Here is a 72,089-nt window from a genome sequence, read left to right as displayed (position 1 = left end):
CACATCAGATGAAGGGTCTAGGCCCAAAACGTCAGCTTTTGTGCTCCTGAGATGCTGCTTGGCCTGCTGTGTTCATCCAGCCTCACATTTTATTATCTTGGCATCTCCAGCATCTGCAGTTCCCATTATCTCGAAATTTGAGTGGTTTGGTGAAGTTCAGATTTTGGTCTTCTGAAGTGCTTATCTGACTGTAATAAGCAATTCAGTGAAACCAGCATCAATAGTTGAGTCGTTTGGTGAAGTTGGGATTTTGGCATTGTGAAGTGGTTATCTCTCTGAAATAAGTACTTCAGTCAACCCAGCATCGAAAATTGAGTGGTTTGGTGAAGTTTAGATTTTGGTCTTCTGAAGTGCTTATCTCACTGAAATAAGCATTTGGGTAAATCCAGCATCAAAACTTGAGTCGTTTCGTGAATTTCAGATTTTGGTCTTCTGAAGTCCTTATTTTCACTGAAAGAAACATTTCAGTGAAACCAGCATCAAATGTTGAGTCGTTTGGTGAGGTTGGGATTTTGTCTTTTTGAAGTGCTTATATCGCTGAAATAAGCACTTCAGTGAAGCCAACATTGAAAGTTGAGTGGTTTGGTGAGGTTTAGATTTTGGTCTTCTGAAGTGCTTATCTGACTGAAAGAAGCACTTCAGTGAACCCAGCATCGAAAGTTGAGTCGTTTGGTGAAGTTGAGATTTTGGCCTTCTGAAGTGCTTATCTCGCTGAAATAAGCACTTCATTTTACCCAGCTTCGAAATTTGAGTGGTTTGGTGAAGTTGAGAATTTGGTCTTCTGAATTGCTTATCTCACTGAACTGAGCATTTCAGTGAAACCAGCATCAAAAGGTGAGTCGTTTCTTGATGATGAGATTTTGCTATTTTGAAGTGCTTATCTCAATGAAATAGGCGTTTCACTCGAACCTGCATCAAAACTTGAGTGGTTTGGTCAAGTTGAGATTTTGGCCTTCTGAAGTGCTTCTCTCACTAAAATAAGCACTTCAGTGAACCAAGCATCAGAAGTTGAGTCGTTTGGTGAAGTTCATATTTTGGCCTTCTGAAGTGCTTATCTCGCTGTAGTAAGCATTTCAGTCAAAGCAGCATTGAAAGTTTGTTGAAGTTGAGATATTGGTCTTCTGAAGTTTTATCTCACTGAAATAGCCATTTCAGGCAAACCAGCATCAAAATTTGAGTCATTTGGTGAAGTTGAGATTTTGCTCTTCTGAAGTGCTTATCTCACTGTAATATGCATTTGGGTAAATACAGCATCAAAGTTGAGTCGTTTAGTGAAGTTCAGATTTTTCTCTTCCTTCGTGCCTATCTCACTGAAATAAGCGTTTCAGTGAAACCAGCATTAAAAGTTGAGTCATTGGTAAAGTTGAGATTTTGGCCTTCTGAAGTGCTTATCTCACTGAAATAAGCACGTCAGTGGACTCAGCATCAAAAGTTGAGTGGTTTGGTGAAGTTGAGATTTTGGTCTTCTGAAGTCGTTATATCACTGAAATAAGCATTTCAGTGAAACGTGCATCAAAAGTTGAGTCGTTTAGTGAAGTTCAGATTTTTGTCTTCTGAAGTGCCTACCTCACTGAAATAAGCGTTTCAGTGAAAAAAGCATCAAAAGTTGAGTCGTTTTGTGAAGTTGAGAGTTGGGTCTTCTGACATGCTTATCTCACTGAAATAAGCAATTCAGTGAAACCAGCATCAAAAGCTGAGTGGTTTGGTGAAGTTGAGATTTTGTCCTTCTGAAGTGCTTATCTCACTGTTATATGCATTTTGGTAAATACAGCATCAAAGTTGAGTCGTTTGGTGAGGTTGGGATTTTGTCTTTTTGAAGTGCTTATCTCACTGAAATAAGCACTTCAGTGAACCCAGCATCGAAAGTTGAGTGGTTTGGTGAAGTTTAGATTTTGGTCTTCTGATGGGCTTATCTCACTGAAATAAGCACTTCAGTGAACCCAGCATCGACAGTTGAATCGTTTGGTGAAGTTGAGATTTTAGTCTTCTGAACTGCTTGTCTCACTGAAATAAGCACTTCAGTGAACCCAGCATCGACTGTTGAATCGTTTGGTGAAGTTGAGATTTTAGTCTTCTGAACTGCTTGTCTCACTGAAATACGCACTTCAGTGAACTCAGCATCAAAAGTTGAGTGGTTTGGTGAAGTTGATATTTTTGTCTTCTGAATTGCTTCTCTCACTGAAATAAGCATTGCAGTGAACTCACCGTCATAAGTTGAGAGGGAGGGCAGTGTGGAGCGAACAAGGGAGTCACGGAGAGAGTTGTCTCTCCGGAAAGCAGACAGGGGTGGGGATGGAAAAATGTCTTGGGTGGTGGGGTCGGATTGTAAAAGGCGAAAGTGTCGGAGGGTGATGCGTTGTATCCGGAGGTTGGTAGGGGGGTGTGTGAGAATGAGGGGGATCCTCTTAGGGCGGTTGTGGCGGGGGCGGGGTGTGAGGGATGTGTAGCGGGAAATACGGGAGATGCGGTCAAGGGCATTCTCGATCACTGTGGGGGGAAAGTTGCGGTCCTTGAAGAACTTGGACATCTGGGATGTGCGGGAGTGGAATGTCTTATCATGGGAGCAGATGCGGCGGAGGCGGAGGAATTGGGAATAGGGGATGGAATTTTTGCAGGAGGGTGGGTGGGAGGAGGTGTATTCTAGGTAGCTGTGGGAGTCAGTGGGCTTGAAATGGACATCAGTTACAAGCTGGTTGCCTGAGATGGAGACTGAGAGGTCCAGGAAGGTGAGGGATGTGCTGTAGATGGCACAGGTGAACTGAAGGTTGGGGTGGAAGGTGTTGGTGAAGTGGATGAACTGTTTGAGCTCCTCTGGGGAGCAAGAGGCGGCGCCGATACAGTCATCAATGTACCGGAGGAAGAGGTGGGGTTTGGGGCCTGTGTAGGTGCGGAAGAGGGACTGTTCCACGTAACCTACAAAGAGGCAGGCATAGCTGGGGCCCATGCAGGTGCCCATGGCCACCCCCTTAGTCTGTAGGAAGTGGGAGGAGTCAAAAGAGAAGTTGTTGAGGGTGAGGACGAGTTCAGCTCGGCGGATGAGAGTGTCGGTGGAGGGGGATTGGTCGGGCCTGCGGGACCGGAAGAAGCGGGGGCCTTGAGGCCATCTGCATGCGGAATGCAGGTGTATAGGGACTGGACGTCCATGGTGAATATGAGGTGTTGGGGGCCAGGGAATTGGAAGTCCTGGAGGAGGTGGAGGGCGTGGGTGGTGTCACGGACGTAGGTGGGGAGTTCCTGGACCAAAGGGGAGAAAATGGAGTCCAGATAGGTGGAGATGAGTTCAGTGGGGCAGGAGCAGGCTGAGACGATGGGTCGACCAGGGCAGGCAGGTTTGTGGATTTTGGGAAGGAGATAGAAACGGGCCGTGCGGGGTTGGGGAACAATGAGGTTGGAGGCTGTGGGTGGGAGGTCCCCTGAGGTGATGAGGTCGTCAATGGTGTTGGAGATGATGGTTTGGTGCTCGGGTGTGGGGTCATGATTGAGGGGGCGGTAGGAGGTGGTGTCGGAGAGTTGGCGTCTGGCCTCGGCGATGTAGAGGTCAGTGCGCCATACTACCACTGCGCCACCCTTGTCTGTGGGTTTGATGGTGAGGTTGGGGTTGGAGCGGAGGGAGCGGAGGGCTGCCCGTTCTGCGGGGGAGAGGTTGGAGTGGGTGAGAGGGGTGGAGAGGTTGAGGCGGTTAATGTCTCGACGGCAGTTGGAAATGAAGAGGTCGAGGGAGGGTAGGAGGCCTGGGGGTGGTGTCCAGGAGGAGGACTTGTGTTGGAAGCGGGTGAAGGGGTCAGTGGAGGGAGGGTTAGGTTCCCGGTTGAAGAAGTAGGCATGGAGGCGAAGACGGCGGAAAAACTGCTCTATGTCCAACTGTGACTAGTATTCGTTGATGTGTGGTTGTAGGGGGACAAAGGTGAGCCCCTTACTAAGGACTGACCGTTCGTCCTCAGTCAGTGGGAGGTCCGGGGGGATGGTGAAGATGCGGCAGGGCTCGGTGTGGCTGTCTCCTCTGGGGTTGCTGGCTGTGGAGGTTGTGGGCGGAGCAATGAGGTCGTTGGCCATGGGCGGGGTTCCGTCGGCCGTGGGCGGGGTTCCAAAGTTTGGTCTGAGGAGCATTTGTTTTACTGCAAGAAGTGTGTAGTGAGCTATCAATGCAAGGTAGCTCAACTGTGGGGTCCTTACAAAAGTAATGTCAAAACTGAACAAGTTGAACTGCTGGGACAGGACAGATTTAGCAAATATCATGTGTGGCACAGCACAATTTTTGACAAAAAAATCTGAATTCTCAGATAAAGATGCATGAAAACTGATGCTATCATAAATCATGAACTATATTCAGAATTTTCATAAAGCTCAATGATAAACTGTATTCATCAAGAACTACAGTAATATTTATATTTTATTATCGACAATTTGACAATTTCACAAACAACGAAAATGCATATTTTTTTCACATTTTTCATTTCAATGGTTCAGCCAATTATTTTCTAACCACCATCTTTATCAGGCCAGAAAGCCATAACTCGTGGAGTGCCACACGGATCAGTCCGAGGACTACAATTATTTACTATCTACATTCATAACTTAGAGGAGGGGACAAGGCATAAATCCATCCAAATTTGCTGATGCTACAAAAATAGTGGGAGGGAATGTTCTCATGAGGACAAAGAATCTGCAAGGGGATAGACAGGTTGAGCAAGTCGGAAAAAGTTGGCAGATAGAGTTTAATGTAGGAAAGTACACTTTGGTAGGAAGAATCAAAAGACAGACTATTACTTAAATAGGGGGAAGACTCTAAAAAATTGCAGGTTAGGGGACTTGGATGCTGTAGTCCATGAAACACATACTAGCATGCAGGTGACTGATTGATTTATTGCTGTCACATGTACTCAGATACTGTGAAAAGTGTTGATTTGCATGCTGTAGAGGCAAATCATACCGTACAACGTGCAGAATACAGTGTTACAGCCACAGAGAAGATGCTGATAGAGAGGGATCAGAATTAACATTTGAGAGGTCCGTTCAAAAGTCACAACAGATTAGAGGCTGTTCTTAAATCTATTTGTACGCGTTTTCAAACTGATGTCCTCTGGAAGAGGACGGAAGAGAGTATAACCAGAGTGAGGGGGTATTTTGATTATGTTGGTTGTTTTCCCAAGGCAGTGGGAAGTGTGAATGGAGTCAATGGATGGAAGGCTAGTTTGCGTGATGGATTGGGCTGTGCTCATGATTCTCTTCAGCTTCTTGCAGTCTTGGGAACAGCAACTGCCATACCACACAGTGATGCATCCAGATAGGATGCATCTACAAAAATAGGTAGGGTCCTCATGGACATGCTGAATTTCCTTAGCCACTTTGACCATTGCGTCGACATGGGTAGACCAGGACAGATTGTTGGTGAGCAACATTCCCAGGAACTTGACACTGTCAACCATCTCCACTTCAGCACCATTGCTGCAGACAGAAGCTTCCTGAAATCAATGACCAGCTCCTTCATTTTGCTTATGTTGATGGAGAGACTGTTATCTTTCCATCATGCCAGCAAGCACTCAATTGTTTTTCCTGTAATCTGACTTATTGTTGTTTGAGGTCCGACCTACAATGGAAGCGTCATCAGCAAAATTATAAATAGAGTTGGGACCACACAGTCATGATTGCATAAGGAGTATAGAGTAGGGGCCTGAGTATGCAGCTTTGCTGGGCACCGGCGTTGAGGCTTACGGTGGAGGAAGTGTTGTCACCTATCCTTACTGATTGCGGTCTCTGGGTCAGGAAGTCGAGAATCCTGTTACACAGAGGGATGCTGAGGCCGAGGTCTCAGAGTTCAGAGAGGAGTTTGTTTGGAATTACAGTGTGGAAGGTGGAGCTCTGATCAATAAGTAACAGCCTGATGTAGGTATCCTTGTTATCCAGACATTCCAAGGATGACTGTCAGGCCAGGGATCAGCTGTAGACCTGTTGCAGTGGTAGGTGAATTGCAGAGGATCAAAGCACTTTGGTAGGTTGGAGTTGATGTGAGCCATGATTATGGTGATGCAAGTAATTAAGAAGGCAAATGGAATTTTGGCCTTTATGGTAAGGAGGTTTTAGTTCAAAAAAGGGGAAGCTTTTTTGCAACTGATCAGGCTATTGAGGAGGTCACACTTGGAGAAATACAAGAAAGAATATACAGCCATGGGAAGCAGTTCAAAAGAGATTCACCGGGCTGATTCATCGGATCATGATTTATCAAGAATGGTTACACAGAAGGTCTTTATTCATTCAAGTTTAGAAGAATGAGGGGTGATCTTACTGAAACACAAAATTTTGAGAGGGCTTGACAGGCTAGATGTGAAGACAATGTTTCCATTAGTGTGGAAATCTCAAACTCAGCGACATAGTTACAGAAGAAGGGAACATTTATTGAAACCTGAGATGCAAAGGAATTTCTTCTTTCAGCAGGTAGTGATTGTTTAGAATACAAGAGAATTGTGAAAGGTAGATCACTGAAAGTATTTAAAGAAGGTGGTCGATAAGATTTTTGAAATAGAGAAGTTGAGGGGTCTGAGAAGCTGGTATGGAAGAGGAGTTGAATCCTGGGGCGGTCAGCCATGTTCTTATAGGATGGTGAGGCAGGGTCGAGAGGTAGAACATCCAGATCCTGGTGCTATTTCTTATGTTTTTGTCTGCTTTCTAGAACCAGTAAGGAGTTTTATTGTGCTACATGGCCAAGCGAGCTACTGACACAGAACAAGACTGAAATAATTTGCTCAATAAAACATTTCATGAGGCTTCATGGGATAAAGGAAATTTTCATGTACTACTTTGCTGACATCAATCAAAATCTGCTCAATTGAAAGAAATACATGCAGTTCATAAAATTTTATGTTGTTCTTCCCTTCAATGCATCAAGTATATCTTTGTTGTAATTCATTAAAGTTTGTCTTTCTCAGGGACTTAAAATATATGAAACAATACATAATACTGAAGTGCACAGCAGTTATCACAATGTTCCAATTCCAAATTCTTTTAGATGGATCGGGAAAAATATCTGCTACCTGCAGCTTCATTATGAATATATTCAAATTGTCCAGTCCTGAACCATTTCAGACTGTGGTTTGGATGCTCACATCTCTCACTATTTGGATTTTGTTTTGCGAATACATTCTAAAGTGCAGACTGCAGACCAGAACATTGTATTTTTGAAAAAGAAATATTATAAAATTGAATAACTTTATAAACCATGATAATAAAATATTAATTGCTTGCTTAAATTGAAAGGGTTCTTTATCTTGCTCATCTGTTTGAAGCCAAATTATTTGTACATGCTTTCTACAACAGATTGGCTGGCTTTGAAAATGTTTTCACTGTTACCTGTATGAATTTCCACCTCATATTTCGGTCATCAAGCTGATGAGAAATCCTTGGAGATAAAGAGACATCAAGTGGAGATAACTGATTGGCCAGATCATTTAATATTTTGACTTCTTGTTTCACTGGGGCAATTTCTTCTTTAAAAGCCTAATGGAGAGGAAGCATATAAAATCTGAGAAACATCCTGAAATTAATGATTAAATGTTAATAAGAAATTAAGTTAAAACTAACATCCTAATATTAAATACAAAATACAAAAGCATCTGCTGGAAATGACATTCAATTAATGAAGATTTCGAGCTAAAAGTAACAGTGTCGATGAAACTATCATAAATTGTTGTAACAGAAAACTGAATTCACTAATCTATTCTTGAGGGAAGGGAATCTGCTCTCCTGAGCAATTCTGGTATCTGACTTCAAATTCACAGGAATATGGCTGACTCTCTACTGACTTCCAAAATGGCCCACCAAGCCATTCCTGGATGGGAAACAAATGTTAGCCTTGCCAGCAGTGCCCTCATCCTGTGAAAGAATGCTTTAAAAAAAGTGGATTTAATAAATGTAGAAGTAAGTAACAAAACAGGACAAATCAACTCAACAAGGCTTTGAAGGATAATTCTACTTAGTCCTGTTCTTCTTATGTTATGCTATCTATATGCAGAACTGTATTTGAAAATACAATTTGACACCTGCCTGAGGCACAGCATATATAAAGACATCCTGAGGCATCCCAAAACTCAATCTGTTAACCAGTTCCAATTCAAGCCATTAGGAAATCAACCTCTGGATGTCGGGTATGGGTTGCCTGAACAAGCATAAACTGTTCCCTTTTTTTATATACCACCAAGCAAATAGCAGACAATTAGGTTTAATGTGGAAAGAGTTTTAGGTTTTGGTTGGGCAAATCAGGGCAGAACTTTTACACTTAATGGTAAGGTCCTCGGCAGTGTCACCAAACAAACTTGGGGTGCAGGTTCAGAGTTCCTTGAAAGTGGAGTTGCAGGTAGTGAAGAAGGCGTTTAATATGCTTGCTTTTGTTGGTCACAGCACTCAATATAGAAGTTGGGAAGTCACGTTGCAGCTACAAAGGTTTGGCCATTTTTGGAATACTACACTCAATTCAGGTTTCCTTGCTTTTGGAAAGTTGTCGTGAAATTTGAAAGGGTTCAGAAAAGATTTACAAGAACATTGCCAGGGTTGGAGAGTCTGACTGTAGGGAGAGGCTGAATGGGTTGGGGCTGCCTTCTCTGAAGTACCTGCTTCAAAATCTTCCCGCCACCAGCCTCATCTCATATCCAGCCCGACTGATCACAAGGTAAGAATGTAACCACCTCTGAATGGCACTTCTCACAAGACATTGGAAGAAAGTCGCTTAGCCACATAATTTCTTTTTCTGGCAATCGGAGTTTTTAATGCAATAAATTGCAAAGAATTAATGAAAAGAAAAGCATGCTGCCGTTTGACTTTTCAGAAATATGGCAAATCCCAAATTTCCACTGTTAAATCTTGGTAAAAATGGAGTGATGAAAATCATCTGCACACAACAAGGTGGCCAGCTTTTGAATCAATAGTATTTACGTCGCTGATCTTGTTCAGTTTCTGGTCAACAGTAACACCCGTGGTGTTGATGGTGGGGGATTCAGCGGTGGTAACAGCATTAAATGTCGAGAGATGATGGCTAAATTCTCCCTTGTTGGAGATGGCCATTGCTTGGCACTTGTGTGGTGCAAATGTTACCTAGCACTGTATCAGCCTAAGCCTGGATAATATATTTGGTCTTGCCACATTTGAAGATGGACTGCTTTATTGTCTAAGGAGTTGGAAATGGTCCTGAACATTGTGCAGTCATCAGCAAACATTCCCACTTCTGACTTTATAGAAGGAAGCTGAAGCAGCACAGATGTTTGGCCCTGGACACTGCCCTGAAGAACTCCTACAGAGATGTTCTGGTGAGATGACTATGTCTAACAACCACAACTGTTTTCCTTTGTGCTTGGTATGACTACAACTAATAGAGGCCTTTTCCCTGCCTTACAAGAATCTAAGTCCACCTTAAAATATTCAATGACCCCAACTCTATCATCTTGGGAGGCAGCTACTTCCAATGTCATTCAACTATCAGAGAAAAAATGCTCTGCTCATCTGTCCTTGAGTGGCAACTTCAAATTTTGCATGTGTCCCTCGTTCTGCGCTCGCCAAAGTATAGGAAAAATCTTTCTACATATTCCTTGTGAAGACCATTCAGAATCATATATAGTTCAAGGAAATCACCTCCTTACTCTTCTCAATTTCAGCAAAAACAAGTCCAGTCCTTCTAAGATAACAAAGTGTGGAGCTGGATGAACACAGCAGGCCAAGCAGCATCTCAGGAGCTCAAAAGCTGATGTCTCGGGCCTAGACCCTTCATCAGAGAGGGGGATGGGGGGAGGGAACTGGAATAAATAGGGAGAGAGGGGGAGGCAGACTGAAGATAGAGAGAAAAGAAGATAGGTAGAGAGGAGAGTATAGGTGAGGAGGTCCTTCTAAATCCTTCCCAGTCCTTCTGATCTTACTTCATAAGACAACCCATTAATTGCAAGTACTGTTCTTGTAAACCTAAATCTGAACTGCCTCCTTAAATGAGGCAACTTATATTATATGCCATAATTGAGGTACGGCTTCAATGCTATGTGTAACTGTGGCACAAAATCCTTACTTGTATGTTCATTTCCTTTTGTAATAACATATAGCATCCATTAGCATCCTTAATCACTTGCAGTTAATCAGAAAGCCTGGTACAAACACCAGATAACATGACAGTCCTCACAGGATGCATTTTCCAATGCTTTCAATATATAGTCATGTGTGTCTCAGTGAATAAAAATCCTCCTCATTTTACCCCAATTAAATCTCACAATAAAGGAAGTACGTCTGAAAGTCATCTCATCCTGAGGAAAACAGACTTGCTCCAGGAAAGCTGCTAAAATATATCAAGAAAAATATATATGAAATGGTTCTAGAAATTTCTGCAACACAAAGATCAAAGGAAACAATAGTTTGATGAACACACTGTTAAGTGTTGCACTTGCACATCACATTTTGGAAAACAAACAACACTGATTTTCTGCTTTTTTAAAAAAAGAATGTTGAATGTCTTCATTATGCAGCACTGCAGTGAACTGAAAAAGGTATAGACTTTTAACCTGCAAAGAAAGTATGTGCACAAGTTAAAACAAACAAAAAAAAAGCCACTTCTGCCCTAAAAAGACAATATTACATCACAAAAAGACAGGGAAGTTGGAGAATGCAGCATCATGCTACCTGCAGAGATCAAGTTTTGTCTGTGTCATAAAAAACAAAAGAACTGTGGGCACTGTAAATCAGGAACAAAAGCAGAAGTTGCTGGAAAAGCTCAGCAGGTCTGGCAGCATCAGTGAAGAGTGAGATCTGAGGAAGGGTCACAGGACCCGAAACGTTATCTCTGGCATTGTCTACGTCAGAGTGAGTTATGTCTATTGCTTCAGCAAAATCCAACCAACTTTGAATGAAAATCAATGCTTCAGAAATATCCAAAACATCCGCTGTACCCGTTGTGGCTTCCTCTACATTGGGGAAACGATGCGGAGGCTTGGGGACTGCATTGCAGAACACCTATGCTCAGTTTGCAAGAAACAACTGCACCTCCCAGTCACGAACCATTTCAACTCCCCCTCCCAATCCTTAGATGACATGTCCATCCTGGGCCTCCTGCAGTGCCATAATGATGCCACCCGAAGGCTGCAGGAACAGCAACTCATCGTCCGCTTGGGAACCCTGCAGCCCAATGGTATCAATGTGGATTTCACAAGCTTCAAAATCTCCCGTCCTCCCACTGCATCCCAAAACCAGCCCAGCTCGTCCCTGCCTCCCTAACCTATTCTTCCTCTCACCTATCTGCACCCCCCACCTCATGCTGCACCCCCATTTCTTACCTACGAACCTCATCCCGCCCCCTTGACCTGTCCGGCCTCCCCAGACTGACCTAACCCCTCCCTACCTCCCCACCCATACTCTCCTCTCCACCATCTTCTCCTCTATCCATCTTCAATTCGCCTCCCCCCTCTCCCTATTTATTTCAGAACCCTCTCCACCTCCCCCTTTTCTGATGAAGGGTTGAGGCCCGAAACGTCAGATTTTGGGCTCCTGAGATGCTGCTTGGCCTGCTGTGTTCATCCAGCTCCACACGTTGTTATCTCGCATTCTCGAGCATCTGCAGTTCCCATTATCTCTCTAAAATAAAGGCTGATGTCTTTCAAAACCCAATGTCAGATTTTGCAGGTCATCCTTACCCTGAAAAAATACCAAATAGGCATAAAGAAAAAAACTGGAGGTGAAACCATTCAAAAAATTTTCATTAGCATAATAAATGTTCAAACTGTAAAAGCAGGTTAAGCACCTGTACAGAAGGAAACTGTACTCAAACTTTACACAGACACTTAGAGCTAACAAATGCGAGAAACCAATATCCATTTCTTTCTGGATTACCAATTTTGCTGTTGGGAAAATAGGCCTCTACTGAGCAATGTAAATTCAAACAAGATAGCAACCTCTCAGAACTCAACACTCACAGTCGTAGAGTTCTGTTTTCACAGGTTGGAGTATAATAGGGTAAAGTACAATACACCAAATCTTCTTTGGTACCCTTTTCCTTCCATAAAGCTGCTTTTAGTAGATGCACACAGAATTCATTTTATACACATTTAAAAGTTTCTAAGTTCAAGAGGCCAGTTCCAGCACTTTGACTTGCATCTTCTTCATCATCACAACAGAACAAAATAAACTCTCTCTTTGTAAGTCACGTTTTCAATTTTTAGTGACAAGGTGAAGTGCGAGAACTGCTCACTTGATGTTAAAATGTCCTAAGTATGTACCTATATATTTCAATTCTGTGAAATAGGTGGAATGAGTTCGAGAAAAGGATTAATTTTGTTGCTCTGGGAGAGAGCTGGTACAGATAAAATAGGCTGAATGGCCTCCTCCCATGCTAAAAATGTCCAGAACTGTTCTTGGCGCTGCTAAATTGAAGTGGGCATCCTTTCATTATGACTGTGCGACGTAGCATGTTACGATAGATGGCATAATGGAGAAATCCTTTGTTATTAATGAACTTTTCAGCACTAGGCATCCTTTCGAAGTCAAATGTTCGACATATACCTGTTGCACTGACTTAGTTCCAAACACTTACAATATGGAGGTGCTGGTGTTGGACTGGGATGGACAAAGTCAGAAGCCACATGGCATCAGGTTATAATCTGACAGGTTTATTTGAAATCACACAAGCTTTTGGAATGCAGTCCCTTCATCAGATGCAGTCAGAGAGGAAAACACACAGACACTCAATTTATAAGCAAACAGATCAAAAGATCATACAACTGGTGTGAGTGGAGTGTCAGATAATAAGTCTTCATCCAGGATGTCTGTTTATTTGCAGATGTTTTGTTGAAGAAACACACAACTTGTAGTTACAGTCAGTGTGGTATCTTATAAATTCCTGCTTTGGAAATAAAGCTTAAAACTCTACGACAGATTCTGAACACAAGCCTCTAAACTATAAGTCAGAGTCTGACCTGAGATGTCACCTTTTGTACATTCCTGTTGCGCTGCCTGATTATCATGACAGCACAGCACTGACATTGACTTTATAAACACTTTACTTGCCTCTAACACTCTTGGTCACCTGTAGAGAGTTATTATCTGACACTCCACTCAGGCCAATTCTATGATCTTTTGATCTTTCTGCTTATAAACTGTGTGTCTGTGTGGTCACCTCACTAACTGCACCTGATGAAGGGGCTGCACTCCAAAAGCTTGTGTGACTTGAAATGAGCCTGTTGGACGACAAACTGGTGTCATGTGACTTCTGACTTCAAACAGTTATAGAATATGTTTTCAATCCTACCTTGACTTGATAATAAGACAACTTCCTAAAATTTATAAAATGAGAAATATGTCTAACCCTGAGCCTTTTAAAAAGGAAATATTACAACCATAGTACAGTCAGACAGTAAAGACAGAAGGAACTGTGTCTGACACCACACAATTAATCCCCCTTATGGAAGAAAGGTTGGTTGCGTTCTCTTTCTTCAGGAACATCCAGCTAATACCACCTTACTACTGCTTGTTTTATTCAGCTGGTGTTCCATCTAATTCCTTTCGGTCTTGGTCAAACCCTCATGTAATTTATTTAAATTTTCAATAAAATAAATTTAACTTTATATTCCACAATTTGAACATTTCCTTTTAAGGTTTGAATGGTTCACTTTGTACAGTGCACATGTGGTGTTCATAATTGGAGAACATGGTGGAAAAATCAAGATATATTGACAAGCTAACTTCTGCGTTCTTGTCAGTAATGCCCTTTGAACAGAACATGAAGTTGCGGAACGATGTGGAGACAACAATTTAAAACTGGGAAGACCACTGTTTGTGGTCCGACCACACATTCATGCAATCCCTAAAGCTGTCTCTTTACATCTTTTTAATACTCTCTACCTGTCTCTTGTCTTGGCTCATTAGCAGTGAAACCTTCATCTGGAACTACTTCACTTCTGGACCTGACAATTCCAATGCATTCCCTGCTGGAGTCCCACATTTGCCCATGGCATCTAAAACACTCTAAGGCTCAGGGTTAGACATACTTCTCATTTTATAAATTTGAGGAAGATGTCTTATTATCAAGTCAAGGTAGGATTGAAAACATATTCTTTTACTGTTTGAAGTCAGAAGTCACATGACACCAGCTTGTAGTCCAACTGGTTCATTTGAAATCACACAAGCTTTTGGAGTGCAGCCACCTTCACCAGGTGCAGTTAGTGAGGTGACCACACAGACACACAATTTATAAGCAGAAAGATCAAAAGATCATAGAATTGGCTTGAGTGGAGTGTCAGATAATAACTCTCTACAGGTGACCAAGAGTGTTATGAGGTCATCTAAAACTCCACTGCCTGAGTCTCATCTTGAAACAAATCCTATTCTCCGTACTTTCTAACTCACTGATACTATTAACAGTAAATTTATTAAATTCTCATTTTTGTTTACACATCGTTCCTTGGCTACGCCTATCGCTATTTTGGTAATCTCCACCAGTCCAACCATACTTCAGGATATCTGCACTCGTCTAATTATGTCCTCTTGCCCACTCTTGATTTTAAATGGCCCACTACTGGTTGTCAAACATTTAATTGTGTAGGCTTCAAACCCAACAAGAGACTTCCTCCACCTCTTAGCCGCTGTACCTTTCCTCTTTTAAGGCACTTTTTAAAACAATCCTCTTTGATCAAGCTCTTGATCATCAGAACTAAGAACTTAATAAGGCTCAGTTGTATTCTGGGATCGTTAATACTCCTTTCAGATGCCTTCAAAACTTTGCCTCTATTAAAGAGATATAAAGTGGTTGAAGACATTGCACAGCAGACAGGGATGAATTGGGGAGTTATTTCAAAGAGCTATGATATGCCAGAAGACCTCCTTCCACACGCCAACTCTGATTCTACGTAACAAAAATGATTTTCAGACTTGGGAAGAGCCTTCAAAAATGTCACTGGTAACCAGCTTTTGGGCAGAGTAGAGCTGCTGAGATGATAGACCAGGAAAGAGGGGTACCAGTACTGATAATATGCTGAACACAATCAAATTTTGAGGTTGTAGAATGATGTGGTCTTCAGCATTTTTGAAACTTTGACCCTTTTCCTTCCTCTTCACGGAGCAAGTCAAATAGCGGCAGCACAATGTTGCATGGCTGCTCAAGCCTGCTCCACCGTTGATGATGATTGTGGCTGGTCTTCTCCATCAATTAAACTTTTGCTCGTATCTCATCCTCTTTTCAAAACATCGGTCTATTCACGTGTAGTATCCCTCTCGCTAATTTAATGAGAATTCATTCCAATCACTGAACTCCTAACGCTGACCCACCCCAGATCAAAAAATTCAGCTGAGATCAGGAACTCATCTAACCTGTATGGCTGAGCTGGCTTTTAAAAAGTTTGCCAGTGAGAGAGTCCCAGTTAGAAACATTCATTCAAAAAAATACAATTGCATGGATTACTCTACAATCCTAAACTCCATTCAAATTCAGTTGGCTGAACGGTTGGTTTGTGATGCAAAGTGATGCCCTGCAGAGAGGGCTCAATTGCCACACCAGTGAGCTTATCACAAAGGATCTTTGCCTCAACCCCTCTACTTGCCCGAGGCATGGTGATCTTCAGGTTAAATCATAACCAGTTGTCTCTCTCTAAGGAGTGGCCAAATGGCGTGCTAAGACTTTACCTTTAATCCTGATAACATAGCAACAAGCAGATATCTCAGCTGATGTCACTGACTAATAGAATCCTCAATTATACTAATATTACCGATGTGATATCATCAGAAGGCATGCTCAACGAAGTTTTAATTTTCAAATTAAGTTAACAACCATTCAATCAATATTACTTAAGTACTCATATTACTGATCGTCTCGATACAACATTGCAGTTACATCTGTTCATAAGTGAAGTGTAATGTAATTGCACTTATTCTGGTTTTATCAATGTGATCCTGCAATGAGTCAATAAGCAGGTCACCCACAGGTTGCCAATCAGTGCGGACCCCCTCAGCTGTTATCACGAGCCTCAAGATCATCCAGAGCTTTCTGCAGTTCTTGAAGTTTCTCCAATGCCTTTTCCACCTGTTTCTGCCAGTTGCTTGCATGGATTTTCAATTGCTCCCAATTTTCCTTCACTTCTGTTGACTGTTTGAGGACAGCTTTGGCAATTCTCTGGGCTCTCTCTTCCGGGTTAGGTTCTGGAAATATGAAATGCAAATAATTTATCAACTATTCATGACTTTGATCGATGGAACTGAAGTTTTCTTTCGAAACCCCTTTCCTTTAAAAGGTCTCTCTGGACTTTATCCTGAAATTGGGAATATATAGTATAAGACTAAAGATTTTGTTACAGGCACATCAATGATAAATTCTGTAATGAGCTAGCAGGTCATGGAGCCATTAACAGAAAATCTCAGAGAACCAATACAAAGCCAAATAAAATTGTGCAGATATTTGAAATTTATGACTACCAAGGAAACTTTAAAAAAGGAAAAAGATTAGAGTGACTAAATGGGTAAAATTCTCAACAAAAGATTTGACATATCCTTTCAGGATATCTTTCATAGCTATTAAAACAAACATCCAACACAAGCCAAGTTTCATCTTTCAGGACTGGCAAGTTAGAATGATAAACCCTAAGTCTACCCTGCACAATTCGCTCTAGAACTCACTCAATGAGGTTGTTACGAGATATAGAGATAACAAAGTGTGCAGCTGGATGAACGCAACAGGCCAAGCAGCATCTTAGGAGCACAAAAGCTTACATGTTGGGCCGAGACCCATCATCAGAAAAGGGGGAGGGGGAGAGGATTCTGAAATAAATAGGGAGAGGGGGAGGTGGATCGAAGATGGATAGAGGGGAAGATAGTTGGAGAGGAGACAGACAAGTTGAAGAGGTGGAGCTAGTAGAGGTGAGTGTGGGTGGGGTGGTAGGGAGGGGATAGGACAGTCCGGGGAGGACGGACAGGTCAAGGGGTGAGGTTAGTAGGAAGGAAATGGGGGTGTGGTTTGAGGTGGGAGGAGGGGATAGGTGAGAGAAAGAACAGGTGAGGGAGGCGGGGACGAGCTGGGCTTGTTTTGGGATGCAGTAGGGGGAGGGGAGATTTTGAAGCTTGTGAAATCCACATTGATATTATTGGGCTGCAGGGTTCCCAAGCAGAATATGAGTTGCTGTTGCTGCAACCTTCGGGTGGCATTGTTGTGGCACTGCAGGAGGCCCAGGATGGACATGTCGAAGGAATAGGAGGGGAAGTTGAAATTGTTCGCGACTGGGAGGTGCAGTTGTTTGTTGTGAACCGAGCATAGGGACTGCTTTGCAGAACACCTAAGTCTCTCCTTGGTTTCCCCGATGTTGAGGAGTCCACAACGGGTACAGCGGATGCAGTATACCAGATTGGTAGATGTGCAGTTGAACATCTGCTTGATGTGGAAAGTCTTCTTGGGGCCTGGGATGGGGGTGAGGGAGGAGGTATGGGGGCACGTGTAGCACTTCCTGCAGTTGCAGGGAAAATGTCGGGTGTGGTGGGGTTGGAGGGAAGCGTGGAGCCGACAAGGGAGTCATGGAGAGAGTGGTCTCTCCAGAAAGTAGACAAGGGTGGGGATGGAAAAATGTCTTTGGTGGTGAGGTCAGATTGCAGATGGTGGAAGTGTTGGAGGATGATGCGTTGTATCCAGAGGTTGGTAGGGTGGTATGAGAGGATGAGGGGGTTCTCTTTTGGTGCTTATTGCGGGGATGAGTTGTGAGGGATGAGTTGCAGGAAATGTGGGAGACATGGTTCTTGACCACTGTGTGTGGTTGGGTGGGGGGTGGGGGGTTGCGGTCGTTGAAAAACAAGGACATCTGACGTGTACGGGCATGGAATGCCTCATCCTGGGAGCAGATGAGGCGGAGGTGAAGGAATTGGGAATAGGGGATGGAATTTTTGCAGGAAGGTGGGTGGGAGGTGGTGTATTCTAAGTAGCTGTGGGAGTCGGTGGGCTTGAAATGGATATCGGTTTCTGGGTGGTTACCTGAGATGGAGACAGAGAGGTCCAGGAAGGTGACAGAGGTGTTGTAGATAGTCCAGGTGAACTTGAGGTTGGTGCCTGAGATGGGGACATATATAGCTCCATTCATATTCACAAATCTCTGTTTCAAATCTAATCTTCTGAAGCACGTACGTAATTTTTCATTGTCAATGAATGTTGTTATGTTGATTGCACAGAGAAAGTGTTTCAAGAGACTGATTGGCCTCATACTTTTCATCCAATTGTATTTGGCAAGTTGACGTTCAGCACTTCTGTAACAAGTCCAATTCCAGTAAGTGGAGCAAATGGCATGGTCAACATTTCAATATAAATACAAGAGAGAAAAATTAAGACAATGGCCTGAGTGTTTCGCCCGATTACAGCAGAGGCATTAACACATACTAGGTTACATTAATTTATCTCTGAATCTACCAAGGAATGAATTCTTTGACAATGTCATGACAACATTGAGACATTTGGCAAGCTCAGGGGCAAGGGGACTGGTTCAGAACTGTACACAGAAACGTAATGAACAGAAACACTGTATGGTGAGAATGGTACTAAAAAGGAAATGGTACAATTTCATCTGTATCAATCTGTAGTTGGAAAACACATGGTTTGAACCGGCACCAATGCAAAATTGAATTGCCATTGCGTGACATACCATGTGTTCAGAATCAGAATGAGGAAGAGATGAAGCTTAGTTAGGATTCATTTCACGAAAATGAATCTTAACTAACTAATCTAATTAAACGAAGCAGTTTTACATACAGAACGCTTGTTTACAAACAAAATCTGCACTGATTGACTTCCAGATAGTAAAATGAAAGCTGTTGATCTCAGACTTTGATTATACACAGAATTGAAAGATGAAGTGACAATCTTGGATTCAGGATTGTAAACTGACATCGGGGATTAAGCAACTGATAGAGACCATCCATGTAGTTAATCTTGAATTGGCAGCATTACAAGTGACCAGGACAATACCTGCTCTATAAAAATAAGAAAAATTAGAAACAGAAGACAACTAAGATACAAAAATGCGACATTCAATTTGAATTACAAAATACTTTAAGCAAACAATTTTATTTAATTCACATATATTATCTGCAATAATATCCATTTAATATTGGTTCTTCCAAACTGTTGCAGCATTTTGACATTAAAAGAATATTCCATCACAAGTATTGCTTGCTATAAAAATCCCAGCATGTTCTGAAATTCTTAGAATAAAAGTATTTCAATCCGATGGTGCTCCTGCATTATTCATCTGTTCCCCACTCAATGGGTACGTTCTGATATGCAGGAAACTTCTATTGTTCGATATGGGGACGGGTATTTACTTGGCATTGTTCTAATGGAGGCAGCACTGACAGATTATAATTTTCTTCCTGTGGGCTCTATAGTCCAGATTTTTCCTCCTCCATTATATTGCATTAAAGATCAACAACATTCACCATTTCCTCAGTCTGAGAACCTGCCATGTTAAAAAGTGACCAATTAAAGTGTTGCATTGCCTTCAATTTCACAAGGATTGAACTAATCTGCTGCTTACGACACTGATTGCAAAATTAAAAACCATGAATTGATAACAAAAACAGCAGGATTTTGTACTTTCCCTTGTGGCAAGTTTGAAAATAGAGGACATTTAATCAGGTGGAAGGATGGCACCACCTACAATTCTGCTTAGAGCCAGATTAAATCCATGGTGAGAAGACTTGTGCATAACTTCCCAACTTCATTGCGAGTTAAAGTCCCCAATTGAGCAACTGACGTACACATACATCATCCCACAACAACTGGTATTGAGTCAACAGTGGGCAGGGGTGTCACCATTAAGAAATGTAACAGGCTTTCAAAGGCATTCAATGTGCAACATCAAGAAGGGGAAGTGGCGTGCTAATGGTGTTTCACTCAATCCTGGTCCGAGATCGAGCAATAATCGTAGGTTGGTTGCCAATGGTAACAGAGATCATCACCTCCCAAGTGACACTGCTGCTTAGTACACCTGCTGGGTTCTGGTTAGCCAACCGCTCATGGAAAGTGACATCCCACCAGGTTTGCCGCCGGTCTATTATGTGCCAGAGGGGAGAAAGATGTAGCTGCCTATGCATGAGAGGAGCAAGGTCAGGATGACATACCCCTTGAGGGGAGCGACCTGAGGCTGGCGTTCCCCTGAAGGGAAGCTGGTTGGGGCAAGCCGTTCCCTCATCAGTTCTCGAGTCAATGACCTAGACCCTCGTCGCTTCCACAGGATTCCATCCAGAGGCTAAATAGCTGCCTATTCATCAGTGCTTGCAACTACTTCAACTCCGATTCACAGCTGGACCTGCAGGTAAATCTGAAAAACCACTGTCCCAGAGTACAGTTTCTTTGCATAAAAGGCACATTTTCAAGCTAGGAAGTCAAGGTAAACCAATCTCTTCCAACCTTTAGAACTTTTGATGTTGGAAATCAGTCAAGTACAAAGTCGCAGCTCATCAGGAACTAAAACAAAGTTGCTGGAATAGCTCACCGGGTCTGGCAACATCTGTGATGGAAAACAAAAACAGCGTTAACGTTTCGGGTGCGGTGACCGTTCCGCAGCTCATCAGGGATGTTTATTACTGGAATATTAATTAAGTAGAAACTAAACAAAATTGGATAAAAGGCAGGAGATGGAGAGTGGTGATGCAAGGAAGTTTTCCATACTGGAGGCCTGTTGCCAGCGGTGTTCCACAGGGATCATTGCTGGGTCTGCTTTTGGTTGTCATTTATATAAATGATTTAGATGAGGATATAGAAGGCCTGGTTAGTAAGTTTGCAGATGATACCAAAATCGGTGGTACAGTGGACAGCAAAGAGGGGAAATGCCAGTTTTGAGGAAAGGTCACCAGACCCGAAACGTTAACTTTGTTTTTTCCTTCAAAGAAGCTGCCAGACTTCCTGAGATTTGACAGCAACTTTGTTTTTGTTCGTGATTTACAGCATCTGTAGTTCTTTCGCTAGTTAAGAAGGTGTTTCATGACTCAGACCTTTGAGGAGAAGAGTTGGAATGCCATGTTGAAGTTGTACAGGATATTGGTGAGGCCTCTTCTAAACTGTTGTGTCCAATTCTGGTCGGTGTTCAAGGAAGGATATTATTAAGCTGGAGAGGGTTCAGAAAAGAATTACCAGGATGTTGCCAGAAATGGAGGTTTTGAGATTTAAGGTGAGAATAGACTGGGGCTTTTTTCACTGCATCTTAGGAGGTTTCGGGGTCACCCGATGAATGTTTATAAAATAATGAGGGATCTAGATAAGGTGAACGCCAAATGTCTTTTCCCTACTGTGGAGGATTTCAAAACTATGGGGCATAGTTTTAAGATGAGAGGAGAAAGATTTAAAAAGGAAACGAGGGGCAATATTTTTATACAGAGGATTGTTCATATGTGGAATGAACTTCCAGAAGAATTGGTGGATGCGGGTACAGTTTCACTATTTAAAAGACATCCAGTTAAGTACATGAATGGAGGGATATGGCCGAGCGCAGGAGGCAGGCAGGACTACTTTAGTTTGGGATTATGGTCAGCATGGACTAATTGGACTGAAAGGTCTGTTTCATGTTGTATCACTCTCTGACTCTATAAATACAATTTTATTTAAATGCTAGTGTATCTTCTTTAGCATTGATCAAGGGTAGGTTATGGACAAAATAGAGCTTTGTAATTAGTCTGATCTCAGCTGTTTAAGGAGACTGGTGAAGTCTTTGTTGTCAGAAAAGTGGCCTAAAAAGGAAACAAATACAAGATTGGGTTGCCTCTTGAGGTTAACCACAGATCTATGTAAATGTCTGGCTCACATTCAGGAGGACTTTGCAATGTGTGACTTACTAGTGTTTTATACCACTACAACAATCGAATATGATGGATTTGCTTTACAAGAAAAATGGTGAAGGGCTATTTTGTTTCACTTTATAATTTACAACACACTATCAAGGTCGTTCATGTATGACAATTGAATGAATCAAATTCCATTTTAGTTGAGGAATCGAGTGGTAATATCAGGTTTGGCCTTTGAAATGACAAGTGTTATGATCCCAGTTGATGGTGATACTGGACAATTCAGATTCCAGGGTGAAATAAATTTTCGTTCTCTTTACTGTGGTATTCAATTACTGAAAATGCTCACAAACGGATGCCTATGTATATTTATAACAGAAGAACACAGAAAATTATTAGATTAAAACCCACGTCTTGTCCTTCTCACTACACACGGTATAGGTGTACAATTCAAACTTAAAACTTGCGCAGCATTCCTCCAGTATAGAATCCAAGCTCACAAATAACATTATTATGTGAAGCCTGTTCAATATTGCTCTCCAGAGAGAGAAAAATGTTTTCATTTTCTATTAATGTCCTCTTATCATTATTTTAATTTTACTTGGATGGATTTCATTTTAACAGCATTGAAACCTTCATTTTTTTTAGTTTTATGAATCACAGAAACTCAGTAAGCAGGTACAGCAGGTATTAAGGCAGGGAAATGGAATTTTGGCATTTGTTGCTCAAGAAAGAGAGTATACAAATACAAAAGAAGGTCGCTGCAACTATGCAAGGCATTAGTGAGTCCACACCTGGAGCCCTGTGTACAGTTCTGGTCTCCTTACTTAAGGAGAGATGTCATTGTATTGGAGGCAGTCCAGTGGAGGTTCACCAGGATGATTCCAGAGACGAGAATGCGTCTTAAGACAGACAGAGTAGTTTCGGCCTACATTCTCAGGTGTTCAGAACAATGAGAAGGGATCTAATTGAGGGATATAATATGTTCAAGCAGATTGATAAAGTTGACGTGGAAAGGATGGTTCCTCATGCGGGCAATAGAACAAGAGGTTATAGTTTTAGCATAGGGAAAGAAGGTTTAAAGGGATGATGAAAAATTTCTACACTGGAAGGGTCATGAATCTCTGGAATTCACTCCCTGAGAAGGCATTGGAGGGCTGTGACATTGAGCAAATTTGAAGAGGAGATAGAACGATTTTTGAGTTCATAATGGGTTCAAGAATTATGGAGAGCAGGTAGGAAACTGAAGTTGCAGCAGAGATAAGATCAACCACAATCATATCAAACAGCGGGGCTCAAGGAGCTGAATTGTCTTACTCCTCCTAGTACTTAAGTTCATTATCATTTTTGGTTTGGAGCTGTGAACTGTGAGCTGAGAGTGACCTTTGGACTGTGAGCAGCAGCTTATGTGAAAAAAGAAGAAACAATTTGATATTTGTTTATGAGGCTAGGTCTGGATGTTAATTGCAGGTCAATTCTTCTTCCAAGAAAACTCTATTGATGAGTCATTAGCAAAGAGAAACCAATATTGAACTGTCTTTAAATCAGAAGGATTGTCCCTGCAAAAACTACAGGACAGAGGTTTGATTGCCAACTGGTTGTCCTCCCATTATCAACTTATTCTAAGTTAAGAGGTCCTCTGTTACAAGTAATAATTAAATATCCCCCAAAGCCTACTGAAAGGTATTTGCATAGCTCAATGTTTTCAGAAACCAAGACAGAAGCTCAGAAATTACTGGAAATGCTCAGCGAGTCTGGCAGCATCTATGGACAGAAGTTAGAATTAATGTTTCAGATCCTGTGACACTTAGAAATAAGGAATTCTGAGGAAGGGTAATACGACCCAAAATGTTAACTCTGTTTTCTCTCCATAGATGCTGCCAGATCTGCTGGTTTTTTACAGCAACTTCTGTTTTTGTTTCTGATTTACAGCATCTGTAGATTGTTCAGATTTTAACTTAACATACAATCTCATCTGACTGTGAGATTTTAGATGATGGACAAAAACAAAATTTCTGGAAAAGCTCAGCAGGTCTGAAAACATCTGTGAAGGCAAAAAAGAGGTACGATGTCAGATCTGGTGGCCCTTCCTCAGACCTGATCAGAAGAAGGGTTGACAGATCTGAAATCTTACTTCTTTTTTTCCTTCACAGATGCTGCTGGACCTGCTGAGCTTTTCCAGCAGCTTTGTTTTTGTTCCTGATTTACAGCATCCACAGTTCTTTCCATTTTAAAGATCATGCAGTCTGGTTAAGTAAACTGGCCAGTTACACTTGATTTAGTTTTTTCCCTTTGATACATTCCTTAATTATATCTGTTTGTCTGTCTTTCTGTCTTTGCTAGAATTGGGGCTAGAATCAAAAAAGATGATGTTTAAGTCATAGGCGTTCGTCAGAATACCTTTTTGCTTAACTTTTTTTAAAAAAGATACTATATTGTTCATAAACTGTAAAATCTTTTGTTTTAGCTATGAACCTGGTGTCAGGTATTGTTATTCACAAAGTCTGGCACTGGCTTTTCAAAAAATCTGATTAGGAAACATTGGGATCAATTTTGAATGTCACTAAATACTTTATGTCAATGAGTTGCAAATATAGACAGTGAAGCTGATTGAATACGGCTGTGACTTCAGGTCATAAAATCAGTAATAACATACTTATATTAAATAAATAAAGACATTCCATCACATTCTCTTCCTAATCAAGTTCACTTTGATTGTGACATTAATTTCTCTCCGTATTTGTTCTTGATAAAGCAACCACATTGATATTGTCTCTAATTCAGATAAGTGGGCAAGGTAAGGGCACTGTGACAGTCAGCCAGTGTTACTCAGAACAGCGGATGAGGGCTCTGTGACAGGCAGTGTTACTGAGAGGAGGGAGTGAGAGGCCTGTGACATTCAGTCAGTGATTCTGAGAGGAGGGGTTTAAGGCCGGGAGATAGTCAGAGTTACCAAGAGGAGCAGTTGAGGGCCCTGTGACGGGCCGTGTTACTGAGAGGAGTGGGTGAGGGCCCTGCGACAGGCAGTCTTACTCAGAGGAACGGCTAAGGTCCCTGTGACGGGCAGTGTTACTGAGAGGAGCGGGTGACGGCCCTGTGATGGGCAGTGTTACTGAGAGGAGTGGGTGAGGGCCCTGTGACAGTCTGTCAGTGTTACTGAGGGCAACGGGTGAGCACCCTGTGACTGGCAGTGTTACTGAAAGGAGGGGGTGAGGGCACGGTGGCAGAGTGTGTTAAAGAGAGGAGGGGGTGAGGGCCCTGTGACAGTCAGTCAGTGTAACGGAGAGGAGCAGGTGAGGGCCCTGTGGCAGACAGTATTACTGAGAGGAGTGGGTGAGGGCCCTGTGACGGACAGTGTTACTGAGGAAGGGGGTGAGCGCCCTGTGACAGTCAGTCAGTGTTACTGCGAGCAGCGGGTGAGGGGTCTGTGACAGGTAGTGTTAATGAGAGGAGGGGGGGTGAGGGCCCTGTACTGTCAGTCAATGTTACTGAGAGGAGAGGGTGAGGGCCCTGTGACAGGCAGTCAATGTTACGAAGAGGAGTGGGTGAGGGCTCTGTGACAGGCAGTATTTCTGAGATGCACGGGTGAGGGCCCTGTGACAGGCAGTGTTACTGAGAGGAGTGGGTGAGGGCTCTGTGACAGTTGTGTTACTTAGAGGAGTGGGTGAGGGCGCTGTGACGGGCAGTGTTACTGAGAGGAGCGGGTGAGGGCCCAGTGACAGTCAGGGGATGTTACTGAGAGGAGTGGGTGAGCGCCCTTTCCAATCAGTCAGTGTTACTGAGACGAGTGGGTGAGGGCCCTGTGACAGTCAGTGTAACAGAGGAGCGGGTGAGGGCCCTGTGACAGTCAGTGTTACTGAGAGGAGCGGGTAGGGGCACTGTAACAGGTAGTGTGACTGAGTGGAGCGGGTGAGAGCCCTGTGACAGTCAGTGTTACTGAGAGGAGCAGGTAAGGTCCCTGTGACGGGCAGTGTTACTGAGAGGAGCAGGTAAGGTCCCTGTGACGGGCAGTGTTATTGAAAGGAGCGGGTGAGGGCCCTGTGACAGGCAGTGTGACTGAGAGGAGCGGGTAAGGTCCCTGTGACAGGCAGTGTTACTGAAAGGAGCGGGTAAGGTCCCTGTGATGGGCAGTGTTACTGAAAGGATCGCGTGAGGGTTCTGTGACAGGCAGTGTTACTGAGAGGAGCACGTGAGGGCCCTGTAACTGGCAGTGTGACTGAGCGGAGCGGTGAGCGCTCTGTGACAGTCTGAGGGCACTGTGACGGAGTGTGTTACTGAGAGGAGGGGGTGAGGGCCCTGTGACAGTCAGTCAGTGCATAACTGAGAGGGGCAGGTGAGGGCCCTGTGGCAAGCAGTATTACTGAGAGGAGTGGGTGATGTCCCTGTGACGGGCAGTGTTACTGAGAGGGGGGGGCGAGGGCCCTGTGACGGGCAGTATTACTGAGAGGAGGGGGTAATGTCCCTGTGACGGGCAGTGTTACTGAGAGGGGGGGGGGGGGCGAGGGCCCTGTGACGGGCAGTGTTACTGAGAGGGGGGGGGGGGGGGTGAGGGCCCTGTGACGGGCAGACAGTGTTACTGAGAGCAGAGGGTTGGCCCAGTGACAGTCAGAGAATGTTATTGAGAGGAGTGGGTGAGATAAGGCTCTCCCTGAAAAGCAGGCATACCAGCAGAGACCTGAGAGTGAACACCGGTTTTTGTCCCCTACAATTAAGCAGGAGAATGAGTAAATTAAAAGCAAAGATCCGTGTTCTGTTGAGTTAAGGTATGCCTGGAATTAAGATCTGACCCATGATTGGTGCATCCTACGCTACATGTCAAATGCTGAGTGCTCCTGCTGGTCTGCATGACCATGTGTACAGCAGGTACCTCTTATTGGAGCAATTTGAGCAACAAGTTGGAGCATTAGAGAGCATTGATGAGTCTGACAGGTTTAGTGATAAAAACCACAAGAACTGCGGATGCTGTAAATGACGAGCAAAAACAAAGTTGCTGGAAAAGCTCAGCAGGTGTGGCAACATATGTTGGAGGAAAAAACAGAGTTTACATTTCCAGTCCAGTGACCCTTCCTCAGAACTGATGGTGGCTGGGAAAACATCAGTTTCTATGCCGAAAACAGGGAGGAGGGTGGGGGAGGGAGTAAACAATAGGATAGAGCCCAAAGAGAGAGAAAGACAGGTGGACAGATAAAGGAGTTGCTAACGATCAGGCTGGGAAGTCGTCAATGGGGACTGTTAGTCACTAACAACAGGGAGTGTGTGGTGGCAGGCTGCGTGGTAACAAAGCCTGGTGTGTGGGGTGGGGGCGCTGGGATATGGGAGAGTTTAGGCCCTAAAATTGCAGAACTCAATGTTAAGTCTGGAGGGCTGTCAGGTCCCCAAGTAGAAAATGAGGTGTTGTTCTGTCTGCTTGTGCTGGGCTTCACTGGAACACTGTAGCAAGCCGGAGACAGAGATGTTGGCCAGGTTGGTTGATAGTATATGTTTCAGGGTGTTGTTTTGTGATTGAATGCAAGTTTTATGAGGAGAAACTGGTAGGCTAATTGCGTTTTCCATGCAGCAGAGGAGGCTGAGGGGAAATCTGATCGACGTATACAAAATTATGAGAGGCATAGATTGATTGTGAGAACCAGTAGACGAGTTTAAGTCAGGGGGTATAGATTTCAGGTAAACTGTCAGCTATTTAGAGGGGATCTGAGGCAAGTGTTTTCACCAAAAGTGATACAAACATGTAATATGCTGCCTGACAAAGTGGAGAAGGCAGATACGCTTGCAATATTAAAGAAGCAACAGATGAGCATTTAAAGGGCCAGGGTATGGTAGGTAATGACTCAGTGCAGGTAAATGGGATCAGTAGTTTGATGTTTGTTAGTTGGCATTGATGTTGATCAAGTGAGCCTGTTTCTATACTGCATGACTTTATGAAGCAGGGGAGGAGATATCAAAAGGTCCTGGCAAAGATTTTTCAAGTCATTTCTGGCCACAGCTAAGGTGCCAGAGGACCGCTCATACTTTTATATAAAAGAAGAAAGGACAGATCCAGAAGTTACAAGCCAGTCTAACCTTGGTGGTAGGGAAGTTATCAGAAAGAATTTTAAGGGACAAAATGTCGCTGCACTTGGAGAAACATGGAATGTTCGGGGATAGTCAGCATGGCTTTGTTGAGGTAATGCCATGGTTTGCAAATTTTATCTAATTTTTATTGAGGAGATATCAGAAGTGTTGAAGAGGGAAATTCATCTGATGTGGTCTATATGTTTTTGATAAGGTCAGTGATAGCAGACTGGTCAACAAAACAAGAGCTCATGGGATCTAAGACTCAGTGGAGTGTTGGATCCAACTTTGCCTGAAAGGCCAGAAGCAGAGGGCATGAACTCTTGCTTTTGGACATCAAGGTCCCTTTGTTTCTCAGTGCTCTCTAGGGATCTACTAGTCATTGTGAACATCTTTCACTTACCAGAGCTCCCAAAATGCATCACTACACATTTGCACTCTATCAATTGAGATTACCAGATCAAATTGTTATCCATTCAGATGCCACAAAGCTGTCAGATCAGAAAGTAACTGGATTCATGAATGATTCTCCATTTCCCCAAAGTCAGTTGATCTTCCCTGTCTCAGGCAAAGGCAGCATTTTGGTATGGCTGATATACATCTCGTGGCACGCAGAAAAGTGTCCTCTGAAAATGAGACACATCAATACATCACCAAAATATGGTAGGACAGTAAACACATGCTTTTTGCTTTTGAATATGGTAATTAAGAACACATTGCAGAACGTAAAGTCATGTAACGTTTTGTGAAAATGAAAAAAAACATATTTCAAGATGCTGATCTATAAATTTTCTAATAATTTGAAGTTACCACGATCACTAGGTGAGTGGAAACATTTTCAATTGTTCCCACAACAAACAATTCTAAGTAACTGTCACAGAATCTTCTGTCATGCGCTGTAACATGTTTCTTTAAATAACATACGAGTCCCTGCATTATTTCTCACTCTCCAGCTTAGCATTACTTTATTTCTAAAATCTTACTCCTCTATAAAGCCAAGTGTTCTGCAGAAAAGTGGTTGTTCCTGCAATAGATTAAGTGGCTGACCTGTTTAAACATGAAGGTGTCAGCGCGGCTCCTCTGGCCCTTCTATGGGCTGAATCCAAAGCAGTTATGATTGTCTCCTCCTTATCCATTAGTTCATGTCTGAGTGCCTGCATGTGAAATTCCATTAAGAAATTATCACCATTTGAAAGCAACACTGTACATTTCCATTCAGTAAATCCAATCAATCAGCACTGTCAAAAAAAAAAACTGATAATTGTATTAGGTTCCAATGAAGTAGTCAATCACTTAAGTTTCTAATATTGAAAGTACATTTAATGCAGAAAGACTAATTACCACCGCAACCTTAAGCAACAGTCAAGCAATGCTGACACAACATGTTAATGCCCATTAGAAGGCCTCTATTTATCAGATATCAGAAGTATTGAAGAGGGAAATTCATCTGATGTGGTCTATATGTTTTTCATATTATGTTCTTCATATTAAATGTGCTAATCTGTGGATGGGGAAAAAGGATGAAGATGGGCATATTTACAGAAAAACACCGTGACTGACAAATCACATCACTGGTTGGAAATGAGAATTGAGAGGAAGATACAAAGATGCTTCAAGAGGATTTGGAGTGACTAAGAGAGAGGGCAAAAAAAATTGTTTGATTCACTTTTTTTTTTGAGCAGCTCATGCTGGGTTCATCCTCACCTTCACCAGCTCTCACCTGTGGCTCCAAATAGTTACTAGCATCTGACAGAAGCCGCATAATTGTAAAAAAAATTTCAATAGTAAGGTCAAATGCAGGGAAGGTAAACACTGCATCTCTTACAATTGGTGACTTTATGATTGGTCTATTCTAGCAGGCAAAGGCTGATTCTCCAATACTGGACAGATGAGACCAATCTCAAGGCCAATGGTCACGAGCACAGAACCATGTTGTGGAACATCTGGTTTCCGGGACAATTCACTCTAGATCTCCCAAACATACTGAAGAACTTGCAGCTTCTAATGTTGCTGTTCCAGTTTCAGAAAAACAGAGCTTGATTTTTGTTTTTTCATGAGATAAGACCCCTAACAAACAAAAAAAAATTCTGAAGAGACACAGTTTGTTTCTTGTGATTCAGGCCAGGATTTGTTCACACAACAATGATGGGAAAGTTAGAGGAAAAGTTTCCATATAATGGAATAGGGAATGCTTTTACTGCAAGTGACTATTCAAGCAAAATCTAGTGCTTCACTTAAAAGGGAACTGGGTGAAATATTTACAAGAAAAGAAAATTAAAACAAAGGAAACAAGTAGGGAATTTGGATGAAAAGTCCCCCTTCCTCCATTAGGAGGGTAGCACCAGCACATGCAAGACTAAACTAATCATCCTCAGGGCAAATTTTGTTTTAAATCAATTAGAGAAGGAATATAAATGTGGTTCCATTGTTTATAAAGGGTACGAAGGAAATGCCAAACAATTAAAAGCCTGCTTGTCTTACGTTAGTGGTGGGAAAATTTTAAAATCGATCTGAGAGATCAAATAAACTAACTGAGAAAGGCATGGACTAGTCATGGATAGTCAGCACGGCTTTGTCAAGGTAAGGTCATTACTTACAAATTTAGTTGAATTCTTTAAGAAAGTGGCAAGGAGGATCGATGAGGGTTGCGCAATGAATTTGTCGACATGGATTTTAGCAAAGCAATTGATAACGTCCCACCTGAGAAGTGCAAAAAAGTGAAAGCTCATGGGTCATGGGATACGGAGTAATGTGTTGACTAATCGGCTTAGTGGCAGGAAACAAGGGTAATTGTTCATGGCTGTGCTTATGAACAGAAAGCAATTTCCATTGGTGTTTCACAGGGCTTGATTTTGGGGCCCCTTTAATTTATTTTATAGATGAACGATTAAGACTTGAACATGGGGGGCACAATTGGTAAATTGGCAGACAACTGAAAAATTGGATGTAAGGTGGATAGGACAGAGGATAGCTCCAAGTTCCAAAATGATATTAGATGGGTTGGCGGAGAAGGCAGGAAAGCAACAGATGGAGCACAACTCTGACAAGTGTGATGCATTGCTTTTCATGAGGACATAAAGGGAATACACAATAAATAGGAACATACTGAGAGGGGTAGATGAAGTGGGGGATCTAAGCATGGAAGTGAACAGGTTCCTAAAGGTAGCACTACAGGTCAGTAATGTTCTGATGAAGGCACAGGGAATGCTTTGCCTCATTGGGAAAAGTGTAGATTACCAAAGTAAGGACATCATGATAAAACTGTACAGGATACTGATGATGCCACAACTGGAGTAGTGTGTGCAGTTGTGTTCATCACAATCCAGGAAGTATATAATAACTCTGGAGACAGTGCAGAAAAGATTTACTCAAATATTGCCAAAGCTGGAGAATTGTAAATATGAGGCTGTTTTCCTTGGAACAGAAAAGTCTGAGGGATGACATGATTGAGGTATACAAAACAGTGAAGGGCAGAGATAGGGTAGACAGGAGGAAGCTGCTTCCCTTGGCAGAGAATTCAAAAATCAGCAGTTACAGAGTCATGCTAAGTGGCAGAAGGGTTAGAGGGGATGTGGGAAAATCCGTTTTATGCAGAGGGTGATGGGTGTCAGGAATTTGCTGCCTGAATTGGTGTTGGACTAAGAGATTCTAAACTCTTTTAAGAAGTACCTGGATCTGCACTTTAAGTGCTGCAGGTCCATGTACGTTTGTAACAATTTGGGATTAAAAAAGGCATCAGATGTCTATGGGTCAGTATGGACAAAGATGGCTGAATGGCTCCCTTCTGGTTTATATCATTTGTATGGCTCTATGTTGGTCCTGCGCAAGGCCAGCATACATTGGTCACACATTATCACTGTTGCAAAGGCACTGAACTAACTTCATGGACCGCAAGTGTTCATCTGGGATAGATACCCTGCACAAGGCTGATAGATAGGGATGGCCAGGATTCTGGCCCAGCATTTGATCTGATTTATTTGATTTATTGCAGTCACACGTACCCAATACAGGTGAACTACCCTTGTTTTTCTAGTGGGAACTGCTGTCAGATGAGTTATTGCAGTGCATTTTGTAGATGGTACACAATGCCCCCATTGTCTATCAGCAGTAGACAAACATCAATGTTGAGGTGATGGAAATGGTGCCAATCAAGCATGGATGGCATCAAGCTTCGGCATCCAGGCAATCATATTCCATCACACTCCCAACTTTGCCTTGTCAGAGATGGACAAGCTTTGGGGAGAAACGAGAGGAGATACTAACCACATGATTCCCAGACGTGCTCTTGTCGCCACAGTATTTATATGGCTTATCTCATGCAGGTTCAAGTCAGTAGTAACGCCCATGAAGTTGATAACAGAATTTCAGTGTTGAAACTCAACAAAGGAAGATGGTGAGATTCTCTCTTGTTAGAGATGATCATTGCCTGGCACCTCTGTGGTGCAAACATTATTTGGCACTCATCAGTTCAAGCCCGAGTATTATCGACATCTTGCTGTTGATGCTAAACACTGTGCAATTATTAGTAAACATCCCCAAGATTCATCCTTGAGTTGACCATTTTGCCATCCTTCCACTGTGTCCTTCCACTGTGAAACAGTGAATAAATATAACTTAGATACATAAATGGAACTGTCCTGTTCAAAGGTCAAATCCAAAACTTCCAAAATATACAGCTTCTGTCTCACTGAGCTGAACCAGACACTTCATTCTTCCTCCTTGTAACCATGCAGCCAATGCACAGGAAGGGTCATGTGCTGGCTGATTGGTGACCTCAGTGCAATTGTTTCACTTATTTAATTTTGATCAGCAAACAAGCAAGCATACAAGCATCCAAAGTTGGTGTATCATGTGATTTTATGAAGGGAAGGTCGTGCCTCAGAAACCTTATTGAGTTCTTTGAGAAGGTGACCAAACAGGTAGATGAGAGTAAACCGTTTGATGTGGTGTATATGGATTTCGGCAAGGTTCGATAAGGTTCCCCACAATAGGCTATTGTACAAAATGTGGAGGAAGGGAATTGTGGGAGATATAGCAGTTTGGATTGGAAATTGGCTTGCTGAAAGAAGACAGAAGGTGGTAGTTGATGGGAAATGTTCATCCTGGAGACCAGTTACTAGTGGTGTACCGCAAGGGTCGGTGTTGGGTCCACTGCTGTTTGTCATTTTTATAAATGACCTGGATGAGGGCGTAGAAGGATGGGTTAATAAATTTGCAGATGACACTATGGTCGGTGGAGTTGTGGATAGTGATGAAGGATGCTGTAGGTTGCAGAGAGACATAGATAAGCTGCAGAGCTGGGCTGAGAGGTGGCAAATGGAGTTTAATGCAGACAAGTGTGAGGTGATGCACTTTGGTAGGAGTAACCGGAAGGCAAAGTACAGGGCTAATGGTAAGATTCTTAGCAGTGTAGATGAGCAGAGAGATCTCGGTGTCCATATACACAGATCCTTGAAAGTTGCCACCCAGGTTGACAGGGCTGTTAAGAAGGCATACAGTGTTTTAGCTTTTATTAATAGAGGGATCGAGTTCCGGAACCAAGAGGTTATGGTGGAGCTGTAAAAAACTCTGGTGTGGCCGCACTTGGAGTATTGTGTACATTTCTGGTCACCGCATTATAAGAAGGATGTGGAAGCTTTGGAAAGGGTGCAGAGGAGATTTACGAGGAGGTTGCGTGGTATGGAGGGAAGGTCTTACGAGGAAAGGCTGAGGGACTTGAGGCTGTTTTCATTAGAGAGAAGAAGGTTGAGAGGTGACTTAATTGAAACATATCAAATAATCAGAGGGTTAGATAGGGTGGATAGGGAGAGCCTTTTTCCTAGGATGGTGACAGCGAGCACGAGGGGGCACAGCTTTAAATTGAGGGGTGAAAGATATAGGACAGATGTCAGAGATAGTTTCTTTACTCAGAGAGTAGTAAGGGAATGGAACGCTTTGCCTGCAACGGTGGTAGATTCGCCAACTTTAGGAGCATTTAAGTCGTCATTGGACGAGCATATGGACGCACATGGAATAGTGTAGGTTAGATGGGCTTAAGATCGGTATGACAGGTCGGCACAACATCAAGGTCCGAAGGGCCTGTACTATGCTGTAATGTTCTATAAAAACTCTGTATTGCAAGAAAAGACAAACAAAACATTGTATCGTATTATCCTACATGACAAGGCAAAGGGATCCCTTTATCAAATGGAAAGAAAGAATAGATATAATGTTGCAAAGATTAATCACAAGCCAGAGGATCGAGAAATTCTTAAAAGGCAGAAAACAACCAAAAAAAGAAGGGGATTAGGTAAACTTTGAGGATGGACTTGCAAATAATATCAGGACAGGCAACTGGAACTTTGTTAAATATATAGAAAGGAGGACAGGCCAAAGTTAATACAAGCCCCTAAGAGAATGAGGTTGGAGAAATAATATTGGGGAACCAGGAAATGGCTGAAGAGTTAAATAAATTCTTTGCATGAGTCCTCAAGGCCTACTGGTATTATCATTAACCTATTAATCCAGAAACCCAGAAAATGTTCTGGGGACCTGGGTTCGATGGTGGAAGTTTAATTTTAAAAAGAAGTCTGGACTTAAGAATCTACCGATCACCATGAATCCATTGTCACTAATGTCCTTCAAGGGAGGAAATCTGCCAACCTCACCTGGTCTGGCCCACATATGACTCCAGACCACAGCAATGAGCTTGACTCTCAACTGCCCTCTACAATGGCCTCGCAAGCCACTCAGTTGGACCAACCACTACTTAGACTCAAAGAAATGAAACTGGATAAATCACACAGCATTGACCTAGGCACCAGAAAAGACAATGGCAGAAACTGCCCTGTCGACCATGCAAAGTCCTCCTCACTAACATCTTGGGGTTAGTGCCAAAATTGGGAGAACTGTCTCACAGATTAGTTAATCAACAGTCTGACACAGTCATAATATCTTTCACACAATGTCCCAGACTCCACCATCACCATCCCTGGATATGTCCTCTCTCACCGGCAGGACAGACCCAGCAGAGGTGGTGGCACAGTGGTGTACAGTCAGGACAGTGTTGCTCTAGGAGGCCTCAGCATTGACTCTGGACCCCATGAAGCCTCATGGCTTCAAGTTAAACATGGCCAAGGAAAGCTCTTGCCGATTACCACGTACCGTCCTCCCTCAGCTGCTGAATCAGTACTCTGCAATGTTGAACAACACTTAGAGGAAGCACTGAGGATGGCAAGGGCACAAAATGTATTCTGGGTGGGGGATTTCAATATCCACTGCTAAGAGTAGCTCAGCACCAGTGCTACTGATCGAGCTGGTCAGATCCTAAAGGACACAGCTGCCAGACTGGGTTTGCGGCACGTGGTGAGGGAGCCAACAAGAGGGAAAAACATACTTGACCTCATCCTTACTAATCTGCCAGCTGCAGTTGCATCTGTCCATGTCAGTATCAGTAAGAGTGACCATCGCACAGTCCTTGTGGAACAACGTCCCGCCATCACATTGAGAACAACCTCCATCATGTGTGTGGCACTATCACTGCAGTAAATGGGACAGACTTCACATAGATCTAGCAACTCAAGGCTGGGCATCCATGAGGTGCTGTGGGCCATCAACAGCAGCAGAATTGAACTCTAGCACAATCTACAACCTTCGTGGCTCAGTATGTCCCTCACTCAACCATTACCATCAATCCTGGTTTAATGGAGAGTGCAGGAGGGCATGCCAGGAGCAGCACCAGGCTTACCTGAAGATGAGGAATCAACTTGGTGAAGCCACCAAACAGGACTACTTGCATGCCAAATAGCGAAAGCAGCAAGTGATAGGCAGAGCTAATCAATCTCACCATGGATCTGATCTAAGTTCTGCAGCCCTGCCACATCCAGTCATGAATGGCAATGGACAATTAAACAACTCACTGGAGGAGGAGGAGGCACCACAAATGTCCCCATCCTCAACGATGGAAGAACCAAGCACATCAGTGCAAAACATGAGGCTGAAGCATTTGCAGAAATCTTTAGCCACAAGCGCTGAATGGGTGATCAAACTCGGCCTCCTCCAGTGATCCCCACTATTGCAGATACCAGTCTTCTGTCAATTCAATTCACTCCATGTGATATCAAGAAATGGTTAGGGACACTGGATACTGCAAAGGCTATGGGTCCTGGCAACATTCCAGCAACAGTACTGAAGATTTGTGCTCCAGAACTTGCTGCTGCCCGAGCCAAGCTGTTCTAGTTTGTTTCAACACTGGTATCTACCTGACAATGTAGAAAATTGCCCAAGTATGTCCTGTACAGAAAAAGCAGGACAAAACCAGGCCAGCCAATTACTGCTCCATTAGTCTACTCTCAATCATCAGTAAAGTGATGGAAGGTGTGATCAACAGTGCTATCAGGCAGCACCTGCTCAGAAATAACCTACTCAGTTACGCCCAGTTTGGGTTCTGCCGTGGCCACTCAGCTCCTGACCCCATCACAGCCTTGGTTCAAACGTGGACAAAAGAGCTGAATTCCAGAGCTGAAGTGAGAGCGACAACCCTTCACATCAAGGCTGCATCTGACCGAGTGTGGCATCAAGGTGCCCTAGCAAAATGGGAATCAATGGGTTTCACAGGCAAACTCACCGGTGGTTGGAGTTATACCTGACACATGGGAAGGTGGTTGTGGTTGCTGGCAGTCAATCATTTCAGTTCCAGAAGATCTCTGCAGGAGTTCCTCAGGGTAGTGTCCTCGGCCCAACCATCTTCGGCTACTTCATCAATGACCTTCCCGCCATCATAAGGTCAGAAGTGGGGATGTTCGCTGATGTTTGCACAATGTTCAGCACCATTTGACTTCTCAGACACTGAAGCAGTCCAAGTTCACGTGCAACAAGATCCGGACAATATCCAGGCTTGGGCTGACAAGTGCCAAGTGACATTTGCGCCACACAAATGCCAGGCTCTGACCATCTCTTGACATTCAAGAGTGTTACCATCAATGAATCCCTCACTGTCAGCTGGGCGTTACCATTGACCAGAAACTCAACTGGTCATCACATTAAGATAGTGGCCACATGAGGAGGCCAGATGCTGGGAATATCACATCAAATAACTCACCCCCTGACTCCTCAAAGCCTGTCCGCCATCTAAAAGGCACAAGTCAGGAGTGCGATGGAACACTCCCCACTTGCCTGGATGAGTGCAGCTCCATCAACACTCAAGAAGCTTGACACCATCCAGGACAAAGCAGCCAGTACAACATCTACAAGTATCCACTCCCTCCATCTGCAATGCTCAGTAGCAGCGGTGGGTACTAACTACAAGATGCACTGCAAAAATTCACCAATGCTCCTCAGACAGCACCTTCTAAACCCAAGACCACTTCCATCCAGAAGGACAAGGGCAGCAAACATATGGGAACACCACCGCCTCCAAGTCCCTCACCATCTTGACTTGGAAATACATTGCCATTCCTTCCCCTCAAAATCCCAGAATTCCCTCCCTAATAGCGCTGTGGGTCAACCCACAGCAGGAAGAATGCAGTGGTTCAAGAAGGCAGCTCACCATCACCTTCTCAAGAGGCAACTCAGGATGGGCAAGAAATACTGGCCAGGCAGTGACACACATGTCCCACAAATGAATACAGTCACAGTAAAAGACACTGACAGTGTTCCAAAATTCCTGCATAATCAAAGGGCAAATGATAGGACAGGATATAAAACAGCAACTATCCCTAAAGAAAAGATATGAGGGAAACTAACTGGGTTAAAGACCATTAGGTCCCCTGGGCCCGAAGTGCTGCATCCTAGGATATTAAAAGTAATAGCTATAGTGATAGTTGATGCACTGATCACAATCTCTCCAGTATCCTTGGCTTTTCAAAAAGTCCCAGTGCCCCACAGGGCAGTATGGTGGCTCAGTGAGTAGCATGCTGTTTCACAGTGGCAGGGACCTGGATTCAATCCCATCCACAGGTGATTTTCTGTGAGGAATCTGCACCTTATCCCCGTGTCTGTGTGGGTTTCTTCGAGCTGCTCCGGTCTCTTCCCACAATCCAAACATGCACAGATTAGGTGGATTAGCCATGGGAAATGCAAGGTTGCAGGGGCTGGGCAGCTGGTTGAATCTGGGTGCCATGCTCTTCCGAGAGTCAGTTTGGACACAATGGGCCAAGTGGCCTGCTCTCATGCTGCAGGGATGCTATGACTAGTACCTTTATTTTAGAAAGGAAAGGAGACAAAAAAGATAACTACTGGCCAGTTAGCTTAATGTCTGTTATTGGAAAATGCAAGAGCCTATCAGAAAAGATGTAATTGCAGAGCACTTAAAATACATAATACAATCACAGTCACTACGGCTTGATAAACAGGAAATTGTGCATGACAGATTTATAAGAATTCCATGAGGAGATTACAAGTAGTACAAATAAAAGGGTGTGACATTCAAAAAGGTATTTGTAAAAATAATCACACTTCAAGCAGATAAGACTTTTAATAAGACCACATAGTTTTGGGGAAATATATTAACATGGATAGGGGATTGACCAAATAATAGAGAACAGACATTTGGTACAGGGGGAGTCATTTCCAGGTTGGCAAGCTGTAAAAAGTGAACTGCCATACGGATCAATGCCACGGCCATTCTTGTTGCGAATAAATATTAATGACATAGTGATGAAAGTGAATGTACTATTACCGAGCTTACAGAAAACACAAAAATAGGTATGGAAGACAAGTGATGAGACTGCCAGACTGCCTGCAGAGGGATGTACAAAAGTTAAGATGCTCAGACTGGAGTATTTTTAACAGTATGGGAATGAAACGCTATAGGGAAACGGCAGGAAAGTGGTATCGAGGAATATCAGTATTTTATGATCTCATTGAGTGGCAGACTCAATGGACTGAATAGCCTTCTGCTCATTCATCATATTTCAAGAGTAAAACCTAGAATCAATGAAATTCTAATTGAATTAAATATGGAAAATCAGCAAGGACATGTTACATTGCTTAACCCAAAGTCAAAGTACAAAAGCAGATTCCACAAAAGCACAGATAGCACATTCTTTGAGATGCCTCTTACTTCCAGACCAAAACGTTGCAACAAAAACTCACTAATGTAGAACCAAGAATACAAATATTCATGCAGCTACTTTCATGATGTGAAATGTCAATGTGATCTGTCACCCGCCAGTGACACAATAAGCAATGCTGCAGTAAGGTCAAGACAGACAATTAGGATGATTTTTATTGATCAGTTTGGGTATTCAGAGACAGTGAGGGGGTTCTCAGACAATGTTGAACCTCAAAGCACTTACAATCTGGGATTATGGTTTCCCTCCAGCACTACATTACAAAAGAAGAAGAAATGCTGAGAAATCAAAGGTCGAAAAACATGGCATACGTTTTAGGCAACACAGGAAGAAACCAGAGTGTGTCCAAATTCTGTGACAGAATATAATTTTCATACAACGCTTTCCTTAACATTTGGAAATGAGAAAGTATCTTTCATCAATGTTGTGTATATGGCTGCATTATTTTCTCTCAAACTGTGTTCTGTCATTGCTGTGAACAAAACAAAAAGTGTTCTGGAGAGATAGCAGGAACTGCACATGCTGGAGAATCGGAGTTAACGAGGTGTACAACTGGATGAACACAGCAGGCCAAGCAGCATCAGAGGAGTAGGAAAGCTGACGTTTCGGGCCTAGACCCTTCTTCAGAAACATCAGCTTTCCGACTCCTCTGATGCTGCTTGTCCTGCTGTGTCCATCCAGCTCTCCACCTTGTGGTCTCAGAAACAGTGTTACAGTGATTAGTATGAGTCCTAGCTCTGACCAACTTTTTGTGCGAAAGGTTGAATATTCATCATTCTAGTTCTTGTACTCATTTTGCAGGACCTAAATGCCACAGCACAGTGGCTGAGTGGTTAGCACCACTGCCTTACAGTGACAGGGCCCCAGGATCGATTCCAGTTGTGAACAACTGTCTGTGTGGAGTTTGCGCATTCTCCCCATGACTGTTTGAGTTTCCTCCAGTTACTCCCATTTCTTCCCACACTCTAAAAGATATTGCTGCTACGGGATTGTACGACATAATAAATGTGTTAGTGAGAATGGGGGGAAAAGAGTCCCTTAAGACACAAGGGTAGCCTTGGAGAAAGTCTCAAGGGCAACAAGGTGGTGCAGTGGTTGGCACTACTGCCTCACAGTACCAGGGACCTGGGCTCAATTCCACCCTTGGGTGACTCTTCGTTTACACATTCTCCCCATGTCTGTGAGGGTTTTCGCTAGGTGCTCCAGTTTCCTACCACAGTCCAAAGATGTGCAAATTAGGTGGATTGACCACACTAAATTGTCCATAGCTACCAGGTTTGTTAGCCTTGCAGGGGTAGGTGTGGACCTGTTGGGCTGAATGTTTCTACACTGTAGGGATTCAGTGAACCCTCTTTCTACCGATGTCGTTGGCAGCAATGTGCACAATGAGCTATGGAGGAATCCTGCTCATTGACTGCAGCTCCACCTTCAACACTATTATCCCCTCCAGACTGATCTCAAAACTCTATGACCTAGATTTCTGCTCTGCCCTCTGCTACTGGATCCTTAACTTTATGACCCAAAACCACAGTGAAGATAGGTAACTGCCCCTCCTCCACAATAACACTAGTGCCCTCTAAGGATGTTTCCTCAGCCCCCTACTGCACTCCTTGTGCACCCATGACTGTGTTGCCAAATTCCAAATTAACGCCATCTGCAAGTTAACTGACGACACCACTGCAGTGGGATGGATATCTAACAATGAATCAAAATACAGAAGGGAGGCAAAGGGTTTGGTGACGTGGTGCAGAGAACAACCTCTCTCTCGATGTCGGCAAAACTAAAGAACTGATCACTGATTTCAAAAGACAGGAGGAGAACACGCCCTGATGTATATCAATGGAACTGAGGTTGAGAGGGTGGAGCGTGTCAAGTTCCCCGGTATGACGATAATCAACAACCCGTCCTGGACTTTGCACGAAAATACGTTGGTCAAGGCGGCACAACAATGCCTCTCCTTCCTCAGGCGGCTCAGGAAATTTGGCCTGACCAATTTCTACAGATGCACCATTAAAAGCACATTGTCCAAGTGTATAATGGCCTGGTATGGCAACTATTCTGCCCAGGACTGTGAGAAACTACAGAAGCGGGTGTGCACAGCCCAGATCATCACGGAAGCCAACCTCTCATCCAAGGACTCCATTTACATGGCTCACTGCTGCGGAAAGGTAGCCAGCATCACCAAAGACCCATCGCACCTACGTAATGATCTCCTACATCCTCTTCCATCAGGCACCAGGTACAGAAGCCTGAACACATGCACACCAACAGTTTTAGGAACAGCTTCTTCCCAGTTGTTATCAGACTGATAAATAGACTCTCTAGCCTGAAATAACGCTGATCTTGCTAACATTGATCTCACTGAGCGCATGCTCTGTTCAATGTAACCTGCATGCCTCTGTCATTTTCATCTGTATATCCTTCGCTTACTATGATCTGCCTGTACCACTCATAAATAAAGATTTTCACTCTACTTTGGTACACGTGACAATAAATCAATCAATTAGTCAACAACCTTAATACAAGTTTGAGGAACAAGACTTCATCATCTGTCTTGTCACTTTCTAGCCTTCTGGTCCAATATTAAGTTCAACCAATTTAGATCAGAACCTACGCTTCCATCTTGCTCCTGTATCCCTTTTTGCATTCAGATGCCTATGTAGCTATTCACACCTCTTCTGGACACAACCTTTGATTTTTTTTTAAAAAATTACCATTGTGTTACCAAGCTTTTGCAAAAAATAATGTTTCGTAACATAATTTCTTCTACCCTCCACCTCATCACAAGCATTCCCTTGAGAATTTTTGGGAGTTTTCCGACCTCCTGTCTACCAGCCGGAAATACCTTACATTTGTGTCTTTCATTTCAGAGAGACTTTTATTACCAAAGCAGTTTTGTCTTACACCCAATGGAACAAACGCAAGAACATGATATTTCAAACAATTGGAATAATTTATACGAGAAGAAAAACATGTCGTGTGGTTGACAAGTCCACTCTTGTGGACTGAATGAGGGTGTACCGCAGGATAATCACCTAATCAATGTATCATTTCCCCTTTGCAGAGAAAACACTGGAAAAATTGAATATACCTGTATGTTTGAACAGATGAAGTACGGGTAAATCGCTGTTTCACTTTACAAGTGTATTTGGGACCTTGCTTGGTGACTGAGGAGTGGACTACAGAGGGAATGGTCACTTTGGAATGCTGAAAGGGGATACTGGTGAAGATGCTGGAAGATAATCTGCTGAACGCAGAGGTTGATGGAGGGACAAGCTGAGAATAAGGAGAATTTATGATTCTGGGATAGGTGGAATGGATGAGGGCCGAATTTTGTGAAATGGATCAAAGTGAAAGTTCTGCGAACCATGTTGGGGTCCTTGGTTGTAGAAAAGAGAAAGCATCTCACACGTGCCGGTGCGGTGTGCTCTGCTCATTACAAACAAGCAGTTTTCAGTCGGCCAATCATTATCATACATGACCTATATGTCTGGCATAATACTGGCTGCAAATTTCATAGACAATGTTGGTCAATGCAATGAGGATTATTTTTGGACTGACAACAGCATCCTGCTAGGGGAAAATACCATTCACATAACCACTATACAGCAGCAGCATGAATTACTTGCTTAAGCTCAAACTTTTGAGAAGCTTTGGTTTTCCATGGCAATTTGAGGTAGACCAGGCACTTTTCAGTTCTAAAATTTGAACCATTTGACAATGCACAGTATACACATCAGTCATCTACTTGTGATATCCATTATAGAACATAGAACATAGAACAATACAGCACAGAACAGGCCCTTCGGCCCTCGACGTTGCGCCGACCTGTGAACTAATCTAAGCCCCTCCCCTGACACAATCCCATCATTATCCATATGCTTATCCAAGGACTGTTGAAATGCCCCTAATGTGGCTGAGTTAACTACTTTGGCATGCGGGGCATTCCACGCCCATAGCACTCTCTGAGTAAAGAAACTGCCTCTGACATCTGTCTTAAATCTATCACCCCTCAATTTGTAGCTATGCCCCCTTGTACAAGCTGAAATCATCATCCTCTGAAAAAGACTCTCACTGTCCACAATATCTAATTTTCTGATCATCTTATATGTCTCTATTAAATCCCCCCTTAGCCTCCTTTTCTCCAATGAGAACAGACCCAAGTCTCTCAGCCTTCCTTCATAGGGCCTGTGCTCCAGACCAGGCTGCATCCTGGTAAATCTCCTCTGCACCTTTTCCAATGCTTCAACATCCTTCCTGTCATGGGGCGACCAGAACTGCACGCAATATTCCAAATGAGGCTGCACTAGCATTTTGTACAGTTGGAGCATGACATCATGGCTCCGGAAGTCAATCCCTATAAATCCCGTGACTGTACAAAACGCTAGTCGAGTAGCCTGTATCTCAGTATTCTCCTCGACAACATTGTCGTTTTCCAGAGTGAATACTGTCAAAAAATATTCAATTAGTGCTTCCCCTATCTCCTCTGACTCCACACACAACTTCCCACTACTGTCCTTGATTGGCCCTCATCTTACTCTTGTCATTCTTTTATCTTTTATCTTATTTATCTTCATGATGTACTTGATGAACAATACCACACATCCCCACATCACTTTAAACCTTTGGAACCTTAACAAGTTGTAGATATCTCCAATTAGCTCACTTCTTCGCTTGAAGCAGAGCAAGGACTAAGTCCTGCACGGTGAAAATGTTAGAAACAACAATGAGCACTGTCCTGCCGGACCTTACCTAACTTCGTTACTGACCAAACTACCAGCACCCAGTTCAAAGTTGCACAATTGCTCAAGCTTTGCATTTCAGAGAGTGACTATTGTAAACATGGAAGCTAGGAGCAGGGAGGAGGCCAAATGGCTCTTTGAGCCTGCTCCACCATTCTTCATGATCATGACTGATCATCCAACTCAACAGCCTAATCCTGCTTTCTCTCCATAACACTTGATCCCATTCACCCCAAGTGTTATATCTAGCCATATCTTGAATACGTTCAATGTTTTGACATGAACTGCTTGCTTTGGTAATGATTTCCACGGACTCACCATTCTTTGGGTGAAGAAATACCTCCGAAATCATCTATCCTGAATCCTCACACTGTGACCCCTGGTTCTGGACACACCCACCACTGGGAACTGCATCTATCCTGTCCAGTCCTGTTCGAATTTTATAAGTCACCTCATTCATTTGAATTCCAGCGAGAACAATCCTAACCGAGTCAATCTCTGAGCATACATTAGACCTGCCATTCCGGGAAACAGGCTGATAAACATGCGCTGCACTGATAAACTATGAGAGCAACAGCATCCTTCCGCAGAAAAGGAGCACAAAACTGCACACACTATTTTAGGTGCGGCTTCACCAAGGTGCTGCGTAACTGCAACACCACATTCCGGCTTCTGTACTCGAAACCTCTCGGAACGAAGGCCAACAGACCATTTCAGAGACGGGAGGAACTGCCAATGCTGGAGAATCTGAGATAACAAGGTGTGGAGCCGGATGAACACAGCTGGCCAAGCGGTATCAGAGGAGCAGGAAAGATGACGTTTCGGGTTTGGGCCCTTTTTCAGAAATGGGGGAGGGGAACGGGATTCTGAAATAAATAAAGAGAGAAGGGAAGGTGGATAGAAGATGGATAGAGGAGAAGGTAGGTGGAGACAGATCAAAGAGGCGGTGCTGGAGCCAGTAAAGGTGAGTGTTGTTGGGGAGTTATGATGGAGGTTCATCAGTCAAGGGAAGACAGACAGGTCAAGGAGGAGGGGATGATGCTGGTAGGTAGGAGGTGGGGTGGAGATTAGGGTGAGAGTTCGGGTTAGGGTTACACCCTAACCCCACCCCACCTCCTACCTACCAGCGTCAGCCCTGCCTCCTTGACCTGTCTGTCTTCCCTTGACTGGTCAACCCCCTTCCTAACATTTGTCTTTACCAGTCTCTTTCTCTTCACGTATCTATAGAAACTCTGTGTCAGTCTTTATGTTCCCTGTATGCTTACTTTACTGCATTTACCCCTTCTTAATCAATCCCTTGGTCCTTCTTTGCTAAATTCTACTATGCTGCCAATCCTCAAATGTTGTTTCCATGGATCAGATACTATCGCTAATTGCCTTTGTTAAGTCATGGATTGGTCCTCTTACCCATTTTGCTTTCATGCCAGACAGGAATAAACAGTTGTTGTAGTCCGCCCACGTGCTCCTTAAATGTTTGCCATTGCCTATCCACTGTCATCCCTTTAAGCAACTCTTTGTGATCTATCAAGGCTAATTTCATGCCTCATATCTTCAGCTTTCATTATTAAGATGCAGCACCCTGGTCTCCAAATCAACTCTCACACTCTCCATCTTGATTGAAAAAATTCTATCATGTTGCGGCCACTCATCTCGAAGAAATCTTGCACAGCTAGATTGGTAATGATTCCCTTCTCATTACACAGCACCCAGTCTTAGATGCACTGCTTTCCAGTTGGTTCCTCAACATATTGCTCAAGAAAACCATCCCGTATCCATTCCAGGTCCGTTCTAGTTCTGTTATAAACTAGTAGAGCTCTGAACAATAAATTAGAAGGTTATGGCTTCAAGCTGTAATTTATATTTAAGCATAATTTTTAGGGTAATACTTCAATGAAGTACTGAGGAATTTGGATTGTCGGAGATGCCAGCATTCAGAAGAGGCATTAACTTGAGGCTCCATCTGCTGTTAAGAGCTCAGATCAACTGAAGTCGTGACACACTTTGCCTGGGTAATAAATTCTAGTGACAAACCAGTCCATATCAATAGTGCAAGATAACAAAGTGTGGAGCTGGATGAACACAGCAGGCCAAGCAGCATCTCAGGAGCACAAAAGCTGACGTTTCGGGCCTAGACCCTTCATCAGAGAGGGGCATGGGGAGAGGGAACTGGAATAAATAAGGAGAGAGGGGGAGGCGGACCGAAGATGGATAAAAAAGAAGATAGGTAGACAGGAGTGTACAGGTGGGGAGGTAGGGAGGGGATAGGTCAGTCCAGGGAAGACAGACAGGTCAAGGAGGTGGGATGAGGTTAGTAGGTAGGAAAAGGAGGTGCAGCTTGAGACGGGAGGAAGGGATGGGTGGGAGGAAGAACAAGTTAGGGAAGCAGAAACAGGCTGGGCTGGTTTTGAGATGCAGTGGGGGGAGGGGAAGAACTGGGCTGGTTTTGGGATGCAGTGGGGGAAGGGGAGATTTTGAAGCTTGTGAAGTCCACATTGATACCATTGGGCTGCAGGGTTTCCAAGTGGAATATGAGTTGCTGTTCCAGCAACCTTCGGGTGGCATCATTGTGGCACTGCAGGAGGCCCATGATGGACATGTCGTCTGAGGAATGAGAGGGGTAGTTGAAATGGTTCGCGACTGGGAGGTGCAGTTGTTTGTTGCGAACCAAGCGGAGGTGTTCTGCAAAGTGGTTCCCAAGCCTCTGCTTGGTTTCCCCAATGTAGCGGAGGCCACACCGGGTGCAATGGATACGATATACCACATTGGCAGATGTGCAGGTGAACAAAACGAAAATGAGCTCAAAATTCATACTGGCAAGTAGACCCGCTTGACATTATGAATTGGTGCAGAGCACACTTACATGTTGGGAGCAACTGCGGACACTTGGTTCAATGGTGCTGCCTCCAAATGAAGCTACCTCACCCAGCTGCCGAGGGATCTGGACTGCATCGTGAAGCAAAAGGCTCAGGCTTCGTTGGTCACATAAATCTGTGGGTTCAGCTACTTGTTTGAAGATATCTGCAAAAGTTATCCAGAAGAAAAATACTGACATTCCTAAACTTAAGGGAGGTAGTTGAGAGTTCAATACATCCAATACATCTTCCTCAATTGCCTTGCTTTGTAAATCATCTTAAAACATTATTTTATGATCTTGATTGGCTATTTGCAAACAACTGTGGAAACAAAAACTTCTGTTTGTTTACAACAATGGACAATGTATGTTGTATGATTCTCCAAGGAAGTCATTTTGTCAATTTCTTTCTTGATTGTAAATCTCAAACCTCTCTAATATCTCCTCGTTCATTTCACAGAGGTAATCTTTGTGTGGACCTGGAAAACATCGGCACCGTCCTCAATGAATATTTTGTGTCAATCTTTACAATGGAAAAGGACACTGCAAGTAAGATATCAGGGCAGAGGACCTCGGAGCATCAGAGGTTAAGAGACAGGGAGATGCAGCTGGTTGAGCAACTTTAAAAGTGGATACATCTACAGGGCGAACTGAAACGTATACCAGCTAGCGGGGGAAGTGAGGGAGGAGATATCTGGGCCGCTGGCAGCAATTTTCAAACCCTTGTCAATCACACGTGAAGTAATGAAACACTATTAACATTGTCCCACTATTAACAAACGGAGAGAGGAACAGACCAGGAAATTAAAGGCCAGTCAGAATAATCTCAGCACTGGTGAAGCTATAAAGAGGCATTCTTAGGGGTAGAATGTACTTGCAAGAAATAATCAGGGATAAACACTATGGATTTGTTAAGATGAGGTCACATTATGCATTTGATGTGGGCTTAGTAAAGTCCCCCTTGGCAGATTGAGCAAGAAAACAACAGCCATGGGATCAAAGGCAAAGAGGCACACTGGAGCCAAAACTGGCTGTGGCAGAGAGCACAGGGTGATTGATGGTAGAGGGATATCTATTTGACAGGATGTTTGCTTTGAGTGGGGTTGTGCAGGGCTTTCCACAAGGACCCTTGAAATTTGTCAAGTTAATTCATCATTTGGGCTTAAACACAGGATGTATGACTGTATTGCTAGCGAATGGCTAATTTAGTGAGGAGGATATCGATGGAATGGCCATGTAAATAACAGCCATGGGATCAAAGGCAAAGTGGCACACTGGATCCAAAATTGGTTGACAGACAGGAAGAATAAACTTCAGGAGGAGATCAACAGACTGGTCAGCTGAGCACAGCAATTGAACTCAACCAGGAAAAGTGTGAGCTAATGAACTTGGGAGGGCGAACAACGCAAGGGATCACACTATGAAGGGTGTAATCCTGGAGATGACTGAAAAAACCAGCTGCCTGGGCTGGGGGTTGTCATGGAATCATATAGTACAGAAGAGGTCCTATGGCCCACTAAGGCTGTACCTCTAAAAATACACTGCAACATATACTAGTCCCATTTTTACACAGGAGACCATTCTCTTAAATATTACGACATGTCAACTGCTCATCCAAGTACTTTTCAAAGGTTGTGAGGTTTCCTGTTTCAACTTCCCGCCCAGGCAATGCGCTCCAGACCTTCACCACACTCTGGATGAAAACGATGTTCCTCAAACCTCCTCAATATTCCCGTCTTTCTCTTTAAAATTATGCTCTATTGTTATTGATGCTTTAACTAAGGGGAACAATGCTTTCTATTCAACCCATCTATACCTCTCATAATCTTATATGCCTCTGTCAGGACCTCCATTCACCCACCAAACCTTCTCTGCTTCACAGAAAATAATGTGATTTTTTCCAGTCTTTCTTCACAGCTAAAATGCTCCAACACATGCAACATCCTTTTCATTCCCTCCAGTGCAATTACATCCTTCCTAATGGGTGGTGACCAAAATGCCACACACGACTGCAGCTGTGGCCTAACCAAACTTTTAAACAACTCCAAAGTGTCCTTCCCACTCTTACAATTTATGCCACAATTGATAAAGGGAGGTGTCCCATATGTCTTTGTAACAACCCTTACTAGCCTGACCTGACCCCTTCAGGAATTCATGAACAAGCACTCCAGGGTCCCTTTTCTCCTCTAAGCTTCCCAGTGTCCTGCTATGCATTAGAGTGAGATTTTATTATCACATGCATTCAATACAGGGTACAAGAGTACAAAGAAAAGAGTACAAAGTTGCCTTAGACGGTGCCATCTCAGGTACAAAGTACCTTGGTACGCAATTTTAGTTGCAGAAGTAGAAAATTTATCCATCCTTCTTTACTCAGAGTCGTAGGGGAGTGGAATGCAATGCCGGAGAGGGGAGTGGAGTCAGCCTCAATAGGGGCATTTCATCGGCTATTAGACAAGCACATGGATGATAGTATAAGGTAGGGGCGGAGGTTAGATTGACCACAGGATTAGGGTAAAAGTTCGGCACAACATCGTGGGCTGAAGGGCCTGTACTGTGCTGTACCGTTCCATGCTCCATGTGATAAAAATAAATGAATAAGTTAAAATGTTCAGCACTACAGTCTTCTTAGTATAACAGTAGAAGAATAAAAACAAAAGTTTAAAAAGTCAAACATCACTCTGCACTGGAGTCGTACCTGAGGACTGGAGAGAGGCAAATGTAATTCCTCTCTTCAAGAAAGGAAATAGGGAAATCCCCGGCAATTACAGACCAGTAAGTCTCACGTCTGTCGTCTGCAAGGTGTGAGAAAGGATTCTGAGGGATAGGATTTACGACCATCTGGAAGAGCATGGCTTGATCAAATACAGTCAACACGGCTTTGTGAGGGGTAGGTCATGTCTCACAAAACTTATCGAGTTTTTTGAGGATGTGACTAGAAAAGTTGATGAGGGTCGAGCTGTCGATGTGATGTATATGGACTTCAGCAAGGCATTTGATAAGGTTCCCCATGGTAGGCTCATTCAGAAGGTCAGGAGGAATGGGATACAGGGGAACTTAGCTGCTTGGATACAGAATTGGCTGGCCAACAGAAGACAGCGAGTGGTAGTAGAAGGAAAATATTCTGCCTGGAAGTCAGTGGTGAGTGGGGTTCCACAGGGCTCTGTCCTTGGGCATCTACTGTTTGTAATTTTTATTAATGACTTGGATGAGGGGATTGAAGGATGGGTCAGCAAGTTTGCAGACGACACAAAGGTCGGAGGTGTCGTTGACAGTGTAGAGGGCTGTTGTAGGCTGCAGCGGGACATTGAAGGATGCAGAGATGGGCTGAGAGGTGACAGATGGAGTTCAACCTGGATAAATGCGAGGTGATGCATTTTGGAAGGTCGAATTTGAAAGCTGAGTACAGGATTAAGGATAGGATTCTTGGCAGTGTGGAGGAACAGAGGGATCTTGGTGTGCAGATACATAGATCCCTTAAAATGGCCACCCAAGTGGACAGGGTTGTTAAGAAAGCATATGGTGTTTTGGCTTTCATTAACAGGGAGATTGAGTTTAAGAGTCATGAGATCTTGTTGCAGCTCTATAAAACTTTGGTTAGACCGCACTTGGAATACTGCGTCCAGTTCTGAGCGCCCTATTATAGGAAAGATGTGGATGCTTTGGAGAGGGTTCAGAAGAGGTTTACCAGGATGCTGCCTGGCTTATCTTATGAAGAGAGGTTGACTGAGCTCGGTCTCTTTTCATTGGAGAAAAGGAGGAGGAGAGAGGACCTAATTGAGGTATACAAGATAATGAGAGGCATAGATAGAGTTGATAGCCAGAGACTATTTCCCAGGGCAGAAATGGCTAGCATGAGGGGTCATAGTTTTAAGCTGGTTGGTGGAAAGTATAGAGGGGATGTCAGAGGCAGGTTCTTTACGCAGAGAGTTGTGAGAGCATGGAATGCGTTGCCAGCAGCAGTTGTGGAAGCAAGGTCATTGGGGTCATTTAAGAGACTGCTGGACATGCATATGGTCACAGAAATTTGAGGGTGCATACATGAGGATCAATGGTCGGCACAACATTGTGGGCTGAAGGGCCTGTTCTGTGCTGTACTGTTCTGTTCTGTTCTATGTTCTATTACAGTCCTTTCCTAAGCCACGAGTTTGCAGACACTCTGAACGAGGCTTCCCCCGTGATGGTTTGTATTCCCTGCGCTGGGCTAAAACCCGCCCATCCTTGCCAGTGGACTTCACTGCTGACTGCTGTAGCTGACCTCCATCGGGCACGACAGGCTTTGCCACATTAAGTACTCTCTTATCTTATTCCTTCTTCAGGCTATATCAATCTGCCACTGACCTGCCCATCTGACTGATTACAAGATTGGAGCAGACAAGGGGACCTGGTAAAAGGTGTTTAAGATTTTGAAGGGCATAGAAAGGATAACTGGAAGCTACTTTTTCCATTAGTTGACATGAACTCACTGACTGAAAGTGTGGCTGATTCATAAAGTGTCTGAATATTTAAGCAGTATTTAGATATTCACTTGTGTTGCCGTAGGCTCCAGGGCTATGGGTCAAACAATCAAAAAGGAAATCAATGCCATGTGAGTTCAATGTAGACAGATCTTTGTTGAGTAGTGCAGTAACGACAGACCGCACGGCCTCCTCCTGTGCAACAAACATCCATGACTCTACAATTACACAGCTTTTCTTTGAGGCAATTCCAGTTGATCAATAGGTCCACACACACAAAAAACACACACTCAAGAACAGGAACATAATGTATGGGATATACACATTCCTGTTCTCCTTCATTTACAGCATAAATAACTTCAGTAATGATGCAACTTCGCCTTAACTCAAACTTACTGGCAGGGAGCCTTCTCACTTGCACCCTCACCAGACATCACAGAGATGATGAGAATACAGTAAACATCTGGTGTGTAATTTTTGTCAGTTTATTGAGTGGACTAGTTTGTTAAACAAAGTTTACGTACAGTTAAATCTACAGTTTACATGTGTATCAGCAATGATAGATTTAGTACTTACACTTGTATTTTTTCCTCCAGATGACCCTTGGACAGACACATCAAGCCAATTTTCAAAGAAACACTCTGATTCTTCCACTCCTACCCCTGGAAAAGGAAATTGCAGAATGTCACTGACTGACTTTACTTATTTGAATACAGCATAAGATACATAGAACACAGAACAGTACAGGCCCTTCAGCCCATGATGCTGTGCTGAACTTTTACCCTAAACCTCAGGTCTATCTAACCTCCACCCCTATCTTGTATTATCACCCATATGCCTGTCAAATAGTCACTTAAATGCCCCTAATGAGGTTGACTCCACAACCCACTCCAGCTGAAACAAAGATCTCTTTGAATTGTCATTTGTCAGACATGTATTGAATCAAAAAACAAATTTCTCACTTCCACAGATTTCTACAGCATGTTAATATGATTTGTGAAAGTTAATATTTCACCCTTTTATTTTACAAATACAACTTTAAACAAAATGCTACTGTAAAGAACTTCTATGCTGGTATTTGTGCATATGCCATTTCAGTTTTGTGATCTGTTTCTATGCAACGAGTGATAAATACTTCAATTAAAACGGTTGAGAGCAGTATATGTGAGATTTAATACCATGCTTTATCTGCAGATAGTCCATCTGCAGGTAGTTATTCATGAGACTCAACTAACATCATGTCTCAGAGGAGCTTGTGACCTCTGGGTTAGGTACTGTTTGACCGTTGCCTACTGGTCACTAGTTGAGACGAAAGAGAACTACTAGCTGCTATCCATTTTCAACAAGTGATCACGATAATCTACCTGCATTTCAACGTCCCATCAACATTCAAGAATAATAAAATGTGAGGCTGGATGAACACAGCAGGCCCAGCAGCATCTCAGGAGCACAAAAGCTGACGTTTTGGGCCTAGACCCTTCATCAGAGAGGGGGATGGGGTGAGGGTTCTGGAATAAATAGGGAGAGAGGGGGAGGCGGACCGAAGATGGAGAGAAAAGAAGATAGTTTGTGGAGAGGAGAGTATCGGTGGGGAGGTAGGGAGGGGATAGGTCAGTCCAGGGAAGACGGGCAGGTCAAGGAGGTGGCATGAGGTTAGTGGGTAGGAGATGGAGGTGCAGCTTGGGGTGGGAGGAAGGGATGGGTGAGAGGAAGAACAGGTTAGGGAGGCAGAGACAGGTTGGACTGGTTTTGGGATGCAGTGGGTGGAGCGGAAGAGCTGGGCTGGTTGTGTGGTGCAGTGGGGGGAGGGGACGAACTGGGCTGGTTTTAGGATGCGGTGGGGGAAGGGGAGATTTTGAAGCTGGTGAAGTCCACATTGATACCATTGGGCTGCAGGGTTCCCAAGCTGAATATGAGTTGCTGTTCCTGCAACCTTCGGGTGGCATCATTGTGGCATTCAAGAATTGTTGCTCGAAGAGGCTTCTGTGTAACAAGTAGGAGTAGAATCAAGATCAACCATGTTGTTTTCCCAATGTGAACCAGCTGCCAACACCATATATATGGGACCATCTTAATCATTCTTCTACAATTAACTTTTACAACAGACAACAGGTGCAGGAGTAGGCCATTCGGCCCTTCAAGCCAGCACCACCATTCATTATAATCATGACTGATCATCCACAATCCGTATCCTGTCCCTGCCTTATCCCCATAACCCTTGATTCCACTATCTTGAAGAGATCGATCCATCTTTTTCTTGAAACGATCCAGAGACTTGTCCTCCACAGCCTTCTGGGGCAGAGCATTCCATATATCCACCACTCTCTGAGTGAAGAAGGTTTTCCTCAACTCTGTTCTAAATGGCCTATCCCTTATTTTTAAACAGAACCTCTGGTTCTGGACTCACCCATCAGCGGAAACATGCTTCCTGCCTCCAGAGTGTCCAATCCTTTAATAATCTTCTGCATCTCAATCAGACCCCCTCTCATCCTTCTAAGCTAGGTCCCTGTACAGCTGCAGAAGGACGTCTTTGCTCCTATACTCAATTCCTCTTGTTATGAAGGCCAGCATGCCATTGGCTTTCTTCACTGTCTGCTGTACCTGCATGCTTGCTTTCATTGACTAATGTACAAGAACACCAAGATCACATTGTACTTCCCCTTTACCAACTTGACTCCATTGAGATAGTAATCTGCCTTCCTGTTCTTGCTACCAAAAAAGTGGATAACCACACATTTATTAACATTAAACTGCATCTGTCAGCCATCCGTCCACTCACCAAGCCAATCCAAGTCATCCTGTATTCTCATAACATCCTCCTCACATTTCACACTACCACCCTGCTTTGTGTCATTGGAAAATTTGCTAAGATTACTTTTAATGCCTTCATCTCTATCATTAATGGATATTGTAAACAGCTGTGGTCCCAGCACCGAACCTTGTGGTACCCCACTGGCCACTGCCTGCCATTCCGAAAGGGACCCATTCATCACGACTCTTTGTTTCCTGTCAGCCAGCCAATTTATAATCCAAGTCAGTATTTTGCCCCCAATAACATGTGCCCTGACTTTGCTCACTAGTCTCCAATGTGGGACTTTATCAAAGGCTTTCTTAAAGTCCAGGTTCACTACATCCACTGGTTCTCCCTTGTCTATCTTCATAGTTACATACTCAAAAGATTCCAGAAGATTCGTCAAGCACAATTTCCCCTTTGTAAATCCATGCTGACTCTGACCTATCCTGTTACGGCTATCCAAATGAGTTGTAATTTCATCTTTTATAATTCACTCCAGCATCGTTCCCACTACTGACATCAGTCTAACCGGTCTACAATTTCCTGTTTTCTCTCTCCCTCTTGGACTCACCCATCAGCAGAAAAATGCTTCCTGCCTCCACAGTGTCCAATCCATTCATAATCCTATCCGTCTAAATCAGATCCCCTCTCATCCTTCTAAACTCGAGAGGACACAAGCCCAGTCGCTCCAATCTTTCAACATATGATAGTCCCGCCATTCCGGGAATTGACCTTGTGAACCTACGCTGCACTCCCTCAATAGCAAGAATGTCATTCCTCAAATTGGGAGACCAAAACTGCACACAGTATTCCAGGTGTGGTCTCACCAGGGCCCTGTACAGCTGCAGAAGGACCACTTTGCTCTTATACTCAATTCCTCTGATCTGATTGAGGCATAGAAAATTATGACAGGCACAGGCAGACTACATTGTGAGAATCCTTTCCCCAAGGCACATGTGTCTAAGACCAGATGGCACAAGTTTAAGGTGAGGATGAAACCAGACGGCACAAGTTTAAGGTGAGGAAGTCTGAGGAAAAGCTTTTTCATGTCAAAACTGGTAGACGTATGGAGCACGCTGCCTGAGAGGGCAGTAGAGGCAGGTATTCTCAACATTTAAAAAGCATCTGGGATGAGCATTTAAAATGCTAGGTCAAAGTAGGCTCTGGACCAAGTGTAGATAAATGAGATTAGTGCAGTTTGGTGTTTGTTGGTAGGCATAGATATGGTGTTTCTATGCTGTATGACTCTACGAGATTGACGGTCACAAAATTTTATTCAACATCTGGCCGTTTATTCCTTGACATTAACTGGATGATGTTCATATTGTGCGCATTATACACGTCATTCTCCAGCACTAACATTTGTAACCGTGAAGAGCATTGCAATCAGAGTGTCGAGATGTCTACATGATCCTGTACAGATCTGACCAAATGGAATCAAAAGTATATCAGTTTCAATTTTATGATTTAAAACAAAAGTCGCTAAAACTTTTAACTACTTTATTTCTTTCACTGAAATGAAATTAGAACACACTGAAACTTTATGTCAACAATGCCAGGGTTGGTTTTAATCAGTCGACAATCTTCACATTTACTTAACTGATCATGCATATATCAAAATCCAATATGCAGGAAGCAGTTCAATGCACCTTAGGACAATCTAAACGTACTACATTAAAGTGTAAATCATACATACGTATCAAAGACGTTCAGCAGCCAGTTCAGATACATGTCGACACAGAGTGGCACATTGACCTAGTCTTTGTGATTTTGTTCCAAACCATCAATAATGGTCGTTGAACAGTTGATTACTTCAGTCACATTTAGAAGTTGCTCGTTTTGTGTCAATTTGTGTTGATCGAAGACACATTGTGCTGTGTGCAACTCCAACAGATCCACGACAAAGGAGGAAGAAAACTAACTTCGATTACAGTTTTAACTTATTGGATCTATTAAATAAAATTAATTCCTTTATTTGGCCTAGAAATAAATACAATGATTCACAAAAGTACTCTGGAATGATGGAAACAGGCCATTTCCTTCTCAAATGCAAAATGTCAAATCTAACTAGGGAACCGTCAGTGATGCTGGTCATATTCTGTTGTTTGCTTCAGTAATTTCTGTGGAACAATGGTGGAGGAACAGTAGCTTTATATGTTATGGAGCCCTCCTTGATATTTATGAAGCAGCACTCAGAACAATTTAACCTAAAACATCGATCTCTTTCAACCGGCGTGCATTCTCATTACATCCAAATCCAAAGTACAATCTAATTGGCTCTTCACTCGTTTCAAACAGTGGATCTTACAACCCCTATTTCACTTCGGGTTATCAGCATTCTTTTAAATCACACTATGTCGCAGCTATTAAGTGTATTAATGACACGTTCTTGTTAATTTTAAAAAGGTGCTCTGTTACCTAGGTTTTGAACTAGATTTCTCTTGTAATTTTGCTATTTTGCCATACATATGGTATGTTCTACAGTGTCTACCAAAAACAATTAGTAGTTAAGCAAGTATCAATTCAATGTTAGTTCACAAGATGCCAACAAAATCTGGCAAACATTGTCAAAACATCGAATGCCAGGCAGAAACATTCACTGCTTTAAAAAAAAATTCCTCTTTACATCCCCCTACATCTTTTCCCCAAAACATGAATGCATTCCCTTCTCCTTGTAACATCATCCATTAGCCATGGGAACACAGCTTTTCCACGTTTATCTTATCCCAACCTATCGTAATCCCTAATGTCTCGATTAACTACTTATTAATCCCCTGTACTCCAATGAAAACAGCATTAGCTAAATTTGATGATAAAATGTCACATTCTTAAAACAAGTTGGGTAAATTTCATTATTATTATTCAAGACTACCAAAATTATTAGTCTTGAAGTTAAGTCACCAGATTTGGCTGCATCATTCCAGTCCTATTTCAAGGCTCAGGATAACTTCTTATGAGCTCGATTATACAGCCCCATCCCACAGATACGAAGGTGGGAAGAACACACAAAATCTGGAGGGCACTGTGCGTACATGTGTGAAAGTTCTGGGGAACTGTCAAGCAGCCTGCCTATCCTTTGACCTCCAGAGACTAATTGATGGCAATTTAAGGGATCCCCTCTATTGTGTCAGGAGATAGATGTCAATCAGAAAGCTTTACATGCACAATCCAGTCTAGAAAAAGTGAGTTGGTAGGGGAACATCGTTCACAGGCCCCTTGGCCTGATCCTAGGCATTTCATGCCCTTAAACTCTCATCCAACCTTTTAAAAACCCCTAACAAACCTCGACCACTCCGCACCTCTAGTCGGGGACCCGCCATCCAGCCATCAGCAACTTCAGACTCTGCTGGGCTCTAAGTGGCCAGGAGTTCTACAAGGTAGAACTTCCATCCAAGAGGGTGCCCGCTGTCCTGCCTCCAGCCATTTAATGCTGCAGGGCAGCTGTGAAGAGCATGGGCAGGCTCACATTTGGCATTTCAAGTGGGAGAGACCTGAGCAGGAGCGGAGGCAACAGCACCATGTCGAGTACTATTTATCAGACCAAAAATTTCATATTCTAAGCATTCTCTCCAATGTTCTGCCAATTCAACAGTCAGTGCCCAAGGTTAGTAGAAAACCAGAAATAAGGAAAGATTTCAAAGCCGAGAAATAGAAAAGAAACAGACAATAAGAGCTTATTTAAACAAATGAAGGAAGAGGTCAAAGTGAAAGCAGATCCCTTAAAGAATGGAGGCGGCAAAAATAATAATGGGGAATCAGGAAATAGCAAATGAGACAAACAAATACTTTATACCAGTCTGCACAGCAAAAGACACAAATAGCATCTCAAAATTACTTAATTAACAAGGGGCAAAAAGAAGACAGGAAATATCACCAGAGAAGAGGTGCTAGGGAAACTAATGGGGCTAAAGGTCAATAGGTATCCTGGACGCGATGTACTCTGTGCTAGTAAATTAAAAGATGTAGCTAGTGCAGCCTTACTTGGAATACTGCGTGCATTTCTGGTCACCCCATTACAGGAAGGATGTAGAAGCATTGGAAAAGGTTCAGAGGAGATTTACCAGGATGTTGCCTGCTCTGCAGCGAAGGTCTGAGGAAGAAAGGCTGAGGGTCTTGGGTCTGTTCTCATTGGAGAGAAGGAGGTTCAGAGGGGATTTAATAGAGACATACAAGATGATCAGTGGACTAGATAGTGTGGACAGTGAGAGTCTTTTTCTGAGGATGATGGCATCAGCTTGTCTGAGGGGGCAGAGCTACGCATTGAGGGATAATAGAACATAGAACATAGAACAGTACAGCACAGAACAGGCCCTTCAGCCCACAATGTTGTGCCGACCATTGATCCTCATGGATGCACCCTCAAATTTCTGTGACCATATGCATGTCCAGCAGTCTCTTAAATGACCCCAATGACCTTGCTTCCACAACTGCTGCTGGCAACGCATTCCATGCTCTCACAACTCTCTGCGTAAAGAACCTGCCTCTGACATCCCCTCTATACTTTCCACCAACCAGCTTAAAACTATGACCCCTCGTGCTAGCCATTTCTGCCCTGGGAAATAGTCTCTGGCTATCGACTCTATCTATGCCTCTCATTATCTTGTATACCTCAATTAGGTCCCCTCTCCTCCTCCTTTTCTCCAATGAAAAGAGACCGAGCTCAGTCAACCTCTCTTCATAAGATAAGCCCTCCAGTCCAGGCAGCATCCTGGTAAACCTCCTCTGAACCCTCTCCAAAGCATCCACATCTTTCCTATAATAGGGCGCCCAGAACTGGACGCAGTATTCCAAGTGCGGTCTAACCAAAGTTTTATAGAGCTGCAACAAGATCTCACGACTCTTAAACTCAATCCCCCTGTTAATGAAAGCCAATACACCATATGCTTTCTTAACAACCCTGTCCACTTGGGTGGCCATTTTAAGGGATCTATGTATCTGCACACCAAGATCCCTCTGTTCCTCCACGCTGCCAAGAATCCTATCCTTAATCCTGTACTCAGCTTTCAAATTCGACCTTCCAAAATGCATCACCTCGCATTTATCCAGGTTGAACTCCATCTGCCACCTCTCAGCCCATCTCTGCATCCTGTCAATGTCCCGCTGCAGCCTACAACAGCCCTCTACACTGTCAACGACACCTCCGACCTTTGTGTCGTCTGCAAACTTGCTGACCCATCCTTCAATTCCCTCATCCAAGTCATTAATAAAAATTACAAACAGTAGAGGCCCAAGGACAGAGCCCTGTGGAACCCCACTCACCACTGACTTCCAGGCAGAATATTTTCCTTCTACTACCACACGCTGTCTTCTGTTGGCCAGCCAATTCTGTATCCAAGCAGCTAAGTTCCCCTGTATCCCATTCCTCCTGACCTTCTGAATGAGCCTTCCATGGGGAACCTTATCAAATGCCTTACTGAAGTCCATATACACCACATCCACAGCTCGACCCTCATCAACCTTACTAGTCACATCCTCAAAAAACTCGATAAGGTTTGTAAGGCATGACCTACCCCTCACAAAGCCGTGTTGACTGTATTTGATCAAGCCATGCTCTTCCAGATGGTCATAAATCTTATCCCTCAGAATCCTTTCTAACACCTTGCAGACGACAGACGTGAGACTTACCGGTCTATAATTGCCGGGGATTTCCCTATTTCCTTTCTTGAAGAGAGGAATTACATTTGCCTCTCTCCAGTCCTCAGGTACGACTCCAGTGGAGAGCGAGGATGCAAAGATCTTCGCAAGTGGCGAAGCAATTGCATTTCTCGCTTCCCAAAGCAGCCGAGGACAAATCTGATCCGGGCCTGGCGACTTGTCAATCTTAATGTTTGACAAAATTTTCAGTACATCAGCTTCCTCTATCTCTATCCATTCCAGCATGCACACCTGCTCTTCAAAGGTTTCATTCACTACACAGTTCGTTTCTTTCGTAAAGACAGAAGCAAAAAACTCATTTAGGGCTTCCCCTACCTCCTCAGGCTCCACACACAAGTTCCCTATGCTATCCCTGATCGGCCCTACTCTTTCTTTGACCATTCTCTTATTCCTCACGTAAGTGTAAAATGCCTTTGTGTTTTCCCGGATTCCTTCTGCCAAGCCTTTCTCGTGCCCCCTCCTGGCTCTCCTCAGACCATTTTTGAGCTCCTTCCTTGCCTGCATGTAATCCTCTCTAGCTGAACTTGACCCTAGCTTCCTCCACCTTATGTAAGCTACCTTCTTCCTTTTCACTAGAAGCTCCACCGCTCTCGTCATCCAAGGTTCCTTAATCTTACCCCTTCTTGCCTGTCTCAGAGGGACATATTTACTCATCACTCCCAACAACTGTTCCTTAAACCATCTCCACATGTCTATAGTTCCCTTACTATGGAACTGCTCCCAGTCCATGCTTCCTAACTAGTGTCTAATCGCATCATAGTTTCCTCTTCCCCAATTAAATATCCTCCCATTCTGCCTAATCCTCTCCTTCTCCATAGCTATGTAGAATGAGAGAGTGTTATGGTCACTATCACCAAAATGCTCTCCCACCACAAGATCTGATACCTGCCCCGGCTCGTTTCCGAGCACCAAGTCTAGAATGGCCTCTCCCCTCGTCGGCCTGTCAACGTACTGCGTTAGGAAACCCTCCTGAACACACCTTACAAAAACAGCTCCATTCAAATCTTCTGCTCGAAGGAGGTTCCAATCAATATTAGGAAAGTTAAAGTCACCCATTACAACAACCCTACTGCGTCCACACTTTTCCAAAATCTGTCGACCTATGCTTTCTACAATCTCCCTGCTGCTATTGGGGGACCTGTAGTAAACCCCTAACGAGATTTCAGATAGATGTCAAAGGCAGGTTCTTTAGTTGGAGAGCGGTAAGGATCGCCCTGCCTGCTGATGTAGTTCACTCAGCCACATTGGGGGCATTTAAACAGTCCTTGGATAAGCATATGGATGATGATGGGATAGTGTTGGGGGATGGGTTAAGATTAGTTCACAGGTCGGCGCAACATCGAGGGCCAAAGGAACACTGGCTTTGTGTCCCAGAAATAGGTCCAGCATTGCACTGTCCCTTACAAGCTCATCTCCATGTTCATGTAAAATAATCTATCAAATGTATTCAAAGAATTATTTCCCAAGTCAAACTTTTATCTAATCTCAATTAATGTTGTGCAGTTGAAATCCCAGAATATAATTATTATTTTATTAGCTTCTCACCCCTCAGTGAATTCCCTGCTCTTCAACTGCCCACTGCTTGCAAGGCCGATAGCTTAAATTCCTCACAACATTAGCAAACCCTTGTGCAAGGATTTTGGTTCCTTTCTGCTTCAGCTGCAGACCAGCCCACTTGTAGAGGACATACCATCCTCACAAATTCTCCTTCAGATCCAGGAGTCTAAATCCCTCCCCAAACACAAACACTTGAGCCAAGCATTCATCTGTTTTCTTCCCCTTTTTCTTGCCTTCTCAGCATGTGGCACCAGGAATAATCCAGAGATTACAACTTTACAGGTCCTGCTATTTAATCCACTGCCTAGCTCTCAGAACGCTTGATGCAAGCGTTACCCCAAACCAAATCACTCATCTTACCAATGTGTACATCGAGCTGTGTCTTACGGTCCTCCTCCTTCAGGATCCCCTCAATGACATTGTTGACCTGGTTAATATGCCACAATGGAGTCACAGGTACGACTGTGAAAAATCTGGTCCACCCAGATCGTTGCAATGGGCAAAAAAGCATACCATTTGTCTCTACTTGCCAGGGGGCTAAGGCAGTTTGGTGTGTCCACAAGGACAACTTTCATTGATGTACCAGAGAAAGCATCCTATCTGGATGCATATCACAGCATGGTTCCTCTAGCTGAACAATCCCTATTTATTATGGCTCTTGCCTTTCTTCTTCCAGGCAGAATTGGAGAGAGCGAGCGCGCGACAGACAGAGCGAGAGAGATGGGCAATGAGGGAGAGAGAGACAGACAGACAGACAGAATGGGCGACAGAATGTGAGTGTGAGCACGCCTGCATCAGACAGTGAGAGAGATGTTGCTGAGGTGGAGATAGTTGAGAGTGTTGATCACCAACGATCTCTCCTGGTCCACCCAGATCGTCACAATGGGCAAAAAAGTCTCTATTTCCCCAAGAGGCTAAGGCAATTCAGTGTGTCCACAAGGACAACAATTATTGATGTACCATAGAAAGCAACCTATCACAGCATGGTTTGGCAACAGCTCTTCCTCAGGTCATAAGAAACTACAGAGTCGTGAACACAGCATAGTCCATTATGCAAACCAGCCTTCCATTCATTGATTCCACCTGTATTTCCCACTGCCTCGGGAAACCCACTGACAAAATCAAAAGCCCTTCTCACCCAACAATTACACTCTCTTCTACCTTTGACTGAAGGGAAGATGTAAAAAAGTTTGTATACATGTGTGAAAAGATTCAAGAACTGCATCTTCACCGCTGTTCTTGGGGATCTGAATAGAACACTTAAAATTTTAAATCTAGAACATAGAACATAGAACAGTACAGCACAGAACAGGCCCTTTGGATCTAACTTGGATCTCGCTCTCAGTGACAGCTACAGAGAAGATGCACAATGTTCCATTTCACGAATGCACTTTGTATGGTATGATCTGTCTGTACTGCATGCATAAGAAAACTTCTCAGTCTACCAAGGCACAAGTGACAATGATGACTCAAATCAAATTGACTGTGTGCGAGAGAGAGGTGAGCATATGATTGTGTTCAAGAGTGCAAAGATGGTGCATGAAAGTGTGTGTGCGCACGACAGAATGTGTGTGCCAGTGTCTGTGCTTGAGAGTGTGTGAAAAGAATTAGCACAAGGAGGGAGTGTTACAAGCATGCATGAGGCTGTGAGAGTGTCTGTGAGAGCGAGTGATTTTGAGAGCAAGCAAATTTGCAAGCATAAGTGTGTGAGGGAGAGATTTGTCGGGGGGGGGGGGTGTGTGTCTGTGTGTACTTGAGAGTATGAGCATTGGCAAAAGATCCTGCGACAGTGCATGCAAGTATGCCATAGCATGTGTGCAAGACCGTGCTTGACTGTGTGACAGTACGGAGTATGAATGAGTGAGAATGTGACAGAATGTGTGAGTGAGAGACTGTGTTCCTGGTTCTGTGTGTGTATGGATAGTATGTTTGAGCATGACGGATAGGATATGCATGTGCAACACAGTGTGACTGTGAACTTCTGTTTGTGCCTGTGAGTCAAGTGATGGGGGATAACAGGGAGAGGAGAGATAATGACAGGGAGAGAGAGAGAGAGAGAGAGAGAGAGAGAGAGAGAGAGAGAGAGAGAGAGAGAGAGAGAGAGAGAGAGAGAGAGAGAGAGAGAGTGCATGAGAGAGAGATGAGATGAGGAATAAGAAATGATGAGTGGTCAATACCTGGAGGAAAAAAAGAACCGTGTGTGAGCATTAAGAGAAGCCGCTGGCTGTAATATGGAGGCTATTGTTTTACTGATTGTACGAAACGAAAAGCAAGTGTCACCTCTTGGTGTTAGGGGACAGGAGATGCGCATTAGAGAAGGAGATATAGTCAGCCTTGTTAGAGACAGCAGACACGTTGCAAATGCATAGAAACTGAAATTAAAGCTTTCTTGTCAATGTGTAAAGAGGTGAGACAAATATGACCGGCTAATATTGTACCTTTGCGCTCAGTAAAATGATAGAATCATGATTCAGGGAATCCTTACAATGTGGAAACAGGTCCGTCAGCCCAACATGTCCACACTGCCCCTCAAAGCTTTCCACCCAGACCCATCCACCTATAACTCACCTAACCTACACATCACTGAACACCTTGGGAAATTTAGCATGGCCAATCCACCTAACTTGCACATCTTTTCACCGTGGGAGGAAACTCGAGCACCCGGAGAAAACCCATGCAGACACATGGACAATGTGCAAACTCCACACAGACAGTGACCTAAGGGCGGAATTGAACCCAAGTTGTTGGTGCCATGAGGCAGCAGTGTTAACCAGAGCCCCTGTGCTCTTTATTATGCTCATTAAGCTGCAAGCATTTTTTTTTAAGAAAGTAAACTTACCATCGTCACAGGATGCGAGTGCTTTCAATTTCTGTCAGCTTGGAGAACTTTATCCGCATCTGCAAGGGCAAGGTGATGGCAATGGTGTGAGACTGGTTAATATTCTGCAGCTCGCCGTGCAAAAAATTAACAGCATCTCCAATGCTTTTTACCTCGGGGCATAACAGAAAGACAAGAACATGAAAAAATCCTGAAATCTTCCTCCAATTTCAATCTCAGTTGGACCATCCCTTCATCAAAAGCCACAACCAAACTGAACAGTAACTTGGTTCACTCCAAATCAACTATAACACTAATTTCCAAAACTCAATGTCCTGTTTTTCGAAGATATCTGCATCTTTCATGTAAAATCATTTATTTTCCACTGCCTACCAGGCCAATCATTTGTTCACTATGATCTCTGTCTCTCTCTCTCTGTATCTTGCCCTCTTTGATTTCTGTAATTCACGCCCTCCCTACCCTCAGCTACCTGTGCTCATATGCTCGAGGCTTCTCCAATTTTCTGATGTTCGTGCTAATGCTTTAAGATCCCCGCACTGAATGTCAGCAATTTTTTTCAAAAGCCTCAATGACTACTGCCCAGTGGCTCTGACATCCATATTTATAAATATGAAATGCTTTGAGAGGTTGGTCATGGGCCACATCAACTCCAGCCTCCCACATTACCTTGATCCACTGCAATTCACCTACTGATGCAGCAGATCCATGGCAGATGCCCTCTCCTTGGCTTTACACACATCTCTGGAACGTCCAGATAACAAGGGCATCTACGTCAAGCTCCTACTTATTGAGCACATCTCCACCTTCAACACCATAATTCCATCTGCCCATCCTGGGCCTCCTGCAGTGCCACAACAATGCCACTCAAAGGTTGCAGGAACAGTACCACTTATTTTGCTTGGGAACCCTGCAGCCTAATTGTACCAGTGTGGACTTCACAAGCTTCAAAATTTCCCCTCCCCACCTACATCCCAAAACCAGCGCAGCTCATCCCCACCTCCCTAACCTGTCATTCCTCCCACCTATCCACTCTCCCACCTCAAGCCCTACCCCCATCTCCTACCTACCAGCCTCAGCTCCACCCCCTTGGCCTGGTCGTCCTCCCTGGACTGACCGATCCCCTCCCTAACTGCCCACATACACTCATCTTTACTGGCTCTATCCGCCGCCTCTTTAACCTGTCTGTCTCCTCTTCACCTACCTTCTCCTTTATTCAGAGACAAAGGGAACTGCAGATGCTGGAGAATCCAAGATAACAAAGTGTGAAGCTGGATGAACACAGCAGGCCAATCAGCATCTCAGGAGCACAAAAGCTGACATGTTGGGCCGAGACCTTACATCAGAAAAGGGGGAGGGGGAGAGAGTTCTGAAATAAATAGCGAGAGGGGGGGAGGCGGACCGAAGATGGAGAGAAAAGAAGATAGGTGGAGAGGAGAGTATAGGTGGGAAGGTCGGGAGAGGATAGGTCAGTCCAGGGAGGACAGACAGGTCAAGGAGACGGGATGAGGTCAGTTGGTGTGAAATGGAGGTGCAGCGTGAGGTGGGAGAGAGGATAGGAGAGAGGAAGAACAGGTTAGGGAGGCGGGACAAGCTGGGCTCGTTTTGGGATGCAGTGGCGGGAGGGGAGATTTTGAAGCTTGTGAAGTTCACATCGATACCATTGGGCTGCAGCGTTCCCAAGTGGAATATGAGTTGCTGTTCCTGCACCCTTCGGGTGGCATCATTGTGGCACTGCAGGAGGCCCATGATGGGCATGTCGTCTAAGGAATGGGAGGGGGAGCTAAAACCGTTCGCGACTGTGAGGTGCTGCTGTTTACTGCGAACCGAGCGGAGGTGTTAGCTTGCACTCACTGGAGCACTGCAGCAAGCCTGAGACAGAGATTTTGGACAGGGATCATGATGGGGCGCTCAAGTGACAGGCAATTGGAAACCTGGGGCCATTCTTACGGCCAGAAAAAAGGTGTTCTGCCAAGCGGTTGGTCAGTCTGTGTTTCGTCTCCCCAATGCAGAAGGAGACCATATTGAGAGCAGTGAATACAGTAGACTAGATTGAGTGAAGTGTGGGTAAATCGCTGCTTCCCCTGGAAGCCTTGGATAGTGAAGCGGGAGGAAGTAAATGGGCAGATGTTATGCCTTCTGTGGTGGCATGGAAAGTGCTGTTGGGTTATGGGGAGCTGTTGGGAATGGATAAGGAGTGGATTGAGGTGTCCCGATGGAATGGTCCCTGCGGAAGGCTGACAAGAGAGGGGAGGGGAATATATGCCTGGTGGTGGGATCTTGTTAGAAATCGTGGCTGATGTTCTTCTCGATGTGGATATTGATGGGTTGGTCATTGAGGACCAGGGAACCTCATCAGGGGTGAGGCCAAAGTGTAGGAGATGGGTTGGACATGGCTGAGATCTCTGTCAACCACGAACGCAAGGATGCTCAGGTGAGGAAGAATGTAGACATTTCGGAAACCCTCCAGCGAAAGATGATATCATGAGTTCAAGTGGATCTGTCTGGACAGTCCTGTCTGAAGATTTTGTGATGTAAGACTCTGTTGTTTGTCATAAAGGATATGGTTGAGTGATCATATTCAAATAGAAGAGACCAAGAATGTGAGGCTGGAGAATGGGTTGAGAACCATGCCTCTAGGATTCCTCTGCATGTCTATGCTTGGCTTGGGCTACTATGGTTACCTTGTCCCAGTTTTGTATGAGAGGCGTGATTCTCCACCCATAATGCAACCAACAAGCAGATACAATTGGGCCCCCACATACAAACCCATATAGATCAAAACCAGAAGTGACAGTACTCATGGTAACAGACCGGACAGTATAAATTCCAGACAGAGTAGAGTAACATTGTTTTGTTGGAGGCTCTAGTGATGATGTCATTGATCATGGTGACGAAACGTCTGAATGAAAACAAGCCAACTCGGCGAGCAAGTCAACAACCGCAATTTGAACTATCTTGTTCAAGTGTTTCATTTTTGATCTTGAATGTTAAATCTCACTCCAACACAGGGATGGAAGATGACAGTCAACAGCTGCATTCTAACTAATTCATATCGAATCATTGTTTTGACCAGTCCAGAAACATGTAGGTTAGGCGGATTGGGAATGCTGAATTACCCACATTGCCCACATACGTGTAGGTTAGGTATATTCGCCATTGGAAATGCAGGCTGACAGGGATAGAGTAGGGAATGGGGATGGGTCTGGGTGGGATGCTCTTTGTAGGGTTGCTGTGGACTTGTGGAACTGAATGGCCTGTTTCCACACTGGGGATCCTATAAACCTAGGTTTTACTCAATTCAAGAGAGAGTGAGTTTATCAATTGCTAAACGCAAGAAGTCATAAGGCACCACAAATATGCACAAGTTAGACACAAGAAATTAGCTCAAAAAACATAAAAGTTAAGAGGGATACAGATAGTTCAGAATTTGGATTGTTTGTGAAGAATAGAAAGTGGGATGTTGTGGCCACTAAGTTGGGCGATCCCTGTAATGCTGATATGAATTCAGCAGTTAATTTTGAGATTCTTGTTGAAATTCTTTTGACCTTGTTTCCTTTTTGACATCGCCCTGGTTTGCAGAGCTCAGAGCAAAAGATTGTCTTTTCTTCTAACCTGCAGCGTAGGCCTATGAAATGGCTGTCCTAGAACTGCGACCTCCACAACTCCGTAGACCACACGAGCGTATTCGCCCAGGAATACACACACACTGACATTAAAGAACTATTGGGATAACAATACTCAGCATGGGACTGGAAAAGACAGCATGTAGAAACAGAAAACAGCTGTAAATAATGTCAAGAGGTCAAATAAAGTTATAAAGCAAAATTAATGGCTCTTTGCTTGCGTGCTCATTGTATTCAGAACAAAATCAACAAATTAATAGCACATTTCTAGGTTGACGGGCATGATTTGAGAGCTATTACAAAGACATGGTTCTAAGGAGATCAACACTGGAGGTAAATGTGCAGGGCTACGTGACATTCAAAAAAGACAGGCAGGAGGGAAACTGACTGTAAGCGATGAAATTACTGTGAGAATAAGAAACAAATCTTCAATCAGAAGATGTAGAATCCAATTTTATTTATTTGTTAATGGGAGGAGGACATCACTAGCTACGCAGTGTTTATTGTCCATCCCTCGTTGCCCAGGGGACAGTTCAGAGTCAATCATATGGCTGTGGGTCTGCAGTCACAAGTAGGCCAGACCACGTAAAGATGGCAGTTTGCTTTCCTAAAGGACATCAGTGAAGCAGTTGGGTTTTTCTGACATTTGGCAATGATTTCATGGTCATCATTAGATTCTTCATTCATGATTTACTTTTATGTTCAATTCAAATTCCACCATCTGCTGTGCTGTGATTTGAACACAGGTCCCCAGAATGTTATCTAAGTCTCTGAATTAACAGTCCAGCAGTACCACCACTGGGCTATTTCCTCCCCAATCTTGGAACAAGAAAACCTGTAGCTGACTCCCACATGGGGAAAAACACTGAACCAGGAGCTTCTTCAAACGGGGTGATCGCCTCTCCTTACATTTTAAAATAGCTATGAACAATCAGGAACTTGTGGGAAGCTACTAAATTGGGGGAAGGAGTATTAGGTAGGAGCTGAGCAGTATTCATTGGGAGGAGCTTTTATTGAACAAGTCGACATTTGATACGCGGGAGTTATTTAAAGACCTACTGATCAGCATTCAGAACTGGCCTATTCCAGGGAAGGAGGAATGACAAGGATGGCAATCTAAGGACATACGGACATAAGAAATAAAGCAGGAGTAGGTCATCTGTCTCTTTCAGCTCACTCTGCCATTCAATGAGGTCATGGCTGATCTTTGTGCGGACTCAGCTCCACTTAGCCGCCATTCACCATAACCCTCAATTCCTTTCCTGTTCAAAGATCTACCTGTCTTGGCCTTTAAAACATTCAATCAGGGAACCTCAACTGTTTCACTGAGCAGAGAATTCCACAGATTCACAACCCTTTGGATGAAGCAGCTCATCCTCAACTCAGTCTTAAATCTGTTCACCCTTATTTTGAGGCTGTGCCCCCCAGTTGTAATTTCACCCATCAGTGGAAACAACTTCCGTGTTTCTTTCCTATCTATTTCTTTCATCATTTTAAAAGTTGCCATTAGAACACCCCTCATTCTTCGAAGTTTCAGTGAGTGCAATCCTAGTCTCCTCAATCTCTCCCCATACAGCAACATTTTCAATTCTGGAATCATTCTTGTGAAGCTCCTTTGCACCCCCTCCAGTGCCAGCACATCCTTTCTAAAGTGAGGAGACTAAAACTGTACAAACTACTCTACATCAAGCTTTACCAGCACCCTATACAACTGGAGCATCCCCTCCCGATTTTTAAACTGCATCACTCGAGCTATAAGGGACACTATTCCATTTGTTGCCTCAATTACCAGCTGCATCTGCAAACGTTCTGTGATTCATACACAAGGTTGCCCAGCTCCCTCTGCATAGCAGCATGCTACAATTTTTCACCATTTAAGTAATACTCCATTTTGCCCTAATTGCTACCAAAATGGACAGCCTCACATTTACCATCATGGCACTCCATCTGCAAGACCCTTGTCCATTCATTTAAACTTTGTGTCCATCTGCAGATTTTCATTATCCTCTTTACTCAACCACTCATTTTAGTGTTAAATGTGATCTGTGAACTGTAATAGTACATGGAACAACACAGCGCAGAACAGGCCCTTTGGCCATCCATGTTGCGCTGACCTGTGAACTAATCTAAGCCCATTCCCCTACACTATCCCATCAGCATCCATATGCTTATCCAAGGGCTGTTTAAATGCCCTTCATGTGGCTGAGTTAACTACATTGGCAGGCAGAGCATTCCACCCCCGTACCACTCTCTGAGGAAAGAACTTGCCTCTGACATCTGTCTTAAATCCATCACCCCTCAATGTGTAGCTGTGCCCCCTTGTACCAGCTGAAGTCATCATCCTCGGAAAAAGACTCTCACTGTGCACCCTATCTAATCCACTGACCATCTTGTATGTCTCTACTAAATCCCCTCTCAGCCTCCTTCTCTCCAATGAGAACACACCCAAGTTCCTCAGCCTTTCTTCATAAGACCTTCGCTCCAGACCAGGCAACATCCTGGTAAATCTCCTCTGCACCTGTTGCAACGATTCCACATCCTTCCTGTAATGGAGCGACCATGCAATATTCAAAGCGAGGCCGCACTAGCGTTTTGTAGAGTTGCAGAATGACATCACGTCTCCGCAACTCAATCCCTCTACCAATGCAACCTAAAACACCATCAGACTTCTGAACAGCACTATCAACCTGGGGGGCAGTTTTCAGGAACCTATGTACATGGACACCAAGATCCCTCTGTTCATCTCCACTACCAAGAATCTTTCTGTTGACCCGGTGTCCTGCCTTCCTATTATTCCTCCCAAAGTGAATCACCTCACATTTATCCGTATTAATCTCCATTTGCCACCTTTCGGCCCAATTTTGCAGTTTATCCAAGTCTCCCTGCAACCTGCAACATTCTTCCACAATGTCCACCACTCCATTGTCTTTAGTGTCATCTGCAAACTTACTAACCCATCCACCAATGCCTGCATCCAAGTCATTTATAAAAATGACAACAGCAGTAGTCTCAAAACAGATCCTTGAGACACACCACGAGTAATCAGACTCCAGGCTGAATATTTTCCATCAACCACCACTCATTGCCTTCTTAGTGAAAGCTAGTTTCTAATCCAAATGGCTAAATCTCCCTCAATCCCGTGCCTCTGTATTTTCTCCAATAGCCTACCACGGGGAAACTTATCAAAGGCTTTACTGAAGTCCATGTACACCACGCCAACTGCCCGACCCTCATCCACATGATTGGTCACATTCTCAAAAAACTCAATGAAGTTTGTGAGACACGACCTGCCCTTGACAAATCCATGTTGACTATCTCCAATCACATTGTTGCTTTCTAGATGATTATAAATCCTATCTCTTATAATCCTTTCCAAAATTTTTCCTACAACAGACGCAAGGCTCACAGGTCTTTAATTGCCTGGGTCATTCTTACTGCCCCTCTTGAACAAGGGCACAACATTTGCACTTCTCCAGTCCTCTGGTACTAAACCTGTAGACAATGAGGACTCCAAGATCAAGGCCAAAGGCTCCACCACCTCCTCCCTAGCTTCCCAGACAATCCTCGGAAAAATCCCATCAGGCCCAGAGGTTTTATCTACCTTCACACGTTGTCGAATTGATAACACTTCCTCCTTACTAACCGTAACCTTTGCAATTCTAGTAGCCTCTAACTCAGTCACTTCCTCTGCAATATTCTCCTGTCGCTCAGTGAAAACAGATGAGAAATATTCATTTAGCACCTCTCCAATCTCCACAGCGTCCACACACAACTTCCCACTTCTGTCTTTGACTGGCCCTTTGCCTAGCCCAGTCATCCTCTTATTCCTCACATACCTATAGAAAGCTTTAGGGCTCTCCTTTATTTACCTGCCAATGTCTGCTCATGTACCCTCCTTGCTCTTCTTAACTCTCTCTTTAAATCCTCCCTAGCTAATCTGTAGCTCTCCATCACCTCATCTGAACCATCTGGTCTCATCGTCACATCAGCCTCCCTCTTCTGCTGAACAAGAGATACAATTTTTTTAGTAAACCACGGTTCCCTTAGCTGATCGCTTCCTCCCTGCCTGACAGGGACGTACCTCTCAAGGACACGCAATATCTGTTCCTTAAACCAGCTCCACAATTCAATTGTCCCCATCCCCTGCATTTTGCTAACCCATTCTATGCCTCCTAAGTCTTGCCTAATTGCACTACAAGGGAGGAATGGAGAAGCAGACAGTGAAGGGGACTATCAGAGATTACAACAGAACAGAGATAGACTGGAGAGTTGGGCAGATAAATGGCAGATGGAGTTCAATCCAGGCAAATGCGAGGTGATGCATTTTGGAAGATCAAATTCAAGGGCAAACGAAACAGTAAATGGAAAAGTTTTGGGGGAAATTGATGAACAGAGAGATCTGGGTGTTCAGGTCCATTGTTCCCTGAAAGTGACAATGCAGGTCAATAGGGTGGTCAAGGCGGCATATGGCATGCTTTCCTTCATTGGACAGGGTATTGAGTACAAGAGTTGGCAGGTCATGTTGCAGTTGTATAGGACTGTGGTTCGGCCACATTTAGAGTACTGTGTCCATTACCAAAAGGACGTGGATGAGAGGAGGAAAATTTAGGGGAGATATGCATGGCAAGTTCTTTACACAGAGGTTGGTGGGCACCTGCCAGCAGAGGTGGGCGACGCAGACACATTAGCATCTTTTAAGATATATTTGGACAGGTACAC

At 43.7% G+C, this 72,089-nt stretch overlaps 1 long non-coding RNA gene across 2 annotated transcripts; it reads right to left on the bottom strand.

The window, feature by feature from the left end:
- Positions 1-26,301: 26,301 nt before the first annotated feature.
- Positions 26,302-64,371, bottom strand: LOC132207868 (uncharacterized). 2 transcript variants are annotated; one of them, XR_009443931.1, is made up of 5 exons: positions 63,748-64,371; positions 51,479-51,564; positions 46,458-46,615; positions 28,852-28,958; positions 26,302-28,430 (listed from the first exon to the last, which is right to left on the bottom strand). It is a non-coding gene; the product is annotated as an uncharacterized LOC132207868 (long non-coding RNA). The 2 variants fall into 2 exon arrangements; XR_009443930.1 differs by lacking the exon at positions 46,458-46,615 and having other exon boundaries at positions 63,748-64,369.
- Positions 64,372-72,089: the final 7,718 nt, after the last annotated feature.

This window comes from Stegostoma tigrinum, unplaced genomic scaffold, assembly GCF_030684315.1.
Source record: "Stegostoma tigrinum isolate sSteTig4 unplaced genomic scaffold, sSteTig4.hap1 scaffold_187, whole genome shotgun sequence".
In the NCBI taxonomy this organism is placed as follows: Eukaryota; Metazoa; Chordata; class Chondrichthyes; order Orectolobiformes; family Stegostomatidae; genus Stegostoma; species Stegostoma tigrinum.
Note: the sequence above shows the minus strand (reverse complement) of the source record. Positions and strands in the feature narration are given on the sequence as shown.